General features: G+C 42.5%; 1 protein-coding gene across 2 annotated transcripts; it reads left to right on the forward strand.

The window, feature by feature from the left end:
- The first annotated feature begins 9744 nt into the window (after positions 1–9744).
- Positions 9745–43360, forward strand: LOC133624473 (axin-2-like). Of its 2 annotated transcripts, XM_061988049.2 has the most exons (11): positions 9745–9873; positions 10490–11432; positions 12869–13009; positions 27360–27462; positions 39033–39173; positions 39716–40107; positions 40202–40342; positions 40425–40658; positions 40746–40826; positions 41122–41247; positions 42782–43360. In XM_061988049.2, the coding sequence occupies exons 2-11, from the start codon at positions 10603–10605 to the stop codon at positions 42906–42908; spliced, it is 2316 nt and encodes a 771-aa protein (XP_061844033.2). In that variant the 5' UTR covers positions 9745–9873; positions 10490–10602; the 3' UTR covers positions 42909–43360. The 2 variants fall into 2 exon arrangements, 1 of the variants encoding a protein (XP_061844033.2); XR_009818009.2 differs by lacking the exons at positions 41122–41247; positions 42782–43360 and having other exon boundaries at positions 40465–40658; positions 40746–40827.
- The last annotated feature ends 28729 nt before the right edge of the window (positions 43361–72089 follow it).

A 72089-nucleotide genomic window follows, 5' to 3' on the forward strand; every position in this document is an offset into this window, starting at 1 on the left:
TTCAAAGAGAAGCTGGAAGGGAGACTGCCCCCTCCCTCCTATTCTGAAAGGAGAAGTGGACAATACGCTAATTGTGAGGGAGAACTGATCACAGGGTCTCTTCAAAGGGATGCACGGCCACACCCCCCTCCGACACACTTAATTTTATTAGCGTTAATAGAGATGCTTCAGCCAAAAACCCACCAAAGCCTTTGAACTCATAAATATTGGCTTATTTGCGATTACCCACCCTCTCCACTTCTGTTTATTTCAAGTGTGAGATTTGGGTTGCATAAAAGCTGCAGAAAATTAGATTGTGTGGATTCATGCAAATCTGAAAGTTCTTAAGTATGTAAAAAAACGTGAGTGCAAAAGATACAGGCCTACTGTGGAATTGATATTTCTGAAGGTGCAGCGTCATACAAACTCTGTTTCCATTTGAGTTGGGAAATTGAGTTAGATGTAAAAATAAACGGAATACAATGATTTGCAAATCCTTTTCAACCCATAATCAATTGAATGCACTACAAAGCCAAGATATTTGATGTTCAAACTCATAAACTTTATTTTATTTTTTGCAAATAATAATTAACTTGGAATTTCATGGCTGCAACACGTGCCAAAGTAGTTGGGAAAGGGCATGTTCACCACTGTGTTACATCACCTTTTCTTTTAACAACACTCAGTAAACGTTTGGGAACTGAGGAGACACATTTTTCAAGCTTCTCAGGTGGAATTCTTTCCCATTCTTGCTTGATGTACAGCTTAAGTTGTTCAACAGTCCTGGGTCTCCGTTGTGGTATTTTAGGCTTCATAATGCGCCACACATTTTCAATGGGAGACAGGTCTGGACTACAGGCAGGCCAGTCTAGTACCCACACTCTTTTACTATGAAGCCACATTGATGTAACACGTGGCTTGGCATTGTCTTGCTGAAATAAGCAGGGGCGTCCATGGTAACGTTGCTTGGATGGCAACATATGTTGCTCCAAAACCTGTATATACCTTTCAGCATTAATGGGGCCTTCACAGATGTGTAAGTTACCCATGTCTTGGGCACTAATACACCCCCATACCATCACAGATGCTGGCTTTTCAACTTTGCGCCTATAACAATCCGGATGGTTCTTTTCCTCTTTGGTCCGGAGGACACGATGTCCACAGTTTCCAAAAACAATTTGAAATGTGGACTCATCAGACCACAGAACACTTTTCCACTTTGTATCAGTCCATCTTAGATGAGCTCAGGCCCAGCGAAGCCGACGGCGTTTCTGGGTGTTGTTGATAAACGGTTTTCGCCTTGCATTAGATAGTTTTCACTTGCACTTACAGATGTACCGACCAACTGCAGTTACTGACAGTGGGTTTCTGAAGTGTTCCTGAGCCCATGTGGTGATATCCTTTACACACTGATGTCGCTTGTTGATGCAGTACAGCCTGAGGAATCGAAGGTCACGGGCTTAGCTGCTTACGTGCAGTGATTTCTCCAGATTCTCTGAACCCTTTGATGATATTACGGACGGTAGATGGTGAAATCCCTAAATTCCTTGCTATCGCTGGTTGAGAAAGGTTTTTCTTAAACTGTTCAACAATTTGTTCACGCATTTGTTGACAAAGTGGTGACCCTCGCCCCATCCTTGTTTGTGAATGACTGAGCATTTCATGGAATCTACTTTTATACCCAATCATGGTACCCACCTGTTCCCAATTAGCCTGTTCACCTGTGGGATGTTCCAAATAAGTGTTTGATGAGCATTCCTCATTTTTATCAGTATTTATTGCCACCTTTCTCAACTTCTTTGTCACGTGTTGCTGGCATCTAATTCTAAAGTTAATGATTATTTGCAAAACAAAAATTTTTTTATCAGTTTGAACATCAAATATGTTGTCTTTGTAGCATATTCAACTGAATATGGGTTGAAAAGGATTTCCAAATCATTGTATTCTGTTTATATTTACATCTACCACAATTTCCCAACTCATATGGAAACGGGGTTTGTATAAGGATGTTTTGAAATAAGATCTATCTGTTTGCTAATTGTTACAAGTTACAAATAAAAATGTTAGTTACAAGCATCTCCACCATGAGTTGGCGTAGCAAACGTCCGCACAAAACATCTGGTCTTATTCAATAGCATCAGCTTATACCTAGAAATCAACATTACTTTGGTTTTCAATGAAGCGTGAAGGACCACGCTGAGAAAAAACAGGAGGCTGATATTCATTGAATTAAAGAAATAAATCATCAAAAACATAACAGAGCATGTTGTCGACTTGGTGAAGTCTGCACCATACTAAAGCAGAAGGAGTCGATAACACCAATCGAGGACATTGAAATAATATCCATACAGCTAGCATTTATCAATGAAAATATTGAAACGCTGCTGATGGTGTGTTTGACAGGTAAACAGTTGGAAGGTGATGCCGTAGAAGTCCATCTTCCAAGGTAAATGCTATACATTATTACATTACCGTCTTTTTTGGACTATAAGGCGCACTTAAAATCCTTTCATTTTCTCAAAACTCGACAGTGCGCCTTATGACCCTAATGTACGGAATCATTTTGGTTGTGCTTACCAACCTCGGAGCAATTTTACTTGGTACATGGTGAAACGATAAGTGTGACCAGTAGATGGCAGTCACACATAAGAGGTATGTGTAGACTGTAATATGACGCCAGTAAACAACACCAACATTTTGTATGTGCCATTGAAAATATAGAACATTACACACGGCGCTCAAAATTCCATCAAAATGTTTTAGTATGACTTTGGTAAGCTGTGAAGCCGCACCGCTTGATGGATTGTACCGTGCTTTAACATAGGCAGTGGTTTTTCTGAAGTGTTCCTGAGCCCATGTGGTGATATCCTATAGAGATTGATGTCGGTTTTTGATACAGTGCCGTCTGAGGGATCGAAGGTCACGGTCATTCAATGTTGGTTACGTGGAGTGATTTCTCCAGATTCTCTGAACCTTTTGATGATATTATGGACCGTAGATGTTGAAATCCCTAAATTTCTTGCAATTGCACTTTGAGAAACGTTGTTCTTAAACTGTTTGACTGTTTGCTCACGCAGTTGTGGACTAAGGGGTGTACCTCGCCCCATCCTTTCTTGTGAAAGACTGAGTATTTTTTGCGAAGCTGTTTTTATACCCAATCATGGCACCCACCTGTTCCCAATTAGCCTGCACACCTGTGGGATGTTCCCGAATAAGTGTTTGATGAGCATTCCTCAACTTTATCAGTATTTATTGCCACCCTTCCCAACTTCTTTGTCTTTGGTTGCTGTCATGGTGCACGTATTGGAGTATTGGAGAGAAATAACAGCTACCAACCATTCACGAAACCCAACACAACACTCCAATACGTGCACCATGACAGCAACCATCCACCCACCACCACGAAAAGAATACCTACCGGAATCAATAAAAGGCTATCGATGCTGTCATCTAGCAAAGCTGAATTTGACCAAGCAATCCCCCCGTACCAAAAAGCCCTTGATGAAAGCGGATGCAATTTCACCCTCACCTATGAACCCACGCCAGGAAACCAGCCAAAAAAGAACAGAAAACGAAACGACATCATCTGGTACAACCCCCCATACAGCAAAAACGTCTCAACGAACATTGGACACAAATTCCTCAATCTGATTGACAAACACTTTCCCAAAGACAACAACCTAAGAAAAGTATTCAACAAGAACAACATTAAATTGAGCTACAGCTGCATGAACAATATACGACAAATCATCTCAAACCACAACAAAACAATTGCAAATGAGCCGTCGACCCCCAGTCAGAGCGACTCCAAAACCAACAAAGCATGTAACTGTCGAAAGAAACCTGATTGCCCTCTCAACGGGGGGTGCTTACAAACATCAGTTGTCTACCAATCTAAGGTAATACGCAAGGACATTAACACATCCGACACATATGTAGGATTAACCGAGGGAGAATTCAAAACCAGATGGAACAATCACAAGGCTTCTTTCAGGAACCAAAACCTGCGAAATACCACAGAACTCAGCAAACACATTTGGGACCTCAAAGACAATAATGTTGAATATTCAATAACATGGCAGATTCTTGCACCCAGCACACCTTACAATAGTGGTAATAAAAGATGCAACCTATGCTTGAAAGAGAAACTGTTTATTATTTACCGTCCAGACCTGTCATCCCTCAACAAGCGCAGCGAAATTGTAACAGCATGCCGCCATAGACGGAAACACCTCCTAGGTAACACATGAGCCAATCACCACGCCCCTACGCCAGCCTGTACCCACCCACTCTGTGCCCTATATAAACCATGGTATCCGAATGCTCCCATTAAAATCTCCTGATGATTGAGGGTACCCCCCCTCATGAAACAGGCCTGTAGAGATGAAATAGTCTTGTGATTTTTTTTCCCACACATACATATATATATATATATATATATATATATATATATATATATATATATATATATATATATATATATATATATATATATGTATATATATATATATCAGGGGTGTCAAACTCATTTTAGCTCTGGGGCTGGACAGGGAAATCAGGGAAATCTATTCCCACGCGGCCCGGACTGGTAAAATCATGGCATAATAATTTTAAAACAAAGACAACTTCAAAATTGTTTTCTTTGTCTTACTTTAGCCAAATATAGAACAAGCACATTCTGAAAACACTTTAAGTTAGTTGAACATTCTAAGGAAAAAATTGGTGCAGTTTCAAAATACCATGGAGAACACAATGAACTTAGACTTTGTCTCAGTGTATTTACACAGCCATTAAATTGTAAGCACTTCCTGTTTTGCATTCTCATGTTGGCAGTTCATTAAAAACGTGTTTGGAAAAGCAACAGAGTGTTTCTTCAAACCGCCGCATTGGTGACATCTGCAACTGCCACAACACATTATTTTATCATCATTCAAATATTGCAATTATAATATAATCAAAACGACACCATAACAGCCAAAATAAAGGTAACATAACAACAAACTCAACCAATGTGAACATGATAGATTTAAGCATAGATATAATAGAACAAATAACAAATGTATGAACACAACATTATTGAGATCAGTATTCATACGTTCGTTGCGTCTCGTCTCGATTACTGTAACATATTATTTTCGGTCTCCCTATGTTTAGCATTAAAAGATTACAGTTGATAAAAAATGCGGCTGCTAGACTTTTGACAAGAACAAGAAAGTTTGATCATATTACGCCTATACTGTATATACCTTTATATACCTATATACATATATACCTATATATATATACCTATACTGGCTCACCTGCACTGGATCCTGTGCACTTTAGATGTGACTTCAAGGTTTTACTACTTACATATAAAATACTACACGGTCTAGCTCCATACTATCTTGCCGATTGTATTGAACCATATGTCCTGGCAAGAATTCTGTGTTCAAACAACTCCGGCTTATTAGTGATTCCAAGAGCCCAAAAAAAGTCTGCGGGCTATAGAGCGTTTTCTATTCGGGCTCCAGTACTATGGAATGCCCTCCCGGTAACAGTTAGAGATGCTACCTCAGTAGAAGCATTTAAGTCCCATCTTAAAACTCATTTGTATACTCTAGCCTTTAAATAGACCCCTCTTTTAGACCAGTTGATCTGCCGTTTCTTTTCTGCTCTGCCCCCGTCTCGGGGGTCACAGATTCGGTGACCACAGATGAGGCCGCTAGCTGTCCAAAGTCGGGACCCAGGGTGGACCACTCATCTGTGCATCGGTTGGGGACGTCTCTGCGCTGCTGACCTGTCTCCACTCATTTTTACTGTTTACATTTTATCGACACAGAAACAATATATACAAAACCCAAAACCAGTGAAGTTGGCATGTTGTGTAATTCGTAAATAAAAACAGAATAAAATGATTTCAACTTATATTCAATTGAATAGACTGCAAAGACAAGATATTTAATGTTGGAACAGAGAAGGCCATTTTGTTTTGCAAATAATCATTAACTTACAATTTAATGGCAGCAACACATTGCAAAACATTTGGCACAGGGGAATTTTTACCACTGTGTTACATGGTCTTTCCTTTTAACAACACTCAGTAAACGTTCCGGGACTGAGGAGACCAATTTTTGAAGCTTTTCAGGTGGAATTCTTTCCCAGTCTTGCTTGATGTACAATTTAAGTTGTATAACAGTCCGGAGTCTCCGTTGTGGTATTTTAGGCTTCATAATGCGCCACACATTTTCAATGGGAGACAGGTCTGGACTACAGGCAGGCCAGTTTAGTACCCGCACTCTTTCACTACAAAGCCACGCTGTTGTAACACGTGCAGAATGTGGCTTGGTATTGTCTTGCTGAAATAAACAGGGGCGTCCATGATAACGTTGCTTGGATGGCAACATATGCTGCTCCAAAACCTGTATGTACCTTTCAGCATTAATGGTGCTTTCACAGACATGTACGTTACCCATGCCTTGGGCACTAATACACCCCCATACTATCACAGATGCTGGCTTTTGAAATTTGCGCCTATAACAATCCGGATGTTTTTTTTCCTCTTTATTCCGGAGGTCAGTTTACAGTTTCCAAAAACAATTTGAAATGTGGACTAAGACCACAGAACACTTTTCCACTTTGCATCCGTCCATCTTAGATGAGCGTTTCTGGGTGTTGTTGATAAGTGTTTGATGAGAATTACTCAACTTTCTCTCTTTTTTGCCACACGTGCCAGCTTTTTTGAAACATGTTGCAGGCATCAAATTCCAAATGAGCTAATATTTGCAAAAAATAACAAAGTTTTCCAGTTCAAACATTAAGTATCTTGTCTTTGCAGTCTATTCAATTGATTATAGGTTGAAAAGGATTTGCAAATCATTGTATTCTGTTTTTATTTTTACGATTTACACACCGTACCAACTTCTGACTGTACAAGACTGTAAAGGAAAGGAATAACACGTATACTTGTGTAAGAGGACTTTCTTCGATTAAGAATTGTTTACAGTTGAAGTTAAATTTTGTTAGATGCCATAGTCGACTACCAGTCAACTCGATGGCGTTGTCTTTTAAAAGAGCGCTGTAAACAAATTGTGTTGATAGTACTGTATATTGACTGGTCACTAGGCAGTGACGTGCAGTCACTAGAGACAGGTGAGGCAGGGCCTCACCTGCCATCATGGAAAGAAAAAAAATGTAAAAAGAAATGTTTTTTATTAAATTGTTATATGTATCCAGTGATTATACTATAAAGTTATTTTCCATTTAACTTCACCCGTTTTAGATTATTTTTATTTAAAATTGCTGAATTTTCACATTTGCCATTCAAATACTGAGAAGAGACGGTGCGGTGAACAGCAGCCAGTTGAGGCACGTCACTGTGTTGTGCCTCACCATGGATTGCGGACTCGGCTAACTGCTGGTCTGCTCTGCAGTGAGACCGTATTGCTATATGAATTATATTATACATTTCCATAGTTTAGTTAGCTGAGGTATATAATGTACAGTGTATTCTGTCAACAACTGTATGTGTGTAACGTATTTCTTGTGCTGAGCGATCATAAAACGGCTGCAAAAGACGCATAGCTGAGGCTCGCCTCCTGCACGGAAACCCCTGATGGGAGTGTTATATCAACTAAAGCCCACACTTAAACTTTCCACGTGCAAGATTGAAGCTGTTTAAAAAAGTTATTTCATAAGAAGCCAAAAAGTGCAAAAACAATAATGTTCGTGTTGGAGGAGTTGTGAATGACTGCAGGGCCACAACATTAGGTACACCTGCAGACTGCAGGTGTACCTAATTCCCAACTCCTCCAACACGAACATTATTGTTTTTGCACTTTTTGGCTTCTTATTAAATAACTTGTGTAACCTATTTTTATGGGCTTTCCTCTTTGTGATGTTAAGTTCCTGTTATGCGCTGTTATACAGTATATGCCTTGAGGTCCTATTTTGAAGGCGCTAAGAGCGGAAGTGATGTCACGGAGTGGAGCGGAGGTTTTTGAAAGAAGGTAAATAAAGTGGTCCTCGTGTAAACTGGAGCCTCCGTGTTTGTTATTTTGTAGTTTCATACAGTATAGGCGACATTGATAAACCCTCGGTTACACTTTTTTGAATAGATTCAATCTTGCACGTGGAAAGTTTAAGTGAGGGCTTTAGTTGATATAACACTCTCGTCAGGGGGTGCATTAATCCAGCACAACAGCGGCTCATGGACTTATTTTATAAGTAAAGGTAAGACCATAATAACGGTTTTTTTAATTAAATGTGCTTTTTTGTGTGCTGCAGTTTGTATGTGTAAAGTTAAAGTTAAGTTAAAGTACCAATGATTGTCACACACACACTAGGTGTCATGAAATTTGTCCTCTGCATTTGACCCATCCCCTTGATCACCCCCTGGGAGGTGAGGGGAGCAGGGAATGATTTTTGGTGATTTAATAACCCCCAATTCCAACCCTTGATGCTGAGTGCCAAGCAGGGAAGAAAGCTGGTATGAGCTTTTAAACATAACCCGTTAACTGCTGCCAATCAAATGGTGAATAAGATACTCTTTAGGGTTCATATGTTTGTAAATCTGACTGTGATGAAGTCAGTGCCTCACCAGCCATCAACCTCACCGCACGTCACTGTCACTTGGTGTCAGTATAATAACATCAAATTATGTTAATCTAGTAGCTGTAAGGTGATTCTTTAGGATAAGTTTAAAAACATTAAAGTAAACAAAAACAGAGATCTAATTTGCAACTTTTTCCACCTCAGAAAAGGGTTCAACCCTTCTGATAAACGAATAAACATGGCAGATACCGACTCGTTCAGTGAGGTCCTCTGCTCCGGTGCTGTGCCAACAAGATCTTCCAGTATTTGAAGACAACCCTATTGTATGTATAAATAGATATAACAATCAGGACATGGTAAAAAAAGGAAATTCTATAGTGTCTCACTTAACATAGTGTGTGTGTGTGTGTGTGTGTGTGTGTGTGTGTGTGTGTGTGTGTGTGTGTGTGTGTGTGTGTGTGTGTGTGTGTGTGTGTGTGTGTGTGTGTGTGTGCACCTTAATGACTTTACAAATCCACATCTGAACAGAACCAGAAAAGTGCATCAAAATGTAGCTATGTCTCCTTTGTCTCTTTTTGTCCAGTCGCCATGGCTCTCGTCCAGTCAGTCGACGCACGAACGAAGGCAACCTGGCCAATTTAAATCTAAAAATGGCAAACAAACAAATGGCTGATTCGGTTCTCATCGTTTACCTAAAAGAGCTGTTGAAAAAACTCCACTCGGTCTTGAACTCTAGTTTGGAAAGAGCTCTGATGAATTGCTCCTGATTCTTGTCATCATACCAGAGCTGATATTCATGCACCTTACTTGATAATCTTGTACTGGTGCGTGTGAATGTAGGCTGTTGGACTGCTTAACTTTTAACGATTTCGAATCAGACAGACATAAGATGGTAAACTGGAGAGAAAGTGTTCCACAGACCCCCTCTTTCCACGCTTTGATGTGCTGCCGCTGAGCTTTGAAGTTGAGAAATGCGGGCTGTGTTTCTTGTTTGTGGGCGAGCAATACAACGAGATAAGAGGCTTATGTGTCTGTCTATATATGTGTGTCTGCACGTACATGTGGCTCGGATGGGAGAGGGAAAAAAAGTAATATTTCTAGGTCGGCGCGTTTCCTATAGCTTGGGGAAAAGTGGGATGTATTCCACAACTGGAGCCTCCTCCTCTTCGTTTACTTCCTTCAGATTCTGACACCCCAGAGAGCTGCAGAGGGACTGAGCCTGCCTGCCCAGAAGTCAGTTGTTGAACAGAGCACGACACATGTGGTTCAGTTCTTTTCTGGACTACTATCTTAAGAGTGGACGACTGCCATCGGATTTTTTTGACAATGGAATAAAAGTTGAATTGGACAGAACCTGTGATGGTAGGTTACTTTATGCACATTTATTATATTAATTAAGCATTTTCTCTGCACGGTGAATACTTATTTTTTATGGATTTTCAGTATTATCTCATAGAATTCATCCGAAAGTAAGATTTAAGTTTCACAGTAACAATGCTTTTGGTTCTTTGTCGTAATGACAGGCGTTGGCAGCCGCAATGCCACAGCTTTAGTTGCCAAGTCTTTAGGTAATGATCGGTAAACCTCGACTGTACTACTTTGGAAGATCATGTGAAATGTGAGTCTGAAATTATGAAGAAAAAAAGTGTGGGCTCCGAATGCAGAAAAAAATTGTGTGATAAAGCTATAGGATACAGTCAGAATTAAGAGTCTGGACCGATGAGTGTGTAAATCCCATATGCAATCATTTGCATCTGGTGAAGAGTATGGCTTTCATTTAATTACTTTTGAACAATGTTTTTGATGTGACATCACTGCAGGTTGATTAAAGGGGTTTTAGTAGCATTATAAATAGATAAATGAATTGGAAAAGCCTTTCATTTTTCAGTTTCTTTTTAAAGTGACTGTTTACTTGATGTGATTCTTTGAAGTTCAGCGGGATACGGCTTTGATTAGATCAATACTTTGTGTGTTTCAGTGTGAAAAAGAGCTGAGAAGCTCCCCGCTGCTTTTAGAGAGTGAGGAGGATTAAGCCGGAGCTCAGCGGAGAGGCACCGAGGCACTCTCACACGGTCAACCGGAGCCGGAGCCATGAGCAGGGCGCTGACTGAGCACATCGGCAGCAGCTTCTGCGAAGATGCGCCTCGTCCTCCGGTGCCAGGGGAGGAGGGAGAGTCATCACGCTACATCTCCAGCAGGTCTGGAAAAATGAAAGCTCTTAAGGTGAACGATATCCCTGCAACTGCTGCGCTCCCTGGCTCCACACTGCGGAGGAATGAGGACGGATTAGGGGAGCCGGAAGGAAGTGCGTCCCCGGACTCGCCGCTTATCCGGTGGACAAAGTCTTTGCATTTTCTTCTCGGCGATCAGGATGGTGCTCACCTATTCAGGACCTTTTTGGAGCAGGATAATTGTGTGGACACATTGGACTTTTGGTTTGCCTGTAACGGCTTCAGGCAAATGGACTTAAAGGAAACCAAAACACTGCGGGTTGCTAAAGTTATTTTCAAAAGGTACATTGAGAACAACGGCATTGTTGCCAAGCAGCTCAAACCCGCTACCAAGACCTTCATAAGGGATAGCATTAAAAAGCAACAAATAGACTCTGCCATGTTCGACCAGGCACAGACAGAGATCCAATCCAACATGGAAGAGAGCGCTTACCAAATGTTTCTGACTTCTGACATATACCACGAATATGTGCGCACCGGCTGCGAGAATGCAGCTTACATGAATAACGGCGCTTTGGGTAACCTCAAGCTTATGTGTGGATACCTTCCTCCTCTTATGGAGGAAGAGGAGTGGGGCTGTCATGACTTGAAGGCAACAGCTTTAGCTTCGGTTATCGGACTGTCTGCAACATCCCTGAGGGCAACTGCCACCTTCCGGACAGCGGCTGAAGTTCTTGAGAACAGTTGCAGGTAAGAAGAGCAGATTTTTACTTGGAGCATGTGTGTCTTAACAGCATGTTTGCTAATGTTTTCATGAGGTACTTCACTCATGTCAGTTCTTTTAAAGAGAGAGACAGTCCATCAAAGGGTCTCAGAATAACTTATTGTTAACTGTGTGCTCTCCCTGTCTTGCAGTTAGTCAAGGGGTTAGAGGGTGGGGGTGTGCGGAGTACAAAACATGAATGGATCTCCGCCTTTCTTTTCAAGTAAATGCAAGTAGTCCACGGCTGGCTTGCTCAAGTTTCCTGTGTTTTGAAACCGTTCCTTCGGTGCAGGCATGAATTCTAACACAACGATTGCCAGACTGTTACAGTCAAGGGAAATCTGAGTCTCTGTTCTTTTATTTCCATAGAGGTCTTTGAGCTGCTCTTTGTCTGATCCCTCACCTAGAACCTGTTTGTCTTGGGAGACCCTACCAGGGGGCATAGAAGCCCCCGGACAACATAGCTCCTAGGATCATTGGGACACGCAAACTCCCTTTACCACGATAAGGTGGCAGCTCAGAGAGGAGTTTATCGAATCTTATCTTAGTAAGATCATAAAGGAGTGCCAAAACTATGTATTACATTGTTACTCAGGAGAGAGACCACCCTTCTCTCCCTTGAATCAGACCCAATCTCCCCCTTCTCCTGGCCCTCACCATGTCTGTAGGTCAACCAATTTCCATCTCAAACATGTGGAACTAATTTTGGCACTGGACAGATTCTCTGTTCCATTCTTCCCATTTTTTAGATCGCCCCGAAACAGCATCGACTCAGTTCTACAGCTTAAATCCCTACTTTGTGTGCAACTCGATATTTTCTTACTCTGTGTTTGCAATTTGTTGCAAAACATTTTTATAGTTCCTGCTTAGAAAACAAATGTGCCTGTCAGGGACTAAGCATGCCTCGCAAGGAGGGGAACAAGGGGAAGGACAGGAAAGGGGGCCATGAAAGGAAGAAAAGAGTGGGGTGGCAAAAGGCCCAGCTGTGCTAAATACCTGACTCTTTGAGTGGACCTTCCAAAGGTCAGGTTTGTGCTTGGAGCCTACGTCTTAAGTCATGCTGGGGTTCTCCTCTCAGCGCTCCCAGCAGAAGGTATTCTCATAAAGAAAGAGGCCCACCTCCCCCCCCCGCCCCATTCCCTCTTGAAAGCTCAAGTTCCCCCTTCCTCCTCTTCTCATCCACCCCCATCACGACTGGAACTGGAATGCAACACAGCGGGAGAGTAGATACTCACACAGAAATACTTCACAAAGAAGCGAGGCAGATTAAGAATGAGAGCATTCCTAGACCGGGTGAGAATGTAGAAGAGATGGAGTGAATGACAAAAAAAAAAAAGAACAACGGCGTACTCTCTCATGTGGTTGACATATCTCTTGTATACGTCCACAGATGATGTCATTACAAACTCTTGTTGATTTACAGGGTGCACCGTCGAGGAGACAATGCCAGGCCGTATTTTGTCAACTCTGGCTACATTTTTGCCCCCGCCACCAGTGCCAATGATAGTGAGATCTCCAGTGATGCCACCACGGATGATTCTCTGTCCATGACAGACAGTAGTGTGTAAGTGTTTACAGTTTCCAAAAATAATGTTTCTCAAAACATTGCTTGATCACTTTTATTGCTACAGAGTCTCAGGTATCGCAACATTAAAAGGGTTATATTACGGGTTGTTTTTTTTTAACATTTAAAGCACTTTTTTTGTGGTCTACATAACTTTGGTCCATATTGTGCAGAACAGTACGTATGGGTTGTAGTTTTGCTTCATTCCTGTGAGAATCCTGCGCGTGCGACTGAACCATTAAGGCAGTGCTTCTCAAATATGTTATGTTACGCCCCCCCTAGGAAGAATAAAATACTCTCCCACACACACACTCTCCACCGTGACTGTAAGTACTGTATTTTCGGACTGTAAGGCGCACTTAAAATCCTTTCATTTTCTCAAAAATCGACAATGAGGTGAATTACCGTATTTTCCGCACCATAAGCCGCCCTGGGTTAAAAGCCGCGCCTTCAATGAACGGCATCTTTCAAAACTTTGTCCACCTATAAGCCACCCCGTGTTATAAGCCGCATCTAACTGCGCTAAAGGAATGTCAAAAAAACAGTCGGCTAGGTCAGTCAAACTTTAATAATATATTAAAAACCAGCGTGATGTGGGCGCGCATGGAGTCGTATATCAACATGGACGGAGCTGCGTGAAAAAAGCCACCCGGCCTCTTCGCGTAAACTTACCTTAACCACTCGCTCATCTTTTCTTCATCCATCCATCCCTTCGAGTTAGCTTTTATGATGACGCCGGCTGGAAAAGTCTCTTTTGGCAAGGTCTTCCTTTTGAATATCACCATGGGTGGAAGTTTCTGGCCATTAGCATGGCAAGCTAGAACCACAGTGAAGGATGACTTCTCATTCCCTGTGGTGCGAATATTCACCGTACGTGCTCCCGTTGTATCCACAGTGCGGTTCACAGGAATATCAAAAGTCAGTGGAACCTCGTCCATGTTGATAATGTTCTCTGGCCGGATCTTTTTTTTCAGCTATCTTGTTTTTACAATATGCACGGAAAGTAGCCAGCTTTTCTTGAAAGTCTTTAGGCAGTTGCTGTGAAATAGTAGTCCGTGTGCGGATGGAGAGATTGCGTCTTTTCATGAACCGGAAATCTGTCGCTTAGTAGGAGCCATTTTGTGGTCTTTACAGATGTAAACACACAAAAGAAATGAAACGTAATATCCGCACGCTTCTTCTTCTTCTACCGGGGCGGGTGGTTGCTTACAGTAGAAGAAGAAGCGCTTCCTGTTCTATGGGGGCGGGTGCTTACCTTGGCGGTTGCTTGCGTAGAAGAAGAAGCACTTCCTCTTCTACGGGGAAAAAAGATGGCAGCTGTTTACCGTAGTTGCGAGACCGAAACTTTATGAAAATGAATCTTAATATTAATCCATATATAAAGCGCACCGGGTTATAAGCCGCACTGTCAGCTTTTGAGTAAATTTGTGGTTTTTAGGTGCGGCTAATAGTGCGGAAAATACGGTATATTTATATAGCGCTTTTCTCTAGTGACTCAAAGCGCTTTTACATAGTGAAACCCAATATCTAAGTTACATTTAAAGCAGTATGGGTGGCACTGGGAGCAGGTGGGTAAAATGTCTTGCCCAAGGACACAACGGCAGTGACAAGGATGGCGGAAGCGGGGATCGAACCTTGAACCCTCAAGTTGCTGGCACGGCCACTTTACCAACCGAGCTACACTGCCCCACGTGCGCCTTATAACCCGGTGCGCCTAATGTACGGCATAATTCCGGTTGTGCTTCCTGCCCATCGAAGCTTATTTTATTTTGTACATGGTGTAATGATAAGTGTGGCCAGTAGATGGCAGTCACACATAAGAGATACGTGTAGACTGCAAGATGGCACCAGTAAACGACACCAAAACTTTAAATGTTCCATTGAGAATGGAGAACATTACACACGGCGCTCAAAAATTTGTCGAAATGTTTTTAGTACGACTTTGGTAAGCTATGAAGCCGCACCGCTTGATGGATTGCCAGCGCATGAAACATACGGGTATTATAATGGTGTGTGTATAAAGACCGCAAAATGGCACCTATTAGCAGACATTATTATGCAAAACCAACATTCTGGTACCTGCTGATGTGTATTTGGGATCTGCATAAGTCGACGTCGTAGCTTCTTCTTTTTCTCTACCTTGTTATGGGACAGTCACCTTTCCGCTGTTGCCATTTCTAATACAAAGTAGCGTAAAGTTCTTACTTATATTTTGTCAGTAGACCAGCTATCAAAGCACTAAAAACTGTAGTGGGTTTACATAATTCAACCAAGGAACTTTAGTTATTGATTGATTGATTGATTGATTGATTGAGAAGTTTATTGACATCTTTAAGAATTGAATCCATGTAATGCTTTATTAGAGAGTTCCGGTCGGACGGTTATTCACCATTGATGTTGCATTATTGAGTCACGGATGAGAAGATGCTGCTCCGTTATTGATTGAAGTAAAGTCTGAATGTCATTAAAACAGTTAGCTCCATCTTTTGACACTTCTTCCACACCCGTCCTTGCACGCTACACCCTACTATTTGAGAAGGACTGCATTAAGGAGTGGTACTATCCAGGACTCGCTACAGCATGCTCAAACAACCACCAGCAGATAGTACTGCTCAGTAGCCGTACAGGTCAGTGGTGCATTCTTCACGCATTCTTCACTTCAGTTAAAAGTGAAAGATGAGGCAAAAGTACAACCTCATACCTGCCAACTACTCCGGTTTTCCCGTAATTAGTACGGTTTTCATCAACCTATTCCGGGTTACGGTTGCAGTGATAAAAAATACGGTTTTTCATTAATTAAAAATTTTTTTTTTTTTTTAAGTTTTATTCACGAAATCGCGTAACAACAATGACATTCGACCTGCTTCCCGTAACTTCCTATCGAGCCATTCCGCGAGGCTATTTATAGCACCGCTGCCAAGCACGAGGCACCTGTTGCCATTGTTTCCAAACGAGCGAACGATCATGGAATCAGCCGGAGAAAAATCGCATAAGAGTCTTAAACGGAAAAGAAAACTGCAGTCATTCCGTGAAGAATATTCAAAAGCCTATCCGGGAATAATTATCCGTTCCAAAAAGGGTGAAAACTACGCGAATTGCACCTTGTGCAGACAAGATTTTTCGATCGGACACGGAGGAATTAGCGATGTAAAAGACCACGTTGGGACAAAAAAACACAAGTCTAATGCCGTTGCTAGCGATACAAGTGGAAAACTTTCAACGTTTTTCGGATTTTAGCCACAAAAAGGTAATGACACCAATGTTATCTATTGGAATTGTTTAGTACTGTTATACTGTTAAAAGTGTTTGTACTATTTATGCTTTCAAGTCCAAGTTGAAGAAATCTTGTTAAATGTAGACAGCATAACTACCAAAATACAGAAGTATGTCCTTAATATTTTTGCAGTGCTATTTCTGTTGAAAAGTTAAAATGATTACATTAGAGATGTGATGTGCCACTTTTCAAGTGTCTGATGGCTTCAATTAATTTTCATTAATTTTTCATATTTTGAATTCTTTTGAAAGGCTTACAAAAAAACTACATTTGAATTGTAATTCCATGCTATTGACAGGACTATTAATTTTAATGAAGTTAGCTTACCATGTTTACAGTATGATAATTGTGATAGAAATGTGAATTTTAGGCACAGACTATTTTTTACAATTGAACAAGGCAGTAGATTATACAAGCTTGGACAGAAAGTTAATAATGACACCAATTTTTTTTTTTATGGAATTGTTTAGTACTGTTTTACCATTTGTTTACTGTAAAACGTGTTTATACTGTTTATACTTTCAATTAACAAATTGAAGTCTTGTGAAAGGTTGACAGGATAACTGGCATTAACTGTCAAAATAATTTCAAACTATTGAAGTTAGCTTACAGAATACTGTAATATTTTTGTTTTGAAAAGTCACTGTGACTGATAGAAAAGTGATGGTTTTAGCAACATTTTAACCTGTCTGAATGCTAATAATCATTTTGCGTCGGGGGGCGAAGCTTGAACCCCCCACCAGGACTTTGTCCTGGACCTACCGGGGACTGCGGCCCCTGGACCCTGGCTACTAGGTTTTTCTGATTTCAAAAGTTGGCAGGTATGCAACCTTACCTATGGTAGATGTAGTTTTACAGATCATCTTCAAGCCGCTTTTTAACTGTCTCTTCAGAATTCACCATTTTGTGGGCGCTTTATTTGCGTGCCGGAGTCCTCCTCCGGGCCTAGCCCCCTTCGACTGTGTTCCCACCCTGTCAGCCATTATGTAGTTTTTAGGCCTTTTTGGGCCACTGGGGAGATGACTGTGTGTGAAAGCTATTATGTCTGAAGACCTTTTCAAGTTGGTTCTGATGCATTGCAGATGGTAGAGGAGGGCAAATAAGAGATTGTGTTAATGTGGTTTGGGTTTACTGCTTAAAGTTGAAATGTATCTATCCCACCCACCCGTCTGCCACGACTGATCCCCTTTTCTTTAAATTATCTATTACTCTTCCCTTTGAAAAGCTTAAGCAGAGGGGATATAAATGGCCATTTGGCAGACTCATTAAAAAATGTTGGAAACAAATGAAAGGACACTCGCTCACGTGATGGGTCGGCTTCTTGCCACCGGCCTCTGCGGCGTGCTGAGATCATGTGCCTGCAAGGGCTTTACAGAGGATACTCACTGGCCCCGTTTCCACCAAATGTTCAGAAACATTTAGTTCTGCTTTGGAGCATTCACACACATGGTTTTCTACACCAAAATTCATCTATTTATTCAACTTCTTCTTCTTCTCCAAATTTTGGCACGTTCTACCTTCCATGTTTTTCACCCGATTCAAATCGTTCCAACTTCAAACTGTTCAGCCTATTCGGGAATCGCGGGCTTTCCCTTGACAAATTCCAAAAATTCCCAGAACTGCAGGTTTTCCGGGACATTTTTCCCATTCAAAATGAATTTTTCCACATTTTTCGACCGATTCAAACCAGTGTGCATAACTGGTGATTCCATTCTGTGCAAGTCATCAGAGTAATGTAATGACAAAAAAAATGTATATCGTACAATAAGGGTTCAAGCAATGCACAGTTTCCAAAAACAATTTGAAATGTGGACTCGTCAGACCACAGAACACTTTTCAACTTTGCATCAGTCCCTCTTAGATTTCCCTGCGTTTCTGGGTGTTGTTGATAAATGGCTTTTGCTTTGCATAGGAGAGTTTTAACTTGCACTTACAGATGTAGCGACCAACTGTAGTTACTGACAGTGGTTTTCTGAAGTGTTCCTGAGCCCATGTGGTGATATCCATTACACACTGATGTCGCTTTTTGATGCAGTACCGCCTGAGGGATCGAAGTTCACAGGCATTCAAAGTTGGTTTTCGGTCTTTCTCCAGATTCTCTTAACCTTTTGATGATATTATAACCTGCTCAGTGGCCTTGTGGTTAGAGTGTCATACCAAAGACTATAACAATGGGACCCATTACCTCCCTGCTTGGCACTCAGCATCAAGGGTTGGAATTGGGGGTTAAATCGCCAAAATGATTCCCGGGCACGGCCACCGCTGTTGCTCACTGCTCCCCTCACAGGGGGTGAACAAGGGGATGGGTCAAATGCAGAGGTTAATTTCACCACACCTAGTGTGTGTGTGACAATCATTGGTACTTTTACTTTTTAACTTTATATTACGGACCGTAGATGGTGAAATCCCTAAATTCCTTGCAATAGCTCATTGAGAAATGTTGTCCTTAAAGAGTTGGACAATTTGCTCACACATTTGTTCCCAAAGTGGTGACCCTCGCTCCATCCTTGTTTGTGAATGACTGAGCATTTCAAGGAAGCTGCTTTTATACCCAAGCATGGCACCCACCTGTTCCCAATTAGCCTGTTCACCTGTGGGATGCTCCAAATAAGTGTTTGATGAGCATTCCTCAACTTTTTCAGTCTTTTTTGCCATTTGTGCCAGCTTTTGTGAAACATGTTGCAGGCATCAAATTCCAAATAAGCTAATATTTGCAAAAAATAACAAAGTTTAACAGTTTGAACGTTAAATGTCTTTGCAGTCTATTCAATTGAATATAAGTTGTATTCTGTTTTCATTTACGATTTACACAACGTGCCAACTTCACTTATTTTGGATGTTGTGCATATAAGGTAGCTCACTTTGAATTGGTCATTTTAGATGTAGGTAATCTTGAAATTAGCACCCTTTGTCACATTGTGAATGGAGAATTGATTCGAATCAAATACTCACCCCAAGAATCGTAATTAAATTGGTAAAGATTCAAATCCTTGGCAGTTGTGGTGCTATCTACTGGACAAAGTTGTAACTATACACCATTCATTTCAGACAGATTCTTATACGGTAATGTGAATGGGAGCGAAGGTGCGCCAAATCTTCAGAAAACATTTTGCGGCAAGTGAAATAAAATGCTCAAATCATATGTTTGGCACTGCAATCCCCTGGCCAAAGGTTTCTGAGTACTTAGAAAGTACAAACCCCATTTCCATATGAGTTGGGAAATTGTGTTAGATGTAAATTTAAACGGAATACAATGATTTGCAAATCCTTTTCAACCCATATTCAATTGAATGCACTACAAAGACAAGATATTTGATGTTCAAACTCATGAACTCATTTTTTTTTTTTTTTTTGCAAATAATCATTAACTTAGAATTTCATGGCTGCAACAAGTGCCAAAGTAGTTGGGAAAGGGCATGTTCACCACTGTGTTACATCACCTTTTCTTTTAACAATACTCAGTAAATGTTTGGGAACAACATTTTTTAAGCTTCTCAGGTGGAATTCTTTCCCATTCTTGCTTGATGTACAGCTTAAGTTGTTCAACAGTCCGGGGGTCTCCGTTGTGGTATTTTAGGCTTCATAATGCGCCACACATTTTCAATGGGAGACAGGTCTGGACTACAGGCAGGCCAGTCTAGTACCCGCACTCTTTTACTATGAAGCCACGTTGATGTAACACATGGCTTGGCATTGTCTTGCTAAAATTAGCAGGGGCGTCCATGGTAACGTTGCTTGGATGGCAACATATGTTGCTCCATAACCTGTATGTACCTTTCAGCATTAATGGCGCCTTCACAGATGTGTAATTTACCCATGTCTTGGGCAGTAATACACCCCCATACCATCACAGATGCTGGCTTTTCAACTTTGCGCCTATAACAATCCGGATGGTTCTTTTCCTCTTTGGTCCGGAGGACACAACGTCCACAGTTTCCAAAAACAATTTGAAATGTGGACTCGTCAGACCACAGAATACTTTTCCACTTTGTATCAGTCCATCTTAGATGAGCTCAGGCCCAGCGAAGCCGACTGCGTTTCTGGGTGTTGTTGATAAGCGGTTTTCGCCTTGCATAGGACAGTTTTAACTCGCACTTACAGATGTAGCGACCAACTGTAGTTACTGACAGTGGGTTTCTGAAGTGTTCCTGAGCCCAGTGGTGATATCCTTTACACACTGATGTCGCTTGTTGATGCAGTACAGCCTGGGGGATCGAAGGTCACGGGCTTAGCTGCTTACGTGCAGTGATTTCTCCAGATTCTCTGAACCCTTTGATGATATTACGGACCGAAGATGGTGAAATCCCTAAATTCCTTGCAATAGCTGGTTGAGAAAGGTTTTTCTTAAACTGTTCAACAATTTGCTCACGCATTAGTTGACAAAGTGGTGACCCTCGCCCCATCCTTGTTTGTGAATGACTGAGCATTTCATGGAAGCTGCTTTCATACCCAATCATGGCACCCACCTGTTCCCAATTTGCCTGTTCACCTGTGGGATGTTCCAAATAAGTGTTTGATGAGCATTCCTCAACTTTATCAGTATTTATTGCCACCTTTCCCAACTTCTTTGTCACATGTTGCTGGTATCAAATTCTAAAGTTAATGATTATTTGCAAAAAAAATATTTTTTATCAGTTTGAACATCAAATATGTTGTCTGTGTAGCATATTCAACTGAATGTGGGTTGAAAATGATTTGCAAATCATTGTATTCCGTTTATATTTACATCTAACACAATTTCCCAACTCATATGGAAATGGGTTTGTAAGAAAAATGTCCAGAAAGGCTTACAGTTCCCATTGTCAGTTTGATGACAACGTTCCAGGGTAAAGTTGCAGAAAAGGCTATTGATAGATCCTAGGATAGAAAAAACTCCCCCCATGCACGGACTGAGGCGCCCCCCAAAATCCCTTCCACCCAGACCCAGTCCCCTCTTTCACCTTCCAAGGCAGAATTGGCGAGGCTCAAAGTGTGAGGCAGTGAGAAAATAAAGTGCACGGAGTATAAAGGGTTTAACTGAATCGCTTTCAGCCTATTGTTAGCTGAGGGGGTCTTAGGGGGATAAGAGGGTGGCTGGCTGCTTTGAAAATGACTTGCACACTGAATAGAAAAGATCTCGACAAAACCATAAAGAGTCTGTTTTCTCCTTCAAAACCTCCTCCAAGCATCGAGCTATCAAACGGTTCACCAGATCGCAGACAGTTTAGGTTGATGAAATCATCGCGTTTTTCTGACAAGATTGCGTTTCTCGTCTTATTTCAGGCTGATTAGCTTTATTTTACTTCCTAACCATGTTTTTTTTTTCTTTGCCGTGATGAAGGATGCCTTGTAGTCTCAGGCCCCTTCTACACTTAAGGTTATCCAGGGTAAATCCCACTTTGAGAAGTGTATTGGCATCTTAAAGAATTGATATACACTATGTACATGATACTATGTACTGTACATGACTATGCACATGTTGACTCCAAGAGTGTGCAAAACAGAATGAGAAAATATATATTCACTATAACCACATATAAATATATATACACTATAACCACATATAAATATATATAGACTATAACCACATATAAACCTGTTTGATGCTTCAAACAGTTGCTGGGGATCAATTTTGGTTCAGATCTGGTAGAGGTTGAGCTGAGCCATGATTTTATGGCAGTTTTAAAATTCAGTAGGGAAGTTTGAATTTCAAGGTCTGTTGGTAGTGCATTCCACTGTGTGGTGGCAACATAATAGAATGCATTTTTTCCCATGAGAGTCTTGAATTTGGGGTAGTGATGGGATCGGCAGTTCTTTTGACTGTACTGAATCACTAGAATCAGTTCCTTAAATTGAGTCGTTCAAAAAATTTGTTCACCGAACCCCCTCCACCCCCCCACCCCCCCACCCCCCCCCCCAAAAAAATAGGAGGGGGGCGTGTGTAGTACAGTACTATGCAGACATTCGCGGGAGAAGCAGCAGATAGGGTGAACGCGAGTCCCTACACAGCTCTGTGCATGCAGTACACCAGGCAGTGAGCGACTGACACAGCGCCACAGTCAGCACAGTTCAGTACGTGAACCTGAATCACTTCTGCAGCAGCAGTTCTGTGTGCAGGTCGGCGAATCATGAGTCAGTCAGTAACAGCTTCCCCAGCAGCAGATCTCGGTCTGTGTCGGTTCGCGAACGACACAAGCCCTCAGCACCCAATGAACGACGCGCACAGTGACTGAACGAGAGCCTCAATGTGACGTCCTCTTCCGTGACACAGTCAGTTCTCTGTGTCAGTAGGTTCGCGAGTCCTGATTCTGTCGTTCACTGAATCATGTCGCTAATCCACGGTGAACGAATCGTTCGCTCAGTCCCTCCCCCCGCCCCCATGATGAGTAGCTGGCTGCGTCGTTCGCCGACGTCAAGGGTTCAGTGAGTCACAGAATGCGCCAGTTCCACTCATACCGGCATGGTTGCGGCTAAACTCAACTGAACTGAGAAAGGAACGAATCAGTTCATGAAGTGATTCGGTTCAGTACGTTCACTCAAAAGATTCGTTTGTTCGAACGAATCGTTCGCGAACGACACAACATTAATTTGGGGGGGGCGTGGTCTGATGTACTTCCTCTCGTGTAGTACCTGTGAGCATCACTTACTCTGGTGAAATAGTTCGACGGGTACTTGGGGACAGTTTCTCTGAGTATTTTGAATACCAGGCAGATTGTGATTTGGCGTACCCTTTCCTCTACTTTAAGGAATCCCATTTTGGTAAAGTGGGCTTGAGTTACGTGAGTCCTGTATGGGAAGTCTCACCAGCTTGTTTTTGGAAGCCACTAAGTTTTTAGTGGCTTGGGGATACTGATGAACGGTGAGGTGCAGGCGTAGTCAAAATGACACTGTATGAGGGCACCGTCATGGGTCTTAAGTGTATCCCTGTTGATAAACGCAGAAATCCTGCCCAAGAATCTAGTTTTATTATTGATCTTGGTGATTGCTTTTAATGCCATTTTTTCACCCGAAGAGTGTTGTCCAATATACAACCTAGGTAAATGACCTTTGTCTTTGCTGGTGATTATGGTATCACCTGCTTTAATCGTAAAGCCCGGGGATTTACCTAGGTTGTTAAACTTATCCTTGTCCACACACACACACAATGGTTGTTTAAGACCCCCTCACCCCTCCCATGCGCTTGAAAATGCGCACGTCACAGTCACCTCTAGTGTTGCTTTGTGTGCAAGTTCTTAAATTTAACTTATCTGAACAATATTCAATGTTGTGGTATTTCAATGAACTGGAATCCAGTGTGCTGTGGGGCCCTATTGTAGTGAATCACACCTGAGCCAGCATAAATTAATCAAATCTTTATCGGACTTGTTAAAAGTAAACAATGTGATAAAGAACATTTTACATCAATCAAATTCGAGGTCTAGATATCTGGTCAGGACACTCCTCACTCCTTTGCCTTCACCTTCATTGTCCATTAGTTTTTGGTGGCTTCATATACTCTGGACCTAGACGTTGAGTCCGCGACATACATGGCGGACAATAACTGATACGGTCTGCTTTGCCAGTCCAAAAGCATTTGCCGTTTTCCGTAGTCTTCCCTCTACGGCCAGGTAATACAAAGCACATGCTACCTTTTTTATCACATCCACGGGAGCCCGCATTCTCGTTGTCTGTCCTTTGACAAATGGACAAAGTTTTTCGCTAAGTAGAATCACAGCTGACCTGGACATTGGAAAGTTCTCTTGCCTTCTGAGAAGTGTTGTATCCCAAATAGCTGCAATCGCTTTCTCTTAAGGTATTCATGTCTGGATGACTCGCTTCCATATTTCCAGTGGTTAGCTCCGAGTTACGAAACCGCTTTATTATGGAGCTGTCTGTGCCGCGGTCTTTCTGCCGTCACTTCCTTTCCGAACTCAGTTAGTAAACGATCAATGAGTCCATACAAAGCTAAGAGCCGGAGATTCAAGAAATACACGGCGCACTTACCCGTGTAAAAAATGTCAGAGGAGGGTGACCTTAAACGATAGTTTCGTGTGGCTGAAACGGGGCTTTGGCTAAATAATTATTTGTTTAAGGGGTTATCCGGCTTAGTGTAGACATAGCCTCAGGTACACAGTTCAAGTTCCATCCATCCTGGTAGACAGCACTCTACCACCTTTCATTATTGGCGAATAATGCCAGTCAGACTACAATACCCAACAAATTTAATTTAAAAAAAATGTCTATACAGTTTGCAGAGTTCAATGTGACAATGTTACTTTAATCATTCTCACAAAGGTCCGAGACAGAGATCGCTCCTGTCCTTGTCCTTGACTGCCGTTTCTTTTGTCTAGCCATGCAAAAGGATTTCAATAATGGACAAAACGCAGATTTTGCCTCTTTCAGGGAACAATTTGATGAATGTTTCCTTTCTAAAGTGGTGTAAAGGCGCTGTGAAAATGTTAACCTCATTTCCCAGATAAGGAAGATGAGGGGATTTTGTGGTGTGTGTGTGTGTGTGTGTGTGTGTGTGTGTGTGTGTGTGTGTGTGTGTGTGTGTGTGTGTGTGTGTGTGTGTGTGTGTGTGTGTGTGTGTGCGTGTGTGTGTGTGGGTGTGTTTCTTATGTCTTATTTATAAATGTACTTAGACGCTGGGGAATGTTGCTCCACCAACTTCAAACATTACCTTATCTTACAAACCAGCTTTTTGATGTTGCTCAGATCAGAGGCTCCCAGCAAAGCGCTTGCCAAACGAGTGCATATGTGCATGAGTGTGAGATTTCAAAGCGCCAACAGAAAAAGTCGCATTTGGGCTAGGTCATACACTTCTGAGCGGCCAAAACGGCAAAGATAATTGGCCCGTGGTAACTGGCAACTGACTCAAAAGACTCAAAGGACACAAAACCGGAGAAAAGACGACTCCCGTGATTATCAGGACACAAGAAAGTGTTACTCACAACTTGTTGTATCAGTCATGAAAAATAGTTAGTTAGTTAATATTATTCAGCTTTTTTAGAAGTACTGTCAAACAGTGACGTGCGGTGAGGTTCATGACTGGTGAGGCACTGACTTCATCACAGTCAGATTTACAAACATATGAACCCTAAAGAGTATCTTATTCACCATTTGATTGGCAGCAGTTAACGGGTTATGTTTAAAAGCTCATACCAGCATTCTTCCCTGCTTGGCGCTCAGCATCAAGGGTTGGAATTGGGGGTTAAATCACCAAAAATGATTCCCGGGCACGGCGCCGCTCCTGCCCACTGCTCCCCTCACCTCCCAGGGGGTGATCAAGGGGATGGGTCAAAAGCAGAGGACAAATTTCACCACACCTAGTGTGTGTGACAATCATTGGTACTTTAACTTAACTTTAACTTTACACATACAAACTGTAGCACACAAAAAAGCACATTTAATTAAAAAAAAACGTTATTATGGTCTTACCTTTACTTATAAATGAAGTCCATGCGCAGCTCCTTTTGCACAAAAGCATCGATAACTTGTTTATAGAAGTCTTCCTTATCTTTCTTCGGTTTTAAAAGTCTCGATGGAGATCTTCCTTTAAGTATTACCTCCTGCTTTGATTGAAAGTCCAGTTTAGAAAACTGTTTTATTTTAGATATGTAATCCTCCATGTTAATAGTCAAGGCAAGAGGAAAAAATAAACAATCGCTGCTAACTGTTGCTGCTTGTTGTCACTTCTTCTGCAGCCGTGTAGTCGCAAGAATGATCTCTGGGATCACTAGCGCCCTCTACCACCAGGAGGCGGGATTACTGCGAGCCTCACACAGTGCGTCTTTGCAGCAGTTTTATGATTGCTCAGCACAAGAAATACGTTACACACATACAGTTGTTGACAAAATACACTGTACATTATATACCTCAGCTAACTAAACTATGGAAATGTATAATATAATTCATATAGCAATACGGTCTTACTGCACAGCAGGCCAGCAGTTAGCCGAGTCATTGCGCAATCCATGGTGAGGCTCAACTCAGTGACGTGCCTCAACTGGCTGCTGATCACCGCAAGTCTCTTCTCAGTATTTGAACGGCAAATGTGAAAATTCAGCGATTTTGAATAAAAATAATCTAAAACTGGTGAAGTTAAATGGAAAATAACTTTATAGTATAATCACTGGATACATATAACAATTTTTTATTTTTTTTTATTTTTACATTTTTTTTCTTTCCATGATGGCACGTGAGGCGCCGCCTCACCTGCCTCCCCTGACTGCACGTCACTGCTGTCAAAGTTGATGAGGACTAACATGAAGTCAACAGTTGAGTAGCATATCTAACACATTGTTACCTTCTGACATGTCTGTTGTAGCTTCCTGGGAGGGTGTTCAAACGTCACTTTGTTGATACAGTGTTACAGTACCACTTCAAGTTCATATGTGAGTCAAGGCAGGTGGCCAAATACTTTTGGCAATGTAGTGTATAAAGTAGTGTAAAGTTCTTACTTATATCTGTCTGTAAACTCGTCATGAAAGCGCTAAAACATACCGTTGTTGTGAGTTTAAATGATTCACCCAAGGAACTTTAGTTATTAGAGAGTTCCGGTCGGACGTTTTTTCACGGGACACATTTCTGTATTGCACTCGTGAGCCACGGATGAGGAGATGCTGCTCTGTTATTGATTGAAGTAAAGTCTGAATGTCATTAAAACAGTTAGCTCCATCTTTTGACACTTCTTCCACACCCGTCCTTGCACGCAACACCGCTACAACAAAGATGACGGGGAGAAGACGCTGCCGAAGGTGAGCCCCGTAAATAAGAGCGCCCACAAAACGGCGCATTCTGAAGAGACTGTCAGAAAGCGGCTTGAAGATGATCTGTAAAACATCATCTATGCAACATTTTGACCAAAGACCCACCATCACATTTTTATGTAGACCACAAGGAAGTGTTTTACATTTAGAAAAAAAATACAAAATATGACCCCTTTAATGCGCCTTATAATCCGATGCGCCCTATGGTCCGGAAAATACAGTATTCAAAATTGGGCAAATGGGGCTAAGGTACATCACAGAATCAAAATGAGTCAAATTTGATTTGGTTTAGTTTGAAAGTAAATACTGATGTATTCATTTAATTGTTTTTTTTTGTGCTTTACAGAGATGGAATACCTCCTTATAAGCTGAGCTACAAGAAGAATATCCAGCGAGAGATGAATCGCAGTGTCAAGATCAATGGACAGGTTACACTTCCCCACTTTCCTGTAAGTCTTAAGGCTCTGTCCACACGGAAATGTTTTCAGGAAATCCGCTAACATTTTTGACCGTTTCAGCCTTGCGTTCACTTGGCGTTAGTGTTTTAGAGGTCCAAATTAGGCTTTTTTTTTTTTCTTTCTCACACAATCAATCAATGTCAATGTTTATTTATATAGCCCTAAATCACAAGTGTCTCAAAGGGCTGCACAAGCCACAACGACATCCTCGGTATAGCCCACATAAGGGCAAGGAAAAACTCACCCCAGTGGGACGTCGATGTGAATGACTATGAGAAACCTTGGAGAGGACCGCATATGTGGGTAACCCCCCCCCTCTAGGGAGACCGAATGCAATGGATGTCGAGTGGGTCTAACATAATATTGTGAGAGTCCAGTCCATAGTGGATCCAGCATAACAGTAAGAGTCCAGTCCACAGTGGGGTCAGCAGGAAACCATCCCGAGCGGAGACGGGTCAGCAGCGCAGAGATGTTCCCAACCAATATACAGGCGAGCGGTCCACCCCGGGTCCCGACCCCGGACAGCCAGCACCCCATCCATGGCCACCGGATCTGTGTGTCTTCCCCTCCACAAGGGATAGGGGGGAGCAGAGGAGAAAAGAAAAGAAACGGCAGATCAACTGGTCTAAAAAAAGGGGGGCTATTCAAAGGCTAGAGTATACAAATGAGTTTTGAGATGGGACTTAAATGTTTCTACTGAGGTAGCATCTCTAATTGTTACCGGGAGGGCATTCCATAGTGCTGGAGCCCGAATAGAAAACGCTCTACAGCCCGCAGACTTTTTTTGGGCTCTGGGAATCACTAATAAGCCGGAGTTCTTTGAACGCAGATTTCTTGCCGGGACATATGGTACAATACAATCGGTAAGATAGGCTGGAGCTAGACCGTGTAGTATTTTATACGTAAGTAGTAAAACCTTAAAGTCGCATCTTAAGTGCACCGGAAGCCAGTGCAGGTGAGCCAGTATAGGCGTAATATGATCAAACTTTCTTGTTCTTGTCAAAAGTCTAGCAGCCGCATTTTGTACCAACTTTAATCTTTTAATGCTAGACATAGGGAGACCCGAAAATAATACGTTACAGTAATCGAGACGAGACATAACGAACGCATGAATAATGATCTCAGCGTCGCTAGTGGACAAAATAGAACGAATTTTAGCGATATTACGGAGATGAAAGAAGGCCGTTTTAGTAACACTCTTAATGTGTGACTCAAAGGAGAGAGTTGGGTCGAAGATAATACCCAGATTCTTTACTGAGTCGCTTTGTGTAATTGTTTGGTTGTCAAATGTTAAGGTGGTATTATCAAATAAATGTCGGTGTTTAGCAGGACCGATAATCAGCATTTCCGTTTTCTTAGTGTTGAGTTGCCTTTCTCCACACTGCAGGCTTGTGTTAATGCGACATAAAATTCATGATTTTATTCTGACTTCTACTGGTCAATCAATCAGCACGTTTCCACGCATCAAATCAGTTAGATTTCTCAAATGATTATTTTCTTCCTATGTGAAGTCCCAGTTGACATGCTCTGTTGGCTATACGCTATGTGCCTCCCTTACACTAGGGGGCGACTGTGGTCATTTCAGCTCATTGAGCTATGTGGGATTGTGGGTAGTGGAAGACAATGCTACATACACTATACTATACTACAGTAGGAAGGGGATTCATATAGCCCCATTTGTCGCGATTCACCTGACATATAAAACGTGACGAATTGCAGGGGTGCACTATCCACTTAAGCCACCAGACGGCAGTAGAGTATTGAATATATTAAAATGTGTTTTGTGGCAAATTAAACTTTGACCACAGCGTCAGTTGCTATGTAGACTGCATTGCAAAATGATTAACCTCTCACCTTTCTCTGAATGGGGCCGTATGAATCTCTTCCCTACTGTATAACTTTTCACAGCCATTTGGTGTTGCACAAAACCCAAAACCAGTGAAGTTGACATGCTGTGTAAATAGTAAATAAAAACAATGATCTGCAAATCCTTTTCAACTTATAATCAATCGAATAGACTGCAAAGACAAGATATTTAATGTTGGAACTGAGAAACTTAATTTTGTTTTGCAACTAATCATCAACTAAGAATATAATGGCAGCAACACATTGCAAAAAAGTTGGCAAAGGGGCATTTTTACCACCGTATTACATGGCCTTTCCTTTTAACAACACTCAGTAAATGTTTGGGAAATGAGGAGACCAATTTTTGAAGATTTTCAGGTGGAATTCCTTCCCATTCTTGCTTGATGTACAGCTTAAGTTGTTCAACAGTCCGGGGGTCTCCGTTGTGGTATTTTAGGCTTCATAATGTGTCACACATTTCCAATGGGAGACAGGTCTGGACTACAGGCAGACCAGTCTAGTACCCGTACTCTGGTACTGCAAAGCCACGCTGTTGTAACACATGGCTTGGCATTCCCTTACTGAAATAAGCAGGGGCGTCCATGATAACGTTGCTTGGATGGCACCATATGTTGCTCCAAAACCTGTATGTACCTTTCAGCATTAATGGTGTCTTCACAGATGTGTAAGTTACCCTTGTCTTGGGCACTAATACACCCCCATACCACCACAGATGCTGACTTTTGAACTTTGCGTCTAGAACAATCCGGATGGTTCTTTTCCTCTTTATTACGGAGGACACAATGTCCACAGTTTCCAAAAATTGAAATTTGAAATGTGGACTCGTCAGACCACAGAACACTTTTCCACTTTGCATCAGTCCATCTTAGATGAGCTCGGGCCCAGCGAAGCCGACTGCGTTTCTGGGTGTTGTTGATGAATGGCTTTTGCTTTGCATAGTAGAGTTTTAACTTGCACTTACAGATGTAGCGACCAACTGTAGTTACTGACAGTGGTTTTCTGAAGTGTTCCTGAGCCCAACACATTCATGTTGCTTTTTGATGCAGTATCGCAGGAGAGATAGAAGGTCCGTAACATAATCGCTTACGTGCAGTGATTTTTCCAGATTCTTTGAACATTTTGATGATATTACGGACTGTAGATGGTGAAATCCCTAAATTCCTTGCAATAGCTCGTTGAGAAATTCTGTACTTAAACTGTTGGACAATTTGCTCACACATTTGTTCACAAAGTGGTGACCCTCGCCCCATCCTTGTTTGTGAATGACTGAGCATTTCATGGAAGCTGCTTTTATACCCAATCATGTTCACCTGTGGGATGTTCCAAATAAGGGTTTGATGAGCATTCCTCAACTTTCTCAGTCGTTTTACCACTTGTGCTAGCTTTTTTGAAACATGTTGCAGGCATCAAATTCCAAATGAGCTAATATTTGCAAAAAATAAGAAAAGTTTTCCAGTTCAAACATTAAGTATCTTGTCTTTGCAGTCTTTTCAATTGAATATAAGTTGAAAAGGATTTGCAAATCATTGTATTCTGTTTTTATTTACCATTTACACAACGTGCCAACTTCACTGGTTTTGGGTATTGTATATTATATAGTCCTACATCATTGAATTATGATGGCTGTGTTCTGTAATCAAAAATTTGTATATAAATGTATATATATATATATATATATATATATATATATATATATATATATATATATATATATATATATATATATATATATATATATATATATATATATATATATATATATATATATATATATATATATATATATATATATATATATATATATATATTGTCTTTTTAATCCGTTTTGTCATTTAACCTCAATTAACATTGATGTTCATCAACATTTAACATTGTCACATTATCGATGGGAAAATTCATTTTTAGACGGTATGATTGGCCTGAGCGGCTAGGAGACACCGAGAGTAACAAGCGGTAGAAAATGGATTAGAAAGGAAAGATAAAAAAAAAATAAAAAAATAAAAACCGGGCCGTAGTTTGGGGACCCCTGGTTTACAGTAAAAAAATATGGTTGCACCCACTTTTACTTATTTTCATTAGAAAATACAATTTACCATTTATAGCATTTTGTTTCAGCTACATACTGTATATAATATGCATTATATATTTTATCCTACATATTATCTACATTATCCAAACATAACTTACATCATCATTTCAATCACTGTAACTCCCATTATGTTAGAATTTTTTAATATTCAAAGGAACACCTTTGTTGCTACTTTGTTGCTTTCCTTTGACAAACCAAACAGTCCAGTTGCGATCGATTGAATGACCTGAGAAAAAAATTACCTGGATGAGTGAAAACATCCATAATACTGGTATAGTATCGCGGTACTAATGAATCAAAAACGGTACTATACTGTGTTTGAAAAGTACTGGGCATGACCAGGCCCGGCCCTAATCAATCTGGCGCCCTAGGCAAGATTTTAGGTGGCGCCCCCCCACATCGGCAGTGAAGTGTATATACTCACAAGAACCCGAATAGCTTTGTCTTTGACCTTTTTTTTTTACTTACAACTATACCTAATATATAAAGGGGTGGAAAAGTGACTATTACCTGCAGGGCAAACATTAGCTAACCAGAAGGCAATAACAATGTAAACAAAAAACACCTGCTTAAAAGATCTAATACAAATGTCCCTGAGGAATGTAAGGTGGGAGTACTGTAATTACCTAACGTTACATTATTATTTTCCAGAACAATTTAGCCCCCTCCACAATATTAACCCGACGTTAAAACAGAACTAGCTATTTATTGATTAGCAATTGCCGAATCATGTAACATTAGCTTAATGCTAAAAAGCCAGGTTACTATCACATTCTGTAACAGACAAATAATTTCATGTAGGCTAACGTTACCTACCTGCTACCTCTTGTCTTTTCTCGTTTCTCCTCTTCTTTTCTCTTGTTTCTTCCCTGGGCACCTGACAGTTTTGCCCGTTTTGACATCTTGTGTTGATTTTTTGATGTGGTGACGTCCAAAAAGAGTCATGATACGGGAAGGGAGGGGGCGCACCGTGCGTGGGGAGGAGGGGGGGCGTAATGTTGTAACAAATAATATTTCTATTAAATACACTTTACTTTGCATTTTAATTAACGTGAAATTATTTTTTGTATTTAGAAATAATAGTAACAACTTTTTTTTTCTTTTTTTTTTCTCCAACATTTGTGGCACTGGCATGGCGCCCCCTGATGGACGGCGCCCTTAGCATTTGCCTATACGGTCTATGCCACGGGCCGGCCCTGGGCATGACAGCGCGTCATGACATTGCTGGTTTTACGAGCAGAGGAGCATGTTCGGCAGCGCACAATCCCAGAGTAGTTACAAGCAGACACAGTGTGTAGACAGAAAAGGGAAAACGGACGCATTTTGGTCTAAAAACTAAAGATAAAGGTGAAGTTATAACACTGAAACACCTTCAGGAAGAGGTGCTTTAAGACATGACTAGCAAGCTAGCGGTGAAAGTCCATTCGCATTTGGCAGTGTTTTAGCTACTTCTAAATCACTAATCCTCGTCTCCATGGCGACAAATAAAGTGAGTTTCTTACAAGTGTCATCCCTGCAGGACGAGGAATAGCTAAACATGCTTCACTACACACCGTAGGAGGATACAATAGTTAACCGCTAACTGCAAGCTAGCACCCTGAATGTAAACAAACGCCATGGGTGGATCTACACCTGACATCCACTGTAATGATACCAACCACAATAGCGTATCGAGTCGATACTACTATGATTACATCAATATTTTTTACTGTCACAAAAATCCATCCATCCATCCATCCATCCATCCATCCATCCATCTTCTTCCGCTTATCCGAGGTCGGGTCGCGGGGGCAGCAGCCTAAGCAGGGAAGCCCAGACTTCCCGCTCCCCAGCCACTTTGTCCAGCTCTTCCTGTGGGACCCCGAGGCGTTCCCAGGCCAGCCGGGAGACATAGTCTTCCCAACGTGTCCTGGGTCTTCCCCGCAGCCTCCTACCGGTCGGACGTGCCCTAAACACCACCCTAGGGAGACGTTCGGGTGGCATCCTGACCAGATGCCCGAACCACCTCATCTGGCTCCTCTCGATGTGGAGGAGCAGCGGCTTTACTTTGAGCTCCCCCCGGATGACAGAGCTTCTCACCCTATTTCTAAGGGAGAGCCCCGCCACCCGGCGGAGGAAACTCATTTCGGCCGCTTGTACCCGTGATCTTGTCCTTTCGGTCATAACCCAAAGCTCATGACCATAGGTGAGGATGGGAACGTAGATCGACCGGTAAATTGAGAGCTTTGCCTTCCGGCTCAGCTCCTTCTTCACCACAACGGATCGATACAGCGTCCGCATTACTGAAGACGCCGCACCGATCCGCCTGTCCTTGGTTTTTATATTTCATGGAGGTCTTCGAGCTGCTCTTTGTCTGATCCCTCACCTAGGACCAGTTTGTCTTGGGAGACCCTACCAGGGGGCATAAAGCCCCCGGACAACATAGCTCCTAGGATCATTGGGACACGCAAACTCCTCTACCACGTTAAGGTGGCAGCTCAGAGAGGAGTGTCACAAAAAATATTTTTTCCTATTTTTAAAATTAATATTATATTTATAAACTCTGGAAATATGTCCCTGGACACATGAGGACTTTGAATATGACCAATGTATGATCCTGTAACTACTTGGTATCAGATTGATACCTACATTTGTGGTATCATCCAAAACTAATGTAAAGTATCAAACAACAGAAGAATAAGTGATTATTACATTTTAACAGAAGTGTAGATAGAATATGTTGAAACAGAAAATAAGCAGATATTAACAGTAAATGAACAAGTAGATTAATAATAATTTTTTACAGCTTGTCCTTTATAATTTTGACAAAATAGAATGAAAAATTACATAATATGTTACTGGAGTCTTGTTCACGAGTGAGGGAAGAGTGGATCGTGAGATCGACAGGCGGATCGGTGCGGCGTCTTCAGTAATGCGGTTGTGTATCTATCCGTTGTGATGAAGAAGGAGCTGAGCCGGAAGGCAAAGCTCTCGATTTACCGGTCGATCTACGTTCCCATCCTCACCTATGGTCATGAGCTTTGGGTCATGACCGAAAGGACAAGATCACGGGTACAAGCGGCCGAAATGAGTTTCCTCCGCCGGGTGGCGGGGCTCTCCCTTAGAGATAGGGTGAGAAGCTCTGCCATCCGGGAGGAGCTCAGAGTAAAACCACTGCTCCTCCACATCGAGAGGAGCCAGATGAGGTGGTTCGGGCATCTGGTCAGGACCGGTAGGAGGCCACGGGGAAGACTCAGGACACGTTGGGAAGACTATCTCTCTCGGCTGGCCTGGGAACGCCTCGGGATCCCCCGGGAGGAGCTGGACGAAGTGGTTGTGGAGAGGGAAGTCTGGGCTTCCCTGCTTAGGCTGCTGCCCCCGCGACCCAACCTCGGATAAGCGGAAGAAGATGGATGGATGGATGGATGTTACTGCATATGTCAGCAGACTAATTAAGAGCCTTTGTCTGCTTACTTACACTAAAAGACAAGTTGTCTAATATGTTCACTATTTTATTTAAGGACAAAATTGTTCTTCGATTGCAATAATAAATAAATAAATGATAAATGGGTTATACTTGTATAGCGCTTTTCTACTTTCAAAGTACTCAAAGCGCTTTAACAGTATTACCACATTCACCCATTCACACACACATTCACACACTGATGGCGGGAGCTGCCATGCAAGGCGCTAACCAGCAGCCATCAGGAGCAAGGGGTGAAGTGTCTTGCCCAAGGACACAACGGACGTGACTAGGATGGTAGAAGGTGGGGATTGAACCCCAGTAACCAGCAACACTCCGATTGCTGGCACGGCCACTCTACCAACTTCGCCACGCGTTTAATGTACCCTAAGATTTTTTCTTAAAATAAAGCCAATGATGTAATTTTTTTGTGGTGCCCCTTATTTAGAAAAGTACCGAAAAGTATCAAAACACATTTTGGTACCGGTGCCAGTACTAAAATATTGGTATCGAGACAACACTAGTCCATAGACATCTTTGTTGCTCCACCACATTTGTTTTGGTCTTGGACCTGCTGTAATGGCTGCAGTATTTTTCTTGGGGTGCAGCATCGTTTTTGTGCCACTTCAGTATCAGAACATTTCCGTACATGGTCACAAGTGAACAGATTCTTCAGAGGTTGTTTTTTGATTAAATAAACTACTTTTGTCTTCTTATCCAAATTATTTTGTTTCTGAAAAGTTATGTTCAGTTATGTGCTTCAATACGCAACAGGGTTGTTTTGGGCCTCGTTTTTTTCCAATCCTTTTTTTTTTTTGCATCCCCCAATCCGACTCGCACTCTTTTAATGTCTCCCTCCTGATTTGGAGATGGCTCTGTCTCCCAGGACGTACCAGCCCCCAGGCAGGGGGGGCCCCATGTAGGGCTCGCACTCCTTTGCCAGCAGCCTTCTCTCTCCTTTGTTCTTTTCCCTTCATTGTGTATACAAAGAAATGAGAGAAACAAAAACAATCAAAGTCAAGAAAGCCAGTGTGTCAAATAAAAGAGGAGTTGCATGTATTAAAAGGAAATATAATATCATACTATGACAGTATATCTCTGAGCTGCTGTGCATGCAACTTGGAAATACTACTTGGCCTCAGATATTCCTCTATCTTCCCTTTGCTGCTACTGCTCTCACATGCATTTCAGTCCCCATTTGTAATGTTTCAGTTATTCTGTCCCCCTTTACTTGTACCTTCTTCTATAGATAAACTGGCTCTTATTCTGAGGTTTTTAAAACTGCGTCCCCCCCCCACCCCTAATGTGCGTTTGATGTTTGACAACGGCCCTTTGAAGTGTGCTGACTTCAGAGGCTGCCTCGCTGATGGCTTGGTTGGGCTACAGAGGGCGCAGGCAGGGGGCCGCCCCTCCAAGCAACCAACCAACTGCTATCCCGCAATTGCTACCCCTGCCGCCCCCCACCCCTCGCTCAGCAGCCTGGCGTTGCCAAGGGCACTGGCCATGAGGAGATCTGAGGCCCCTTCTACACTAAGGCTATGGCTACACTAAGCCGGATAACCCCTTAAACGAAGAATTATTTAGCCTAAGCCCCGTTTCAGCCACACTAAACCATCGTTTAAGGTTCCCCTCCTCGGACAATTTTTTACACGGGTAAGTGCGCCGTGTATTTCTTAGCTTTGTATGGACTCATTGATCGTTTACTAACTGAGGAAGTGACGCCTGAAAGACTGCGCCCCACACAGGAAATGACGTCAGAAGGAACGCGGCACAGATGTGATGGACCACAGTGGTGGAATATTAAAATCTAATAACATTTTGCTTAAAACACATGTAAATATCAAGAACCCAATGTAGTGATTGGCAACACTAAATTGGCCCTCGTGTGTGAATGTGAGTGTGAATGTTGTCTGTCTATCTGTGTTGGCCCTGTGATAAGGTGGCGACTTGTCCAGGGTGTACCCCGCCTTCCGCCCGATTGTAGCTGAGATAGGCTCCAGCGCCCCCCGCGACCCCGAAGGGACTAAGCGGTAGAAAATGGATGGATGGGCAATGTAGTGAGAGCAATCGTCCCAAAATAAGGAAAGATAATGATGCTCATTTACAATTTATTCAATACAAATTAAAAATACCGTCAAGTTGATAACACTAAAAATACCAATTGGTAAACAATAATATAGGTGAGGGTACAGCCACGACAGGCGTGGTCAGTGTCCTGGCTGCGCTCACTTCCACGGCGTCCTCCTGCACACAAATTAATTCGAAGGCAGACCACAGGGATAAAATTATCTAAAAACACGGAGACGCTCTCAGGGCTGACGTCACACTTACACTTACACTCTGCTGTAGTTCTGCGTAGAAATATTGAGTACGCCCACTCTCCTCACCAGTCCCCGGTGGGACCTACGTGGTCGTATACGTCCCGTCTCGCCCCGCCTCTTGGTCGATCCCGGGAGTCACCGCAGGTCTCTGGGTCCCGAATGCTCTTCGGAGGCAGAGTTTCCTCTGCCCCTGCGTGTTGTGGGCTTCTTGGGGTTCACTCCGGTAGCTTGCGGGGTCTGCTGAGTAGTCCTGGATTCCTTCCCAGCCTGCGGGCGTCCACCCGGACGCTCTTGGCAAAGCCTGTCGATACTCTCCGGTCGCTCTTCTTTCCGTTCGCTTCCTCCTCCTGTCGCTTCGCTCGATCCTTGCCTGTTCTCTGCTTTTAAATGTGCAGTCCTAATGCTCCACAGGTGCGTCTAATTTCAGGTGCCGTTCGATTGGGCACCTTGGTTGCTAGGGGAAACGTCTTAAAATACCAGCAAAGTCCACAAGGAGTAAAAACATGCAATTAAAACGACAATCAAATTCTAAAGTGTAAAAACATGCAATTAAAATCCACAGCAATAAAAACACTAAGACATGCATGGCAATGAAACATTAAAAAATAAAATCCCCTACTTGTGTCCCATCACACAGACATCTCCATAATAAAGTGGTTTCATAACTCGGAGCTAACCACTGGAAATATGGAGGCGAGTCATCCAGACATGCCCGTGTTTCTCCTTCCGTCTGTACAGATGCTTGTGGAAATCACACATCAATACCTTAAGAGAGAGCGATTGCAGCTATTTTCGGATACAACACTTCTCAGAGGGCAAGAGAACTTTCCAATGTCCAGGTCAGCTGTGATTCTACTTACCGAAAAACTTTGTCCATTTGTCGAAGGAGAGTCAACATAAATGCGGGCTCCCGTGGATGTGATAAAAAAGGTACTGTGTGCTTTGTATTACCTGGCCGTCGAGGGAAGACTACGGAAAACGGCGAATGCTTTTGGACTGGCAAAGCAGACTGTATCAGTTATTGTCCGCCATGTATGTCGAGGACTCAACGTCTAGGTCCAGAGTATATAAAGTCACCAAAAACTAATGGACAATGAAGGTGAAGGCAAAAGAGTGAGGAGTGTCCTGACCAGATATCTAGATCCCTACTTTGATTGTTGTAAAATGTCACATTGTGTACTTTTACGTATCCAATAAAGATTTTATTAATTTATGATGGCTCAGGTGTGATTCACTACAATAGGGCCCCACAGCACACTGGATTCCAGTTCATTGAAATACCACAACACTGAATATTGTTCAGATAATTTAAATTTAAGAACTTGCACACAAAGCAACGCTGGAGGTGACTATGACGTCCGCATTTTCCGAGCACGCGTATGGTTAGGTGGGATTTACCCTGGATAACCTTAGCCAGCTTAGTGTAGAAGGGGCCTAAGCCGTGTTTCTGACTTCACGTCCTCTCCGAACTCAGTTTGTAAATGATCAATGAGTCCATACAAAGCTAAGATCCGTAGATTCCAGAAATACACGCCGCACTTAACCGTGTAAAAAATTATCCAAGGAGGGGAATCTTCAACGATGGTTTAGTGTGGCTGAAACGGGGCTCAGGCTAAATAATTATTCGTTTAAGGTTTTCAGTGTAGACATAGCCTGAGATCTCTGATGGGCGGTAGAGAAGGTTTGGGTTTGCTTGAGGGTATCTGGATCAGGCCTTTTGGAATGGTTAAATGCTTTTGGAACAAGACCGGATCATGGGTTAATGCATAATCTTGCATCTGTCAGGAATACTTAACAGTTGCTAATATTAAGGTGTCTCCCATTTATGTGGTTTTCCCTGCAGAGGACACACCGTCTGCCCAAGGAGATGACCCCTGTTGAGCCCTCCGCATTTGCTGCCCAACTCATAGTGCGGCTTGAGAAGCTAAAGCAAGAGCAGGAAAGAATGAGCTCATTGGCAGAGAGGCTTCAGCATATCCAAGAGGTAGAGACTCACACAAAGCTGCTCTACTATTTCTGCACTGATTGGCCTCGACTTGAAAAACCTCTCTAGTTTCCAAGTCAGCACGATACATTAGTGCCATAATGCATAAAAGCCATAATTCCAGCTTTAGCATGTCGAAGAACTGGAATAAAGCCAAAGGGATTTTAAATTGGTTTCCGTCTTCCCTTTTCTACTCTGTCCTCAAGCATTTCATCTAGTGGAACTCTCAAAACTTATATTTCAAGACAAACTTGACGTTTCCTTAAATAGCACTTAGTTACTCTCTAGTGGCAGGTTTGCTGAATATGTGTGCCGCCACTCTCTTTGTGATGCACATAGTGCATTATAGATGAATCCTGTTCTAGACGATAACAGTGTAGCAGAAAGGAAATCCAAATCGTTATGCAGGCATTTGCTGTCGCTCTCTACAGAGGATGCTAGATATAAGTTGAAAAATAAATTCCTTCTACTTACTTTTCTCACATGAAACTGTGTATGAATGTTTCTTTTGAGGGCTTTATCTCCTGTTGCTTTGTGTCCAGGGAGAGGAAAGCAACACCTCCCATCACGCTCTTCTTCCATCTGGAAGCCAATGTGAGGAAGACCCCCAGGCAATTCTAGATGACCACCTATCGCGGGTCTTGAAGACACCTGGCTGCCAGTCACCTAGTGTGGTTCGCCACTCGCCACGCTCACAATCCCCAGAACGGACAAGTGCCTTGTTCTCTTCAGGCCATGCGTCCATTGATGCTTGCCCTGGGACCGCCAAAGTTATAACGTCTGGGCGGCAGTCCACGAAACTCGCTCATCACCACTTTATCCACCATTATCATGCTGGGCCAAAGACCAAGGAGCAGATTGAGGTTGAAGCAGCTCAGCATGTGCAATGTCTCTGCCCTTTAAGAGACATCAATTACTCCGACTTCAGCCATGTGTGAGTGTTAATTTATGGCTTTTTGTCAGATTTGATACTTGGCATCTTAATGTGTAGAAGTCAATTTATTGACTTGCGTCTCTCTCCCTGCCAGCACCCCTACAAAACGACAAGTCAAATCTTCCACTGAGGGTTGGTCTTCACCATACCTTCCTCTTGATGCCACCTACCGATCTCAGAATGTTTGGCAGTGGATTCTCGAGAGTGAGAGGCAGGGCAAACACAAGGCCCACAGGTAATTGTCAGGAATCAACACGTACAGTATCTCACCTCTATAAAGCAGTACCATTGTAACTTCTTACTCACATTTCTGACAGCTCCTCTGGACTTAAAAAGCCCAAACCTCTTGAATCCAAGGTGCTGCCTGGTCGAACTCACTCGTTATGGGGCGAAGGTGGCATTGATTCTGGCATTTATCTTCGTGGGCACCACCCTGGCCATCCGTTTATACAGGACCCAGCCATTCCACCTCTACCGCCGCCCAACACCCTAGCACAGCTTGAAGAGGCTTGTCGTAGACTGAAGGAGGTCTCAAAGCCACCAAAACAAAGGTAGGTTTCAGCTCCCGTTGAATGTGGCCGCTCTGATTTTCATGTGCAATCACATGAATTTTCGCATTTTATTGGAAATTCCTTTAGCCTCAGAGACAGGAGCCATCCAGTCACTGCCATCCCTGCTGGAGGTAGCTCTGAAGCCACTTCTGGATTCCAGTCAGACGAGTATGACTCTAAATTTTTGTTGCACAATCTTGTCTTTTTTCTTCTCCTTTGTATGTGCCTTTTTGTTTTATTTTCCTTACTTTTTTTCATACTTGCTGACTATATTCACTCACATTTCTCTACATTCTCAGGTTATAATTGTATTCCATAAACACCCTCTCTCTTACCTTTTCGATATTTAACATTACATCTGTGAATACAGAATCTGAACCACCCACCAACCTCACCCAACATATAAATCAGTTTCTGAAACAGAACAAAGATTGTGTTTAATTGACTGATTTTGCTTACACAGGTCAAAGGAACTATTGATCACCTATTTCTTCTGTGGTGAGGAGATTCCTTACCGAAGTGCAATGAAGATCCACTGCCTCACCTTGGGACACTTTAAAGAACAGCTTAGCAAGAAAGGCAACTACCGGTAAAATAATCACCGACAACACAACATAATTCTACACACTGTATTTATAGGGCTGCTCAATCTAGGGCCCCCATGTCAATGAGTCCTTGATCAATGAGTCATTTAATTTTGCCTCACCTAGTGTGTGTGTGTGACAATCATTGGTACTTTAACTTTAAAAGCCATGGGTGGATCTACACCTGACATCCACTGAAATGATACCAAGTACAATGGCGTATCTAGTCGATACTACTATGATTACATCGATATTGTTTACCGTCACAAAATCTTTTTTCTTTTTTTTTAAATTCATATTTTGTTTATAAACTCAGGAAATACGTTGGACACACATGAGGACTTTGAATATGACCAATGTACGATCCTGTAACTACTTGGAATCAGATCGATACCTAAATTTGTGGTATCATCCAAAACTAATGTAAAGTATCCAACAACAGAAGAATAAGTGATTATTACATTTTAACAGAAGTGTAGATAGAACATGTTAAAAGAGAAAATAAGCAGATATTAACAGTAAATGAACAAGTGGATTAATAATACATTTTTACAGCTCGTCCTTTATAATGTTGACAAAATAATAAATTGAGAAATTACACACTATGTTACTGCATATGTCTTCAGACTAAATAGGAGCCTTTGTTTGTTTACTTACTACTAAAATCAATCAATCAATCAATCTTTATTTATATAGCCCTAAATCACAAGTGTCTCAAAGGGCTGCACAAGCCACAACGACATCCTCGGTACAAAGCCCACATACGGGCAAGGAAAAACTCACCTCAGTGGGACGTCGATGTGAATGACTATGAGAAACCTTGGAGAGGACCGCATATGTGGGTAACCCCCCCCCTCTAGGGGAGACCGAAAGCAATGGATGTCGAGTGGGTCTGACATAATATTGTGAGAGTCCAGTCCATAGTGGATCCAACATAATAGTAAGAGTCCAGTCCATAGTGGGGCCAGCAGGACACCATCCCGAGCGGAGACGGGTCAGCAGCGTAGAGATGTTCCCAGCCGATGCACAGGCGAGCGGTCCACCCCGGGTCCCGACTCTGGACAGCCAGCACTTCATCCATGGCCACCGGACCTGTGCCCCCCCCCCCCCCTCAAGGAAAAGGGGAGCAGAGGAGAAAAGAAAAGAAACGGCAGATCAACTGGTCTAACAGGGGGGCTATTTAAAGGCTAGAGTATACAAATGAGTTTTAAGATGGGACTTAAAAGACAAGTTGTTCAGTATGTTCACTATTTCATTTAGAAAAGTATCGAAATACATTTTGGTACTGGTACCAAAATATTGGTATCGGGACAACCCCAATACAGACTTTTGAAAATATTCACCCTGGCCCAATTTTTAAGGACAAAAGCCGATGTTTGTGTGTTGAAGAAAGTCTACAATTAATTTTTCGTGTGCATTTTCAAACCTCAGCCTTGGTGTGGACGTCGCATATCACAAATCCCCTTTGACGCTTGTTCGATTGGACTTTCTTCCAAAAGTAACACATTTTGTAACCTTTTCTTTCTGTCTCCTCCACAGGTACTACTTTAAGAAGGCCAGCAATGAGTTTGAGTGCGGTGCTGTGTTCGAGGAGGTGTGGGAGGACGCCTCGGTCTTGCCCATGTACGAGGGAAAGGTCCTGGGAAAGGTTGAGAGGATCGACTGAAAAACAAAACAAAAAAACAGACCCTATCGAAAGCAGAATCCCGAAAACTTGAGCAAGAGACTTTGTAAATTACCTTTTTTATTTTTTTAAGTAAATTATTCATACTAAGCTAAAAAGAGTTAATATATCTCGCACAACATGTGACTGAAGGAATAGAAGCTAATGAAGACTGCCTAACTGTCCCTTCCTGATTCTTCTCAACCAGTCAGCCTTAGAAATACACGAGGGAACGACACGAAGGACTTTAACGGAACAATTTGAGGACGACCTATGCCGCTTTTTGAATATCATCGCTGTTTTGATGTTGTGTGATGAGGGACTGTGATGCATTCACTCTGACTCCCGGGTTCAAGTGCGAAGAAGGAACAGGAGGTCTCGATGCAGCATTTCTGTTTACTTCATTGTTAGAAAATGTTTATACTTGTTTACATACTTGCATGTACAGTCGTGGTCAAAAGAGTTGACATACACTTGTAAAGAACATAATGTCATGGCTGTCTTGAGTTTCTATTCATTTTTTATTTTTGGAGTGATTGGAGCACATACTTTGTTGGTCACAAAAAACATTCATGAAGTTTGGTTCTTTTATGAATTTATTATGGGTCTACTGAAAATGTGACCAAATCTGCTGGGTCAAAAGTATACATACAGCAATGTTAATATTTGCTTACATGTCCCTTGGCAAGTTTTACTGCTTCTGGCAAGCTTCTGGTTGAATTTTTGACCACTCCTCTTAACAAAATTGGTGCAGTTCAGCTGACATCACATGGACAAAGATAAGACCTGGAGGAAAGTTCTGTGGTCAGATGAAACAAAAATTGAGCTGTTTGGCCACAATACCCAGCAATATGTTTAGAGGAGAAAAAGTGAGGCCTTTAATCCCAGGAACACCATGTATACCGTCAAGCATGGTGGTGGTAGTATTCTATTCTATACTATTCTGGGCCTGTTTTGCTGCCAATGGAACTGGTGCTTTACAGAGAGTAAATGGGACAATGGAAAAGGAGGATTACCTCCAAATTCTTCAGGAAAACCTAAAATCATCAGCCTGGAGGTTGGGTCTTGGGCGCAGTTGGGTGTTCCAACAGGACAATGACCCCAAACACATGTCAAAAGTGGTAAAGGAATGACTAAATAGTTAAAGTTAAAGTTAAAGTACCAATAATTGTCACACACACACTAGGTGTGGTGAAATTATTCTCTGCATTTGACCCATCACCCTTGATTACCCCCTGGGAGGTGAGGGGAGCAGTGGGCAGCAGCGGTGCCGCGCCCGGGAATCATTTTTGGTGATTTAACTCCCAATTTCAACCCTTGATGCTGAGTGCCAAGCAGGGAGGTAATGGGTCCCATTTTTATAGTCTTTGGTATGACTCGGCCGGGGTTTGAACTCACGACCTACCGATCTCAGGGCGGACACTCTAACCACTCAGACTAGGATTAAGGTTTTAGAATGGTTTTCCCAAAATCTTGATTTAAACCCCATTGAGAACATGTGGACAATACTGAAGAAACAAGTCTATGTTAGAAAATCAACACATTTGGCTGAACTGCACCAATTTTGTCAAGAGGAGTGGTCAAAAATTCAACCAGAAGCTTGTGGATGGCTACCAAAAGCGCCTTATTTCAGTGAAACTTGCCAAGGGACATGTAACCAAATATTAACATTGCTGTATTTATACTTTTGACCCAGCAGATTTGGTCACATTTTCAGTAGACCCATAATAAATTTATAAAAGAACCAAACTTCATGAATGTTTTTTGTGACCAACAAGTATGTGCTCCAATCACTCTATCACAAAAAAGTTGTAGAAATTATTGGAAACTCAAGACAGCCATGACATTATGTTCTTTACAAGTGTATGTAAACTTTTGACCACGACTGTATATATTAGTGCTGTCAATTGATACATTTGATTTATTTTCGATAATATAAATGATACATTTGAATTCATCACGATTAGTCACGGTGGTTCCTAAAAACTTTGCTTAAAAGGTGCCATGTGTCGTAATGTGGCCAGAAATGGTACCGCAATCAGGGTCAAAATTCTGTAGTCCCCTCCCACTCTCCATGACTGAGGTTGTCCGATTCCGAATCCTACTCCAAGGAACTTCAAATGACAATCGACGAGTCCTACGCTGTAGGTTTCTCTTGTTTATGCTTCTTGCAAGATGCTTTACTAAGTAATTATGACACATTTTACTGACGTCCATTAGCCAAATGTATTTGTAAAGTTACACAGCAATATTTTCGTCGGGAGTCGGGACAGATTGTTGGCATTACCCTGCTAAAATGTCTAGTTTGACCGCACGGACCACCATCCAAATAATTATAAATAGTAATAAATATTATATATGGCATAGGCCTACTTTGATGGCAAGCCAAGGCCAACAGTAAAATGACCGCCACATTTCGTTCAGCATAACCCCATGTTGCATCCAACCTGACCTGGCATTCTCTTCCATTTACGCACATCACCGTCTTTCAGTGCAGAGTGCGATTCTATGAGCCAGCCCACCTTACGCAAAAACCACGTTACCCATAAATCATATAGCCTACTAGCATTACTAGAACCTACAATCATTACATGTAATGCATTATATACTGCAGCCTCGCGTGGACAACAGGGGCGGTACCTCTGGATTGGCAGACCGGGGTGGTGATTCCTCTCTTTAAGAAGGGGAACCGGAGGGTGTGCTCTAACTATCGTGGGATCACACTCCTCAGCCTTCCCAGTAAGGTCTATTCAGGTGTACTGGAGAGGAGGCTTCGCCGGATAGTCGAACCTCGGATTCAGGAGGAACAGTGTGGTTTTTGTCCTGGTCGTGGAACTGTGGACCAACTCTATACTCTCGGCAGGGTCCTTGAGGGTGCATGGGAGTTTGCCCAACCAGTCTACATGTGTTTTGTGGACTTGGAGAAGGCATTCGACCGTGTCCCTCGGGAAGTCCTGTGGGGAGTGCTCAGAGATTATGGGGTTTCGGACTGTCTGATTGTGGCAGTCCGCTCCCTGTATGCTCAGTGCCAGAGCTTGGTCCGCATTGCCGGCAGTAAGTCGGACACGTTTCCAGTGAGGGTTGGACTCCGCCAAGGCTGCCCTTTGTCACCGATTCTGTTCATAACTTTTATGGACAGAATCCTAGGCGCAGTCAAGGCGTTGAGGGGATCTGGTTTGGTGGCTGCAGGATTAGGTCTCTGCTTTTTGCAGATGATGTGGTCCTGATGGCTTCATCTGGCCAGGATCTTCAGCTCTCACTGGATCGGTTCGCACCCTAGTGTGAAGCGACTGGGATGAGAATCAGCACCTCCAAGTCCGAGTCCCTGGTTCTCGCCCAGAAAAGGGTGGAGTGCCATCTCCGGGTTGGGGAGGAGATCTTGGCCCAAGTGGAGGAGTTCAAGTACCTCGGAGTCTTGTTCACGAGTGAGGGAAGAGTGGATCGTGAGATCGACAGGCGGATCGGTGCGGCGTCTTCAGTAATGCGGACACTGTATCGATCCGTTGTGGTGAAGAAGGAGCTGAGCCGGAAGGCAAAGCTCTCAATTTACCGGTCGATCTACGTTCCCATCCTCACCTATGGTCATGAGCTTTGGGTTATGACCGAAAGGACAAGATCACGGGTACAAGCGGCCGAAATGAGTTTCCTCCGCCGGGTGGCGGGGCTCTCCCTTAGAGATAGGGCGAGAAGCTCTGCCATCCGGGGGGAGCTCAAAGTAAAGCCGCTGCTCCTCCACATCGAGAGGAGCCAGATGAGGTGGTTCGGGCATCTGGTCAGGATGCCACCCGAACGCCTCTCTAGGGAGGTGTTTAGGGCACGTCCGACCGGTAGGAGGCCGCGGGGAAGACCCAGGACACGTTGGGAAGACTATGCCTCCCGGCTGGCCTGGGAACGCCTCGGGGTCCCACAGAAAGAGCTGGACAAAGTGGCTGGGGAGAGGGAAGTCTCGGCTTCCCTGCTTCGGCTGCTGCCCCCGCGACCCGACTTCGGATAAGCGGAAGAAGATGGATGGATGGATGGATGGATGGCATTATATTGTGCCAAGTAAATACCACCGCATATGTGTTTGATGCACAGAAACCGCAATAGGTTTTATTTGTCGAAAATATATGTTGCCCTGTCAGTTGGATGACACGTGGACATAACCGTATTTTTCGGACTATAAGTCGCAGTTTTTTTTCATAGTTTGGTCGGGGGTGCGTCTTATACTCAGGAGCGACTTATGTGTGAAATTATTAACACAATACCGTAAAAAATATCAAATAATATTATTTAGCTCTTTCACGTAAGAGACTAGACGTATAAAATTCATGGGATTTAGCGATTAGGAGTGACAGATTGTTTGGTAAACGTATAGCATGTTTTATATGTTATAGTTATTTGAATGACTCTTACCATAATATCAGTTGGTTATTTATGCCTCATATAACGTACACTTATTCAGCCTGTTGTTCACTATTCTTTATTTATTTTAAATTGCCTTTCAAATGTCTATTCTTGGTGTTGGCTTTTATCAAATACATTTCCCCAAAAAATGCGACTTATACTCCAGCGCGACTAATATTAGTTTTTTTCCTTCTTTATTATGCATTTTCGGCCGGTGCGACTTATACTCTGAAAAATACGGTACATGCTAACTGGCAAATATTTCCCCCATTAGCCTGTATGTCCATGTGTCATTGACCGGGCTAGCATGCTAAGCATTAGACTAGGAGCGAAGCACCATCACACTAAGCATTCGTTGCACGAACATACTAGCTTTGTTAGAAAAGATGTATTGGACAATATAGTTTACATACCAAAAGTTCATTTCCATTTACTACAAGTAATAAGAAAAGGTAAATGCCTTATTCACCTATCAAGGAGGAAATTAGCAAGTTTGGCGTCAGATGGAAAAAAATCGTCTCCGCCTTCAATCGTCTCCATCTTTCAAATCTTACACATCCTGGTTTTGTTCCTGGCTCTGTCATGAATAAGTTGAGGATCGTAACGAGGCCTTTTAGATTTACTAAGGTCTGACATGTTTAGTAACTTTACCAGTGGCAGTAGCCAGACGAAGAGGGCGGTGCGTAACTGGCAACCTGGATGTGACACACTCACTGACTTTCTAATTGGTCAAACGTTGGAAGGCATCGCAACAATAACAAGATTTCGGGGCTGTAAATTATTATAGAGGTTTTCTAAAAGAACATCCATCCATCCATTTTCTACCGCTTTCTAAAAGAACACGATTTATTAATGCCGTTTGACATATCAGGGCCATTTAATGATGACTTGACATGAAATTATTGCATATGGCACTTTTAATTTACCGGTGTTGACATATTTCGGTCCGCTGCTTGTTATCGAGGTGCTAGTAGCGTTGATGCTCGTGGCTGCCTCAAAAATGTATTCTGCTTTTAGATGGCACCAGCCACCTTTCAGGTATGGTTAAGGTAAAGGAGCATATGCGGTCAAAATAAATTGCGCGATTAATCGTTTACACTTGATTAATGCAACCATTTTTATTTTTTTTGTGATTAATCACATGCATTAGATTTGACAACCCTAGTAGTATGAATATTAGGGCTGTCAATTGTTTCTTTTTTTAAATTGCACCTTTTGTATTTGCATTAATCATGTTTCTTAACAGGTAATTACTCGCATGCATAATTTGAAGCAATTTTAAAAAAGGACCCAATATTTGGACACAAATTTGGATGCAATTTTAAAATATCTGAATGTCATACAGGAACATTTTTAAATGTTTTACTTACATGTTGAAATAATGTATCTTCTCAAAATGTGTTTTTTTGAGTACACCGGTCAGTTTCCACACGCATCTTTACACTGATGTATGCACAGACCTGACCACTGACCGTATAAAAACCCTCAGCCTTTAAGGTCACCATCCACGGTTATTGTAAAGGAACATGTATAGTACAAATATATTGTGCGATTAATAATGCATATATACATAATTAGAGATATTTTTGTGATTAATCACATAAGTTAACTCGTTATTTTTGACAGCACTAATATACATTATATATATATATATATATATATATATATATATATATATATATATATATATTGTCGAGGTCCATTATACAGTGCTCAATACCGGGGTAGTGCGGAATATACGTAAGAACACAGAGGCTATTTCATCCCTACAAGCCTGTTTCGCAGGTGTCCCTGCTTTTCAGGGTTTCCCTGCTCTTCAGGGGGGTTTTAATATATATTTAAAAAATCCCCTGTAGAGCAGGGAAACCTGCGAAATAGGCTTCCCTGTTCCTCAGGGGATTTTTATATTTAAAAAATCCCCTGAAGAGCAGGGAACCCTGCGAAACAGGCTTTCCCTGCTATTAATGGGATTTCTGAATATACAAATCACCCGAAGAGCAGGGAAACCTGCGAAACAGGCTTGTAGGGGATTTTTTTAAACAAAAATCCCCTCGTTAGCAGGGAAACCTGCGAAACAGGCTTGTAGGGAATTTTTTGAAATATAAAAATTCCCTGAAGAGCAGGGAAACAGGCATGTAGGGGATTTTTTTTTTAGATACAAATCCCCTGAAGAGCAGGGACACCTGCAAAACAGGCTTGTAGGGATTTTTTTTTTTAAATATAAAAAGCCCCTAAAGAGCAGGGAAACCTGCGAAACAGGCTTGTAGGGAAGAAATAGCCTCTGTGTATTTTCCTGACCTAATGTGTGTATATATATATATATATATATATATATATATACATATTACGTATTGTATTTATGCGCATTGCATCACAAGTTTAAAGTTCCCTGCTATATCTTTTCCCTTTTTCCCTCCCTCACCCCATTCCTAGCCAATGGGCGAGCTACTTTAAATGCTGTGAGAATACTGTTGTGGTTTTTTTTTAGTTTAGATTTGACAATACAAAATGGATGTTAAGCGAGCCTATCACCTCCCCTAGCCTTGTTAGTCCCTCTGACACGAGCTGACAGCCGTCAGTGGACTTGGTGGAGGCTCGTCACGGTCTACACCAGTTTTATATGCTGCTGAAAAGTTTGCAATGTCGGGTTTGTCACGCCAGTATATTCCTCACCGAACTTTCTTTTTGCCTGGTGACAGAGTCAATGTCTTGTTGTGCCTTTGTTTGTAAACCCAAGCTCTGCAGACGGGAACACGTGTGAAGTTGTACAAGCTAACCATGGCAGTGTTTACAGCTCACACACCAAAATGATTTGAGCTAACAAGACAACACGTTCGGCTGACTTGGACTAACTTGAAGTAAGCTGCTGTGTCAAAAAGCGGGGAAAAAAGTGAAGACTGAAGAACAAAGGCATAGCTATTTTTTTTTTTTTTTTTTTTTTTGAATGTTGCTACAGTGACTGTATTTTGCAGAACTCCTGTACATGCCGTAATTATGCATTATGGATACTGGAAAGTATGGACACCGACACTTGTGTTGCACTTAAAGAGTTTCGACTGAAAAACAACACACTTGCTGGTGGTTTAGGAGTCGAGTGCTTGTGCCTAAATGAGTGCCGTATCATGTGCTGCCCTGTTTCAGGGTTCTACTATATATCCCTTGGTTTTTGGAAGGGTTTTATGTTGGAAAATATATTTTTATGATTTTATTAATATCTTGTAACCATGTTTGTGTTTTGTTGAATAGAAATTCACACCACGGCTTTTTTCATTCTATCCAAATTGTAATTTATACATTTATATAAAGAGAACAATTTAAAAAATGTACATGGACCTATAATTATTGTAATTTTTGAGAGATGTAGCCTTTATTAAAGTTTTATATTTTTCAAATTCAATTAGTGGTCTGTTCTTCTTAGTCGGTTCACAATACATTCAGTTGTTACTGTAAATATTTATCTATCTTATCTAAGTTGGCACGTTGTATGATTCGTAAATAAAAACAGAAATCAATGATTTGCAAATCCTTTTCAACTTATATTCAATTAAATGTCGTTGAGGCTTGTGCAGCCCTTTGAGACACTTGTGATTTAGGGCTATATAAATAAACATTGATTGATTGATTGATTGATTGATTGAAATAGACTGCAAAGACAAGATTCTTAATGTTCAAACTGAGAAACTATTTTAAATTTTTTTTTTGCAAATAATCATTAACTTAGAATTTAATAGCAGCAACACATTGCAAAAGAGTTGGCATTTTGTCCTTTTAACAACACTCAGTAAACGTTTGGGAACTGAGGAGACCAATTTTTGTAGCTTTTCAGGTGGAATTCTTCCCCATTCTTGCTTGATGTGCAGCTTAAGTTGTTCAACAGTCCGGGGTGTCCGTTGTGGTATTCAGTATTACTGACACCTTCACAGATGTGTAAGTTACCCATGCCTTGGGCACTAATACACCCCCATACCATCACAGATGCTGGCTTTTGAACTTTGCGCCTACAACAGTCCAGATGGTTCTTTTCCTCTTTGGTCCGGAGGACACGACGTCCACGGTTTCCAAAAACAATTTGAAATGTGGACTCGTCAGACCACAGAACACTTTTCCACTTTGCATCAGTCCATCATAGATGAGCTCGGGCCCAGCGAAGCCGGCGGCGTTTCTGGGTGTTGTTGATAAATGGCTTTCGCTTCGCATGGAGTTTTAACTTGCACTTACAGATGTAGCGACAAACTGTAGTTACTGACAGTGGTTTTCTGAAGTGTTCCTGAGCCCATGTGGTGATATCCTTTACACACTGATGTCGCTTGTTGATGCAGTACCACCTGAGGGATCGAAAGTCACGGGCATTGCTGCTTGGGTGCAGTGATTTATTTTGATGATATTAAATCATTGTTTGACAATTTGCTCACACGTTTGTTCACAAAGTGGTGACCCTCGCCCCATCCTTGTTTGTGAATGACTGAGCATTTCATGGAAGCTGCTTTTATACCCAATCATGGCACCCACCTGTTCCCAATTAGCCTGTTCACCTGTGGGACGTTCCAAATAATTGTTTAATGAGCATTCCTCAACTTTTTCAGTCTTTTTTGCCATTTGTGCCAGCTTTTGTGAAACATGTTGCAGGCATCAAATTCCAAATGAGCTGATATTTGCAAAAACTAACAAAGTTTTCCAGTTTGAACATTAAATATCTTGTCTTTACAGTCTATTCAATTGCATATAAGTTGAAAAAGATTTCCAAATCAACCAACTTCACTGGTTTTGGGTTATATATTTAGCCCTAAATCACAAGTGTCTCAGAGGGCTGCACAAGTCAACGACAACCTTGGCTCAGATCCCACATTAGGGTATGAAAAAATATATATGCCCAATAGGCATAATGAGAAACGTTGGAAGGGACCCCCAAATGTCCATCAATTTGTCTCATCCCTTTTTAAGACGCCCTGTATTCTGTACACCATTATAAAAAAATAAAGGAAAAACTAAATCCACAATGGATTGGACTCTCCCATTATTAACCAGAGGTGGGTAGAGTAGCCAGAAATTGTACTCAAGTAAGAGTACTGTTACTTTAGAGATTTATTACTGAAGTAAAAGTAAGGAGTCGTCACCCAAATATTTACTTGAGTAAAAGTAAAAAGTATGTTGTGAAAAAACTACTCAAGTACTGAGTAACTGATGAGTAACATACACACTCATATCATATATATATATATATATATATATATATATATACATACATATACATTGATATATACAGTATATAATTTATATGTATTTATTTTGCTGATTTTGTTTACATGTTAAAGGTGTTTTAATGAGTATACATGCATGTTTAACATATAGATTCCTTTCTTTAATGAAGACTAGAATATAAGTTGGTGTATTACCTGATTCTGATGACTTGCGTTGATTGTAATCAGACAGTCGTGATGATAACGTCCACGTTTTCAAATGGAGGAGAAGAAAAGTTCCTCCTTTCTGTCTAATACCACATGAAAGTGGTGGGTTTTTGGCATCTTATTTGTCCAGCTTCCAAACTCGTTTTTATACACTTTACAAGAAATATATTGGCGTCAAACTCCTTAGCTTGCTAGCTTGTTTGCGCTGGCTTTCGGAGACTCTCGTTTTGAAAGCGCAGGCGCGATGGAGCAGCACTTTTATTGTGAAGACAGGAACATCCTCATGTGCGGTCAGTCTTTAGGCTTTTGACGGGATGTACGGTTGAAATAAAAAAGTATCTTTTTTCCTTCACACTTTTGATTGATTGATTGGAACTTGTATTATTAGATTGCACAGTACAGTACACATTCCGTACAATTGACCACTAAATGGTAACACCCCAATAAGTTTTTCAACTTGTTTAAGTCAGGTCATGTGACCACCTGGCTCTGTTTGATTGGTCCAACGTCACCAGTGACTGCATCTGATTGGTGGAACGGAGTGAAACGTCACCAGTAAGGCAGGCATTTTGAAGGTCTGTCTGACAGACCAAAACAAACAAAGCGTGCATTAACAGATCGATAAAAATTAGTAGCGAGTAGCGAGCTGAATGTAGATAAAGTAGCGGAGTAAAAGTAGCGTTCCTTCTCTATAAATATACTTAAGTAAAAGTAAAAGTATGTTGCATTAAAACTACTCTTAGAAGTACAATTTATCGCAAAAGTTACTCAAGTAGATGTAACGGAGTAAATGTAGCGCGTTACTACCCACCTCTGTTATTAACCATATGCACTCGGCATCCGTTGCACCGGTCAATCGGGAGGGAGGGGACGGGGGTGTCCCCACATCTGCGGGCCCTTCCAAGGTTTCTCATTATGCCCATTGGGTATATATAGTTATGCAGGTCGGAACACTTAAGTTCCGTGGGTGAATAATGTAAACCCACTAAACTGGTAGTTTTTAGCGCTTCCATAGCGAGATATAAGTTAGAACTTTACACTACTTTATATTGGAAATGGCAACAGTGGAGGATGAATGTCCCATAACAAGAAGATAGAGAAAAAGAAGAAGCTTATCGACTACGGCATCAGCATGGACTAAAGTGGAGGAAGTGCGCACGATTTCAGGATTTATGCAGATCCCAAATACACATCAGCAGGTACCAGAAGGTAAGAAAAGTTGGTTTTGCATAATATTGTGAAACAAAACACCACATAATATGTCTTACCTTATACACACACCATAGTAATACTTGTATCTCTGACGACAGTAGCCGTAATGGGCCGACAATCCATCGAGCGGTGCAGCTTCAAAGTCAGACTAAAACATTTTGACAGATTTTTGAGCGCCGTGTGTAATGTTCTTTATTTTCAATGGAACATTTAAAGTTTTGGTGTTGCTTACTGCATATTGCTGTCTACACATATCTCTTATGTGTGACTGCCATCTACTGGTCACACTTATCATGACACCATGTACCAAATAAAATTGCTTCAAGGTCGGTAAGCACAACCAGAAATATTCCGTACATTAAGCGCACCGGGTTATAAGGCGCACTGTCTATTTTTGAGAAAATGAAAGGATTTTAAGTGAGCCTTATAGTCCAAAAACGACTGTAATATTTTGTATCTAATCAAAGGAGAAGTTCACCCAAAAACTAATGTACTGTCATCTACTCATCTTCAAGTCAGTTAAACACAGGTTCATCTTGCTAATACAACATAACACAAAGCGGTTGCAGCGCTACTGGAGAGCAAGTGGGTCTCCATTGAGTTCAATACAGTGAATTTCCCCCAGGGATCAATAAAGTACTTTCTATTCTATTCTATTCTATATAAAGTTAAAGTTAAAGTCCCGATAGTCACACACACACTGGGTGTGGAGAAATGTGTCCTGTCAAGACTTGGTCTTGGGTGTGTGCTTTTCCGGGATGCAACGGAAAGTTGGCTCGGGCGAGACGGGAATGAAGGTACATGATTTATTAATTATTATAAATTAAAAAAAAGGAATAAATGAAAGCGCGCACAGTGGCGGAGAATAAACTATGAAATCAAAAGACTATAGCAAAAAGTACAAACGAAAAACACGCACAATGGCGGAGAACAAACTATGAAACCAAAAAGACTATAAACATGGAACAAAAACTTACTTGGCTTGGACAAAAATAGTTGCATGGAGAATGGACATGGAAAGAAGTATCAGGCATGGACAGAGCATAAATGTGGTGAGGTCGTCAGAAAGACAAACTGAAAAACACTGAACTTAAATACTACAGACATGATTAACGAAAACAGGTGTGTGACTCAAGACGTGAAACAGGTGCGTGACGTGACAGGTGAAAACTAATGGGTTGCTATGGTGACAAGAGTGCACAATGAGTCCAAACGTGGAACAGGTGAAACTAATGGGGTAATCATGGAAACAAGACAAGGGAGTGAAAAGACAGAAACTAAAGAGTCCTATAACTAAACAAAACATGACTTAAAACAAAACATGATTACACAGACATGACAGTCCTCTGCATTTGACCTATCCACATGTTCACCCCCTGGGAGGTGAGGGGAGCAGTGAGCAGCAATTCCAACCCTTGATGCTGAGTGCCAAGCAGGGAGGTAATGGGTCCCATTTTTTGTAGTCTTTGGTATGACTCGGCCGGGGTTTGAACTCACGACCTACCAGTCTCAGGGCGGACAGACAAGGCCACTGAGTCAATGGAGACCCACTTGCTACTTGTGTTTTACCTGAGTAGACGGCAGAATTTTTATTTTTAGGTTAACTGTTCATTTACTGTAATCTATTACATATGTTTCACTCACTCACTCTTTCCCATGACTGTCAAGTCATCGGGGGTCCGTCCATGTCTTGATGTTGTCTGTCCAGGATTTCCGTAGTCTTCCTCGCTTCCTTCCACCCTCTAGCGTGCCCTGCATGATGGTCTTGCACAGGGTGTCGTGGCGGCATGTGTGGCCGAACCAAGCTAATTCCCTTTTTCGACTGTTGCGAGCAGGGGTTCTTGGTGACCAACGAGTCTTTCGACTTCACCTCGCACATACTCATTGGTTTTGTGTTCGTGGTATGTTATCTTGAGTATTCTTCTGAGGCATTTGTTTTCAAAGGCTTGTAGTTTCCGTTCTGATTCCACCAGGAGTGTCCAGGTTAAGTTAAAGTTAAGTTAAAGTTAAGTTTTGACCCATCCCCAGTTTTCGTTCTGATTCTACCAGGAGTGTCCAGGTTAAGTTAAAGTTAAGTTTTGACCCATCCCCAGTTTTCGTTCTGATTCTACCAGGAGTGTCCAGGTCCACATCCATACAGTAATATAGATGTTATTAGGGATTTGTAAAGTTTGGACTTTGTCTTGAAGTTGATGTTGCTCTTCCATATTTTGCTTAATTTGGTCATTGCGGCTGTTGCTGTGGCGATCCGAATGCGGATTTCTGCATCGCATGTGGCATCTTTGGCCAGTGTTTGAATCTGGACACTTCCTCCAGTTGTTCCCCATCCATCATTATGTTGGTCCTTAACATAACATATGTTTAGAACCTTTGAAAAATTATTGAATTAGATCCTGCTTAATAGGTTGACTTTAATATTGACCAAACAACAAATTATGATACAGACCTTTGCAAACAGTACAACCAAAGGCATCCCTAATGTGTGTTATCATGTTGTCAAACACCAGCATGGCGCCTTTGGTGTTGCTGGCATGTGATGACAGCTCATTTATGACTGTGGTGACTTCACTCAGTCTTTGAGCAGCCAAGATCACCTCTTCTGAAGACGTGCAGAGTCCATATCTTTGCGACTACAGCGAAGGGTTCGAAAAAAACGAAAACCAATTTGTAATACAATATTCACCAGTTCTATGCAGGTTTCTTTTTTCTAAGACAAGTTTTATTTGAAACAAAATAAAATATATTGATAGGCAGTAACTAAAGTGTTCACCTCAGTTTCTTTCCTTGTGTTCCGTGCTGGAACTCATGGAAGATCTGCTCTGGGACAGCAAGAAACCTTTTTGCATTGTTCTTCCAGTTCTTGGATCCTAGCAAGAGAGGAAGCCAATCATGTAAGAGTTATAATGTAAACATATTTACAGCTAAACAGAATACTTTGTAGGTCCTAAAAAAATCAAGACAAAGAGAACACAGTGATGAAGTAGATGAGGCATGTAGTTTATCAAACAAAGCATTTTCTTTTGCTACTATACAATTATTCATTTTTTAATTAGTACCTCCTGTCCCTTCAGAGTTCACAATCTCATTTCCTTGGGCATCAGTCAGGATGAGAGGGCCCTCACTCCGTATTTTTGCAAGGATATTGTCATACGCTATGGTGACACCAATTTCCATCCACTTTTTATGTCACCTTTTGTTTTGGCGGTAAGACCATTTAGGTGTTCAGTTGTTGGAGCAGTTCATTGGTTTTTCCTATGTATCTTGTGTGTTTCTTTGTTACCCCCTCTTGTTTATTGTTGCAGACCTAACCACTCCCTGAGCCGGGCATAATTGATGCAGGTGTGCATAATTAACAGGCCTATTTAATCACAACTGTACAGGCAAGAAGGCACTGGCTGATTACTCCTCATGGACACAGGACTTAGGATTCATGCTCTGGATTGTTCTCCTCGATTTCAGTTCTTGTAAGACCTTTTGCCTTCCTGACCTGTATAGTCTTGCTCCCAGGTAAGGTAGCTACTCTGTTATTCATTATTATATTTTACCTGTTTCGCTGCGCTATCTTTTGTTATCTTTTTTATGCACCGTAATTTTTTGTTATCTACACGTTTGTACTATCTACCTCTTGGAGAGTATCACCAAACGTGACAGAAACTCAGCCAGTTGTCACGGCGGGGTGTGTCGCAGCTCACTACGGGGTCATTCTCCCCGGATACAGAATGGACAACTCCGGACAAAGCGTGAAGGTAGGAGTATGATTTATTGTCATAAATCATAGCTTTAACCAAAAACAGGAAACAAGCAAAAGGAAAGTGTGCCGTTTGCACGAGAAGCTAAAGAAACACAACTTAGCACTGGAATCATAAACTAGGAAACTTACTAGCTGTGGCATGAATAAACAAGACTTACGTGGACCAGGCATGAAGCGAACAATGACGCCAGACCGACTGACTGGCAAAGGCAAACTTAAATAATGCCTCTAATTAGTGCTCGGGAAGCAGGTGAGCACTAATCAGAGACAGGTGAACACAATGAGTAACCATGGTAACCAAAACAAACTCACAGGTGCACAAACAAGAACTAAAGGAGTCCAAAACTAACAGAAAACACAAAAACATGATCCGGACCACGGATCATGACAGAAGCCCTTCCTCAAGGACAGATACCAGATGTCCATAAAAATAAGACAAGATCTAGAGTCATGGGAGGGCGGAGGGGGGACTTGGCTGTGGGTCGCCAGACCAAGTGTCCCCGCAACCAGCGAGGAAGAGTCAGGTGGCGGCGAAGTGCTGAACGCCGCTGCACTTGGCGAGGCGGGCGACCAGGGAACGGCCACATCCGTGGTCGACGGGGAGGTGGGTGCACTTGGCGAGGTGGGCAACCAGGGAACGGCCTCACCCGCGTTGCCGTCGAGGCAGGCGTGGAAGCAGCAGCAGACGAGTCAGGCGTGGAAGCAGCAGCAGACGAGTCAGGCGTGGAAGCAGCAGAAGACGAGTCAGGCGTGGAAGCAGCAGCAGACGAGGCAGGCGTGAAAGCAGCAGACGAGGCAGGCGTGGGTGCAGCAGACGAGGCAGGCGTAGGTGCAGCCACTGGTGCTAGCCGTGGTGCAGACACTGGCTGACCTGGTTGCAGTTGCCAATCAGGCTGCTATTTCTGCTTGCCTTGCCTGTTCGTCAGGTCTTGAGGATTCATTATGTCAAGGACCTTCTGCTGCATGCATAGACGCAGATCTACATTTCTGCCAGTTGATGCTCGGACGGCGGTAAATCTGACGTTACTTTTATGAGCATGCGTGGTTTTTGCTTGGTGGTCAGAATTTGCCATCAGTAGGTGATCGGCATTGTCCGTCGGTGCTCGGGCCCCGAAGCACCCAAGGGATTGGCGCCTATGGCTGCATGCATGACTGCTAGTCCTCTGTTGAGTACACTAAAGACTCTTACCTGCGCATCGTTCTCCTGTTTCCTGCACCTTGGGGTCACAACTACCGCAGCCATGCGAGTTCCTGACAGAATCCTGAAGCATAAAAGTGACCTCGTGAGAACCCCCATCGGCTACGTGGAGCCGACATTCTAGACCGCACAATTCGTGGAGGACATGAAGGCCAGGTTTGTGTGGTTGCGGCCCATGGTGGGCTCAGTCCATCTCCCTCCGGCTCGGCCTCTGCCGTCTCTCCGCCCGGCTCGGCCGCCGGTCCCGGCTCTCTGCTTGGCCACCGCCGCCATCTTATCCGTCTCCTGCTGTGCGACCTCCTTTGACTGCACTTCAGCGACCTCCTTTGCCTGCACTTCGGGCGACCTCCTTTGCCTGCACCACAAAGACCTCCTTTGCCTGCACCTCGACGACCTCCTTTGCCTGCGGTGCTGCGACCTCCTCGACCGCCTCTCCCTGCCTGCTCAGGACACGCTTTCAGCCCAGCCGCCGGCCTCTGCTCTTCTAGTGGGACTTTCGACACCTCTTCCTGCCAGTCTGGCGAAGGCTCCTTTGGAGCCGTCCATCCTTTGCAGCGTGCAGTCATTTGTTCTACGCCTGTTGCCGCACACCCAAACCACTGACGACACTTTTCTTTTCTTTGGAACAAACGTCTTGCTCTAGTATTGCATTAGCATTAGCCAAGTTGTGATAGATTTGCAAATCTCGCTAAAGAAATATGGGGGGAGGCGGAAGCTCCTGGGGACAAAAGTGTCCCCAGTGTTTATCCTTAACCTGTCTACCACTTCATTTGACCCACTAAGGCAGTGGTCCCCAACCTTTTTGGAACCGCGGACCGGTCAATGCTTGAAAATTTGTCCCACGGACCGGGGGTCGGGGGGGGGGTGGTATTTTTTTTTTTTGTCATAAAAAAATACAATGATGTGTGCTTACGGACTGTATCCCTGCAGACTGTATTGATCTATATTGATATATAATGTAGGAACCAGAAATATGAATTCATAACAGAAAGAAACAACCCTTTTGTGCGAATGAGTGTGAATGGGGAGGGAGGTTTTTTGGGTTGGTGCACTAATTGTAAGTTTTTCTTATGTTTTTTATGTTGATTTGATACAAAAAAAATAAAAAATATATTATTTTTATTTTATTTTTATTTTTTCTTGTGCTGCCAATCGATCCACGGACCGGTACCGGGCCGCGGCCTGGGGGTTGGGGACCACTGCACTAAGGTATTTTTACCAACCTTTATTTTTTTGACAATACCACAATAATATCATACCATGGCCTTAACACCGTGACAATATTGTACCACATTATTATAGTCACCTTGCTTCTACTTCCATTCCTGCCATAATGCATAAACAACTGCTGGAACACACAGAGGCAACTTCTTTGCCACCTCAAAGGAAATTAAAGGTGAACCTGGGTTTCATCAGTTTTTTGGACCCTCTAATGGTGCTCAAAAAATCAAAAGGGAATGGCTGCTGCTCCGGTAACCCAAAGGCCCCTTTGAAGATAGCTGCTATTTCAGATCTTAAATGGTCTTCAGGCCACTCTGTTGAAAAACAGAAATAATTCCAACCAGGCCAACCTGAGCGAACCTGCTCAGGTTGGTATAATAAATACTGATGGTTCAAAAGGCAAACATATGACATCCTTCGCATCTGTTTGGGTATTTCTTTGGTTTGAATATCCTCTTCTATCCCCATTACTTCGATGGATGGCAGACAACTGCTATCCAGCGTTTAGTGTGCCAAAATGTGTTTCTTGTATCATTTTGCTAAGTTCATGCGTTTCACATTAAAATTTACAGAAACAATAACCAGGGGGGACGGCATGGCGCCTTGGGAGAGTGGCCGTGCCAGCAACCTGAGGGTTTGCGGTTCAATCCCCACCTTCTACCAACCTTGTCACGTCCGTTGTGTCTTTGAGCAAGACACTTCACCCTTGCTCCTGATGGGTCGAGTTTAGGGCCTTGCATGGCAGCTCCCGCCATCAGTGTGTGAATGTGTGTGTGAATGGGTGAATGTGGAAATAGTGTCAAAGCGCTTTGAGTACCTTGAAGGTAGAAAAGCGCTATACAACTATAACCCATAACCCAAACGTGGTTCTTTAGTTAAGAAAATGCAGACTTGCTTCAAATTACCAGGAAATCCTGCATTGCCAGTCCACAATAATGTATACACTTGTAAAGGATATCAAAATGAACTCTAACTCTCTAACTCTAAAATACAATTTAGAATTAGCTGAAAAACTGCATAGGGCTTCTTTGTGAACTAACATTTCCAAGTTACTTAAAAAAAAAAAAACATTGTAATGCTACAAAACCCAAAACCAGTAAAGTTGGCAAGTTTCATCATAAATAAAAACAGAATATAATGATTTACAAATCCTTTTCAACTTATATTCAATTGAAAAGACTGCAAAGACAAGATATTTAATGTTCGAACTGAGAAACAACTTTTTTTGGCAAATAATCATTAACTTAGATTTTAATGGCAGCAACACATTGCAAAAAAGTTGGCACAGGGGCATTTTTAACACTGTGTTACACGGCCTTTCCTTTTAACAACACTGAGGAAACGTTTGAGAACTGAGGAGACCAATTTTTGAAGCTTTTCAGGTGCAATTCTTCCCATTCTTGCTTGATGTACAGCTTAAGTTGTTCAACAGTCTCTGTTGTGGTATTTTACGTTTCATAATGCGCCACACATTTTCAGTGGGAGACAGGTCTGGACTACAGACAGGCCAGTCTAGTACCTGCACTCTTTTACTATGAAGCCACGCTGTTGTAACATGTGGCTTGGCATTGTCTTGCTAAAATAAGCAGGGGTGTCCATGATAACGTTGCTTGGATGGTAACATATGTTGCTCCAAAACCTGTATGTACCTTTCAGCATTAATGGTGCTTTCACAGATGTGTAAGTTCAGAATCAGAATCAGAATCAGAATCAGAATAGTTTTTATTGCCATTGTTTGAGAACGGGTTCACAAACTAGGAATTTTTCTTGGTGCAACCGTGCAACATAAAACACTATAACACATATTTGGTAATAAAATGAGCTGTAACTGAGCTATCAGATCTTGTTATTGTTCATGTGTCTGATAGCCGAGGGGGAAAAACTGTTCAGGTGGCAGGAGGTGTGGGTCTGGATGGACCGTAGTCTCCTGCCTGAGGGGAGACGGGAGAATAGTTTGTGTCCAGGGTGAGAAGAGTCAGCTGTGATCCGACCCACACACCTCTTGGTCCTGGAGGAGAACAGGTCCTGGAGGGATGGGAGCTTGCAGCCAATCACCTTCTCAGCAGCACGTACGATGCTTATCCTGGACTGTGGCGTCGGGGAACCACACGGTGATGGAGGAGGTGAGGATGGACTCGATGATGGCTGAGTAAAACTGCACCAGCATCTCGGTCGGCACCTGTACTTCCTCAGCTGCCGCAGGAAGTACATCCTCTGCTGGGCCTTCTTGATGAGGGAGCTGATGGTCGGCTCCCACTTGAGGTCCTGGGTGATGGTGGTGCCCAAGAAACGGAAGGAGTCCACAATGGAGATGGGGGTGGGAGAGTCAATCAGGGTGAGGGGGGTGGTGGGGCTGTGACTTTCCTGAAGTCCATGATCATCGCCACTGTTTTCTGGGCGTTCAGCTCCAGGTTGTTGAGGCTGCACCAGGACGCCAGCCGGTCCACCTCTCTCCTGTAGGCGGACTCATCGCCATCCGAAATGAGCCCGATGAGGGTAGTGTCATCCGCAAACTTGAGCAGCTTTACACACTGGTTACTGGAGGTGCAGCAGTTTGTATACAGGGAGAAGAGCCAGGGGGAAAGTAAGCAGCCCTGAGGAGTACCAGTGTTCGTGGTTCGACTGTCTGAGACAATCATCCCCAGCCGCACATGCTGTCTTCGGTCTGTCAGGAAGTCATTGATCCAACTGCAGAGGGAGTCGGGCACGCTGAGCTGGTAGAGCTTGTCTCGTAGCAGTCCAGGGAGGATGGTGTTGAAGGCAGAGCTGAAGTCCACAAACAGGATCCTAGCGTAGGTACCTGGGGAGTCCAGATGCTCCAGGATGAAGTGGAGGGCCAGGTTCACTGCATCATCCACAGACCTGTTGGCTCTGTAGGCGAACTGCAGTGGGTCCAGGAGGGGGGCGGTGATGTCCTTGAGGTGGGGCAGGACCAAGCGCTCAAAGGACTTCATGACCACAGACGTCAGCGCAACCGGCCTGTAGTCATTAAGTCCTGTGATCCGTGCTTTCTTGGGGACAGGGACAATGGTGGAGGTTTTAAAGCAGGACGGCACGCGGCATAGCTCCAGAGAGGTCTTAAAAATGTCAGTGAAGACAGGAGCCAGCTGATCCGCGCAGTGTCTGAGAGCGGAGGGGGAGACACCATCAGGCCCGGGGGCCTTCCGTGTATTCAGCTTCAAGAACTGCCGGCGTACATCCTCCTCTCGGATGGAGAGGGCCTCTAAAGTCCTGTGATGTTCTTGGAGTCCTGTGATGTCCTTGGAGTCCTTTAAATCCTTAACTGAAGTGCTGGCGTTGGTGGGGAGGGTGATGGTGGGGGCAGCTGAGCTTTGATGAGCTGAAGGCCAATCATGACGACATCCTAGTCAAGTCCGTTGTGTCCTTGGGCAAGACACTTCACCCTTGCTCCTGATGGGTGCTGGTTAGCGCCTTGCATGGCAGCTCCCGCCATCAGTGTGTGAATGTGTGTGTGAATGGGTGAATGTGGAAATACTGTCAAAGCGCTTTGAGTACCTTGAAGGTAGAAAAGCGCTATACAAGTATAACGCATTTATCATTTATTTATCATTTAATGTATGTTGAGGCCCTGAGCGAGAGTCCGGTCATTCAGGGCCGGGGGGGGCTTTGGGATTATAGTTCGTAAAGGCCCTTAGTCCTCTCCAAACAGCCGCAAAATCATTAGAGCAGAACTGTTCCTGTAGACGGTTAGAGTACACAGATTTAGCTTTCTCCACTTCCCTGTTGAAGTGGTACTTTGCTTCTCTGTAGGTACTCCGGTCCCCGCTTCTCCACGCAGCCTCTTTCTTCTTGCGCAGCTGTCGGAGCTTGGGTGTGAACCAGGGCTTGTCATTGTTATAACAAGCCCTGGTGCGCTTTGCAATGATGCGCACCTCATTGAACTGAATGTATGAGCACAGTGTCCGTATACTCGTCCAGATTGTCCGTGGCCGCTCCAATTGTCTGTCGTCTCCAAACATGCGCGCAGCTACTCTACAGCCTCAGCGGTGAAACACTTAATGGTCCTCATAACAGGTTTAGCCAGTTTCAGTCTCTGTCTGTATGAAGGGAATAAGTGCACCATCATGTGATCTGATAGTCCAAGAGTAACGTGCGGTACTGCATGGTATGCCTTGCTTATTGTAGTGTAACAGTGATCCAAAGTGTTCCCATCTCTGGTCGGGCATTTAATAAACTGCCTATACTTAGGTAATTCCTGGCTCAAATTTCCCTTGTTAAAGTCACCAAGTACGATAACAAGAGAGTCCGGAAAAGACCGTTCCACATGTAAGATCTGGCCTGCAAGCGTGCGCTGAGCGTCATGCTGTTGTTCAGTAGCTCTGTGCGGGTGTAAGAGCACGCGGACACACAATTTACGCACAAAAACAAACAAAACAGAGCGCACGAGAGCACCGAGGCAGCCGTGATCGGCGCCATGATGATCAAAAGTTACCCATGCCTTGGGCACTAATGCACCCCCATACCATCACAGATGCTGGCTTTGGAACTTTGTGCCTATAACAATCAGGATGGTTCTTTTCCTCTTTGTGCCGGAGGACATGACGTCCACAGCTTCCAAAAACAATTTGAAATGTGGACTTGTGACGATCTGTCACTTAATTTCTGTTTGTGCTTCCTTGTTTTGTGTTTATTTCCTATCAGTGATCTTATTTTGTTTATATTTCCTGCTTGTCCTGCTGAGCGCTGTTTTTCCTCTCAACTGCTGTTGATTGGCAGCCGGCCCACACTGGCTGCCAATCAGCATGTTTCTATTTATGCCTGTCTCACGCTCCTCATTGCTCGAGGATTGACTATTGTTTGGTACTGTTACATGCAAGACTGCTTCCTTCTCGGAGCGCAGGCGGCAGAGGCCGAGCCGGAGGGAGAAGGACTGAGCCCACCGTGGGCCGGGACCGCACAAACCTGGCCTGCATGTTCTCCACGAATTGTGCGGTCTAGAACGTCGGCTCCACGTCGCCGATGGGGGTTCTCACGAGGTCACTTTTATGCTTGAGGATTCTGTCAGGAACTCGCATGGCTGGGGTAGTTGTGACCCCAAGGTGCAGGAAACAGGAGAACGACGTGCAGGTAAGAGTCTTTAGTGTACTCAACAGAGGACGAACAGTCATGCATGCAGCCATAGGCGCCAATCCCGTGGGTGCTTCGGGGCCTGAGTAAATTTAAATAATCTTACCTGCCCTTCGTCCTCCTGGTTCCTGCATCTTGGGGTCACAAATAGCGTAGCCATTCGAGCTCCTAACATAATCCTAGAGCCAGACTGTGACCTCGCAGGGACACCTGACGTTCTGGACGGCACAATTCTTGGAGGACTTGAAAGCCAGGTTTGTGCGGTCCAAGCCCACAGCAGGCTCGGACCTTCTCCCTCCGCCTTTTCCACTTTGCATCAGTCCATCTTAGATGAGCTCGGGCCCAGCGAAGCCGGAGGCGTTTTTGGTTGTTGTTGATAAATGGATTTGGCTTTGCATAGTAGAGTTTTCACTTGCATTGCAGATGTAGCGACTGTAGTTACTGACAGTGGTTTTCTGAAATGTTCCTGAGCCCATGTGGTGATATCCTTTACACACTAATGTCACTTTTTGATGCAGTACCGCCTGAGGGATCGAAGGTCCGTAATATCATGGCTTACGTGCAGTGATTTCTCCAGATTCTCTGAACATTTTGATGATATTATGTACCGTAGATGGTGAAATCCCTAAATTCCCTGCAATAGCTCGTTGAGAAATGTTGTTCCTAAACTGTTCAACAATTTGCTCACGCATTTGTGCACAAAGTGGTGACCCTCGCCCCATCCTTGTTGTGAATGACTGAGCATTTCATGGAAGCTGCTTTTATACCCAATCATGGCATCGACCAGTTCCCAATTAGCCTGTTCACCTGTGGGATGTTCCAAATAAGTGTTTGATGAGCATTCCTCAACTTTCTCAGTCTTTTTTGCCACTATTAAAAAAAAAGATGGCACATGTTGCAGGGATCAAATTCCAAATGAGCTAATATTTGCAACAAAAAAAATGAGTTTTCCAGTTTGAACGTTAAGTATCTTGTCGTTGTAGTCTATTCAATTGAATATAGGTTATAAAGGATTTGCAAATCATTTTATTTTGTTTTTATTTACGATTTACACAACGTGCCAACTTCACTGGTTACTTACTGATCTCAGTGATGTGACACTGGTAGCAAAGGTGGCAGTGCCTGAAGACATAGCTGGTGTGCCTGTGAGTTAAGCTGGTGTTTGGGGTGAATATATATTCCATTAGGGGTGTCAAACGGGTTTTCACCAGAGTTATGGCTGCCCTCAGAGGGCCACTTGTAACAGCAAATGTACATGAATATTAATGTACATTATGATATTACTAGGGCTGTCAAAAATAACAAGTTAACTTATGATTAATCTCTAAAATATATATATCATGTATACACACTGATTAGTCACGTTATTTATTTTGACCATACATGCTGTTTTACCTTAACTGCGAATGGTAACATTAAAGTTTAGATTTAACATTTAACGCTCACATTTAGATTTAGCGCTCACATTTTGATATAGATTTAGATTTAACATTTAGGTTTAGATTTTACCATTTTGGTTTAGATTTAACATTTAGCGCTCACATTCAGATTGAAGATTTAGGTTTAGATATAACATATAGGTTTAGATTTAAGATTTAGTTTTAGATTTAATATATAGACATAGATAAAATATTTAGAGTCAACATTTAAACAGAGGTGGGTAGTAACGCGCTACATTTACTCCGTTACATCTACTTGAGTAACTTTTGGGATAAATTGTACTTCTAAGAGTAGTTTTAATGCAACTTACTTTTACTTTTACTTGAGTATATTTATAGAGAAGAAACGCTACTTTTACTCCGCTACTTTTATCTACATTCAGCTCGCTACTCGCTACTAATTTTTATCGATCTGTTAATGCACGCTTTGTTTGTTTTGGTCTGTCAGACAGACCTTCATAGTGCCTGCCTTACTGGTGACGTTTCACTCCGTTCCACCAATAAAATGCAGTCACTAGTGACGTTGGACCAATCAAACAGAGCCAGGCGGTCACATGACCTGACTTAAACAAGTTGAAAAACTTATTGGGGTGTTACCATTTAGTGGTCAATTGTACGGAATATGTACTGTACTGTGTAACCTACTAATAAAAGTTCCAATCAATCAATCAAAAGTGTGAAGGAAAAAAGACACGTTTTTATTTCAACCGTACATCCCGTCAAAAGCCTAAAGACTGACTGCACAGTTCCTGTCTTCACAATAAAAGTGCCGCTCCATCGCGCCTGCACTTACAAAATAAGAGTCTCCGAAAGCCAGCGCAAACAAGCTAGCAAGCTACGGAATTTGCCGAAATGTATTTCTTGTAAAGTGTGTGAAAACGAATATGGAAGCTGGACAAATAAAATGCCAAAAACCAACCACTTTCATGTGGTATTAGAAAGAAAGGAGGAACTTTTCTTCTCCTCCATTTGAAAACGTGGACGTTACCAGCACTACTGTCTGATTACAATCAATGCAAGTCATCAGAATCAGGTAATACACCAACTTATATTCTAGTCTTCATGAAAGAAAGGAATCTATATGTGTTAAACATGCATGTATATTCATTAAAACACCTTTAACATATAAACAAAAACGGCAAACTAAATAAATATAAATGATATACTGTATATATCAATTTATGTGTATATAAATATATATATATATATATATATATATATATATATATACATACATATATATATATATATATATATATATATATATATATATATATATATATATATATATATATATATATATATATATATATATATATATATATATATATGATATGTGTGTGTATGTTACTCATCAGTTACTCAGTACTTGAGTAGTTTTTTCACAACATACTTTTTACTTTTACTCAAGTAAATATTTGGGTGACTACTCATTACTTTTACTTGAGTAATAAATCTCTAAAGTAACAGTACTCTTACTTGAGTACAATTTCTGGCTACTCTACCCACCTCTGCATTTAAATGTGATGAAAATTAGCTAAATCTGACAAAAGTGAGTTAAATCGGAGAAAATATATCTGCTAGAAAAGTGTGACTGAACTTTTACGTTCCACACCCCATAAGACTTCACTTGAAAATGAAAATGAGCTTCTCCTACTTGAAGGACCAGCTGCTGCCACTGATGAACACGTAACATTTTTAGGGATGCAAATAACGATTAATTTGATAATCGATTAATCTGTCGATTATTACTTCGTTTAATCGATTAATAATCGGATAAAAGAGACAAACTACATTTATATCCTTTCCAGTATTTTATTTAAAAAAAACAGCATACTGGCACCATGTTCTGGACATTGGGGATGCAGCATACAGCAATAATAACACAGAAATGTAACTCATCAGATCAGAACTGGATCAGATATTGTACACGTTTCTGTTGTGAATAATAAAGGATTCTTTTAAGCTGCCTCTGAATAATAGCATGAAATATTCCAGCACCTTCATAATGTTTAGTTATACTAAAGCGCCACTCAAATCTAAATATATTTATATAGCTTTATCGGGCCCGGCTACATTGATCCATTATGAAACCAACCTGAGATATTTCTGTCCGTTACATTTATTTTGAAATTGGTAACCGTGCGTTTTCTCTCTTAAAACGGAGTCAAATGTGCCGGAGACACATTATCAGCCCCGCGTTGCAACAAAGGCATAACGTTAACGTTACTCACAAAAAAGCTGAACTCATGAATGCCTGTTGCCACTATGGACTTAAAAAGTTACGTACCGTGAGTTCTTCCCTTCATCCATGGCTCCAACATGTTTCCTTTTCAGGTGCTCCTGAAGCAATGTTGTACATCCGCCGCCCTGGCACTGTTTTTTTTACTGTTTTTGTACTTATTTTGATTATTGTTTCTTAGCTGTTTGTAAATGTTGCAGTTTATAAATAAAGGTTTATTAAAAAAATAAATAAAGAAATAAAGAAAATAAAAAAATAAAAAAATAAAAAAGCCTCCGCGCATGCGCATAGCATAGTTCCAACGAATCGATGACTAAATTAATCGGCAACTATTTTTATAATCGATTTTAATCGATATAATCGATTAGTTGTTGCAGCCCTAAACATTTTCTACCTCGCTGAGAAACTCTCACAGCCAACCTGAAATGACCATTAATGTGAAAAGTGAAGAGAACAAACTATTCTATGCATTGAACGTAAAAACTTGAGAAAGTCAACAGTGTGGAATGGAAGGGAAGAACATAAGTGAAGTTTCCATGAAAGCAGAACCTGAGCAGAGATTTCAACAAAGCATCTGCAGTTCTGAAGAAAGGAAAAATGTGTGGATTGCGAGCCAAGTAGGAAGAAGCAAGACATGCTATGTGACAGTTCAAGTTCATCTCTCAGTACGTCAATGGAGAAAAATGCATGGCTGGGTTTCTTTCGAAGTATTAAACCAACAGGCTATAAACCTTGTGTCAGGAGAATGGGAATTGATGGACACACCTGTCCTATCGCGACCATTCAACAGAAACGAGGTGGTTCAGTTCGATTAAACGTCCACATTGTGGCAATAAACCCATGCAAGAATTTATTTTTCGGCTTTCGGTGCTACGTAATACACTGATTATGTGTTGAGGATTCACCGCTCTGAGACTTTGATGAAGAGCCTTGGAAATGAATGCGCTATTTGGCGGTGTTAAGAACACAAACTTCAAAGGAGAGGCTGAAGTGAAGTTTATGTGTGAAGAGAAATGGAATCAAATATGTCTTATGGAGGAGAAATGACATTTAGTCAGGAACAAGTCTCAGGGTTGGAAGAAATTAAGACATTGTTTTGCTCAGATTAAAGCTTTTTAATATTGACCACTTTTGTCTAACGAAGTTCTAACACCAAAACACATAATTATTTCCTAGTATTACATTTTCCCTGCAGCTGAAAGAAAAAATAAGATAACTGAATCTAGTGTTGAAGTCCCCCAGTAGAACGAGGGAATCACCCGGGGGAGCACTCTCCAGTACTCCCTCGAGTGAATCCAAAAAGGGTGGGTACTCTGAGCTGCTGTTTGGCGCGTAAACACAAACAACAGTCAAGACCTGTCCCCCCACCCGAAGGCGGAGGGAAGCTACCCTCTCGTCCACCGGGTTGAACTCCAACGTGCAGGCTTTGAGCCAAGGGGCAACAAGAATTGCCACCCCAGCCCGTCGCCTCTCACTGCCGGCAACGCCAGAGTGAAAGAGAGTCCAGCCCCTCTCAAGAGAACTGGTTCCAGAGCCCTTGCTGTGCGTCGAAGTGAGTCCGACTATATCTAGCCGGAACTTCTCCACCTCACGCACTAGCTCAGGCTCCTTCCCCCCAAGCGAAGTGACGTTCCACGTCCCAAGAGCCAGCTTATGTAGCCGAGTATCGGACCGCCAAGTGCCCTGCCCTCGGCTGCCGCCCAGCTCACACTGCACCCGACCTCTATGGCCCCTGCTATGGGTGGTGAGCCCATTGGAGGGGGGACCCACGTTGCCTCTTCGGGCTGTGCCTGGGATGAGAATCAGCACCTCCAAGTCCGAGTCCATGGTTCTCTCCCGCAAAAGGGTGGAGTGCCATCTCCGGGTTGGGGAGGAGATCTTGCCCCAAGTGGAGGAGTTCAAGTACCTCAGAGTCTTGTTCACGAGTGGGGGAAGAGTGGATCCTGAGATCGACAGGCGGATCGGTGCGGCATCGATCCGTTGTGGTGAAGAAGGAGCTGAGCCGGAAGGCAAAGCTCTCAATTTACCGGTCGATCTACGTTCCCATCCTCACCTATGGTCATGAGCTTTGGGTTATGACCGAAAGGACAAGATCACGGGTACAGGCGGCCGAAATGAGTTTCCTCCGCCGGGTGGCGGGGCTCTCCCTTAGAGATAGGGTGAGAAGCTCTGTCATCTGGGAGGAGCTCAAAGTAAAGCCGCTGCTCCTCCACATCGAGAGGAGCCAGATGAGGTGGTTCGGGCATCTTGTCAGGATGCCACCCGAACGCCTCCCTAGGAAGGTGTTTCGGGCACGTCCGACCGGTAGGAGGCCACGGGGAAGACCCAGGACACGCTGGGAAGACTATCTCTCCCGGCTGGCCTGGGAACGCCTCGGGATCCCCCGGGAGGAGCTGGACGAAGTGGCTGGGGAGAGAGAAGTCTGGGCTTCCCTGCTTAAGCTGCTGCCCCCGCGACCCGACCTCGGATAAGCGGAAGAAGATGGATGGATGGATGGATGAATTTAGTGTGGCTAATGTCTGTGGTGGGTGATTCATTCTGTTTATGTTGATTCTCAGAGAAGTGCTATTCCATATTCAGTCCCTCCAGGAATCCGCAATTAAGCCAGTTCACGCAAATTCAACAAATTCCCGCAACTTTGTCCAACTTCCCTGCACTCAATACCTATTAGCTTTATATTCTAAATATATATATATACATATATATATATATATATATATATATATATATATATATATATATATATATATATATATATATATATATATATATATATATGTTTTTTCACTATTATTAGATTTAATTAAAACAGTACAGTCATTTTCCAATGAGTTCTGAGTATGTATTTTTACTGCCATCTAGTGTCTACTTTTATGTCTGTGCGGTAAAGTATCCATCCATCCATTTTCTACCGCTCGTCTCTCTTGGAGTCGCGGGGGTGCTGAAGCCTATCCCAGCTGCACTGGGGCAGAAGGCGGGAAAAACCCTGGAAAAGTCGCAACCTAATCACAGGGCCAACACAGATAGACCGACAACTTTCACACCCTAGGAACAATTTAGTATATAGACAGAATATTAGGAATATAGAGCAGGGGTATCCAAACCTTTTGACTTGGGGGCTGCAAAAAATATATATATAAATATATGAATACATATACATATATGCATGTATACAGTGTGTGTGTGTGTGTGTGTGTGTGTGTGTGTGTGTATATACAAACCCTGTTTCCATATGAGTTGAG

The sequence above is a fragment of the Nerophis lumbriciformis genome, linkage group LG27 (assembly GCF_033978685.3).
Source record: "Nerophis lumbriciformis linkage group LG27, RoL_Nlum_v2.1, whole genome shotgun sequence".
Classification (NCBI taxonomy): domain Eukaryota; kingdom Metazoa; phylum Chordata; class Actinopteri; order Syngnathiformes; family Syngnathidae; genus Nerophis; species Nerophis lumbriciformis.

What these genes read in the sequence shown, in the direction of transcription:
- LOC133624473 (XM_061988049.2), top strand. Translation starts at nt 10,603, where the DNA reads ATGAGCAGGGCGCTGACTGAGCACATCGGCAGCAGCTTCTGCGAAGAT. An exon ending in TACTCCGACTTCAGCCATGT is followed by an intron (nt 40,108 to 40,201) that starts GTGAGTGTTAAT and finishes TCTCCCTGCCAG; the next exon opens with CACCCCTACAAAACGACAAG. An exon ending in GGCAAACACAAGGCCCACAG is followed by an intron (nt 40,343 to 40,424) that starts GTAATTGTCAGG and finishes CATTTCTGACAG; the next exon opens with CTCCTCTGGACTTAAAAAGC.